This window comes from Nicotiana tabacum, chromosome 2 (genome assembly GCF_000715075.1).
Source record: "Nicotiana tabacum cultivar K326 chromosome 2, ASM71507v2, whole genome shotgun sequence".
NCBI classification, from domain to species: Eukaryota; Viridiplantae; Streptophyta; class Magnoliopsida; order Solanales; family Solanaceae; genus Nicotiana; species Nicotiana tabacum.
Window position 1 is genome coordinate 88,849,322 of NC_134081.1, and position 72,089 is coordinate 88,921,410.

General features: G+C 38.1%; 5 protein-coding genes across 9 annotated transcripts in view; 2 read left to right on the forward strand and 3 right to left on the reverse strand.

Annotated features, from left to right (window-relative positions):
* Positions 1–2,916, reverse strand: part of LOC107809340 (uncharacterized) — a 4,825-nt gene extending 1,909 nt beyond the window's left edge. The window contains exons 1-4 of one of the 4 annotated variants that reach the window (XM_016633946.2): positions 2,695–2,916; positions 2,476–2,535; positions 1,247–1,447; positions 1–1,052 (exon numbers count right to left, since the gene is read on the reverse strand). The exon at positions 1–1,052 is cut by the window's left edge and continues 395 nt beyond it. In XM_016633946.2, the coding sequence (XP_016489432.1) occupies positions 1–1,052; positions 1,247–1,336 (1,142 nt within the window). In that variant the 5' untranslated portion in view covers positions 1,337–1,447; positions 2,476–2,535; positions 2,695–2,916. The remainder of the gene's footprint in view (positions 1,053–1,246; positions 1,448–2,475; positions 2,536–2,694) is intronic. The other 3 variants (XM_016633964.2, XM_016633957.2, XM_016633951.2) reach the window with 3 other exon arrangements.
* A 7,770-nt stretch (positions 2,917–10,686) lies between these two features.
* Positions 10,687–11,745, reverse strand: LOC107809334 (UBP1-associated protein 2C-like). The gene has a single exon (XM_016633940.1). The coding sequence runs from the start codon at positions 11,743–11,745 to the stop codon at positions 10,687–10,689; it is 1,059 nt and encodes a 352-aa protein (XP_016489426.1).
* Positions 11,746–13,641: 1,896 nt separating this feature from the next.
* LOC107809328 (uncharacterized) lies at positions 13,642–15,661 on the forward strand. Its single transcript, XM_075229173.1, has 2 exons — positions 13,642–14,228; positions 14,815–15,661. The coding sequence occupies exons 1-2, from the start codon at positions 14,048–14,050 to the stop codon at positions 15,153–15,155; spliced, it is 522 nt and encodes a 173-aa protein (XP_075085274.1). The 5' UTR covers positions 13,642–14,047; the 3' UTR covers positions 15,156–15,661.
* Positions 15,662–67,321: 51,660 nt separating this feature from the next.
* Positions 67,322–69,456, forward strand: LOC107763102 (ABC transporter G family member 10-like). Its single transcript, XM_016581541.2, has one exon. The coding sequence runs from the start codon at positions 67,467–67,469 to the stop codon at positions 69,327–69,329; it is 1,863 nt and encodes a 620-aa protein (XP_016437027.2). The 5' UTR covers positions 67,322–67,466; the 3' UTR covers positions 69,330–69,456.
* Positions 69,457–69,878: 422 nt separating this feature from the next.
* Positions 69,879–72,089, reverse strand: part of LOC107763101 (cold-responsive protein kinase 1) — a 6,281-nt gene continuing 4,070 nt past the window's right edge. For both annotated transcript variants that reach the window (XM_016581540.2, XM_075235964.1), the window contains exons 6-7: positions 71,024–71,174; positions 69,879–70,515 (exon numbers count right to left, since the gene is read on the reverse strand). In XM_016581540.2, coding sequence (XP_016437026.1) covers positions 70,147–70,515; positions 71,024–71,174 — 520 coding nt within the window. In that variant the 3' untranslated portion in view covers positions 69,879–70,146. The remainder of the gene's footprint in view (positions 70,516–71,023; positions 71,175–72,089) is intronic.

A 72,089-nucleotide genomic window follows, 5' to 3' on the forward strand; every position in this document is an offset into this window, starting at 1 on the left:
GATGTAAATGCTGGGGTTTGCGGCAAACTTTTATCTCTAATAGAACTTGATTTCTTGGGTGCAAGTTGATCCTCACTGGTGATATTGTCTTGCAATATCGTATGAGTTATTGAAACATTGGAAATGCTCTCAGCAGCATCAAAAAACCTGTTGCATCCTCTCTCATCCTCTGGGAAGGTTCCAAGTTCTGTATCATAAAATGAAGTTGGATGTGGGAACTTAGCCGTGATGGAATTTCCATGACTTTCCTCCATTAAAGATGGTAATGACTTGGATAAAGCAATATCTCCAAAAGAATTTGATTGAGCAGTGATTGGTTGAACCTCACTAGTGATGTTCCGTTGCAAAACAATCTGACTACTTGGTGCAGTAGAAATACAATTAATAGCATCAGGAGAACTATCAAACATTTTCTCATTCTTCTCAGAGGCACTGGATTGTGATTCAGACAAATTATCCAGAAATGAACTTGATCCCTCAGCCAGTGGTTGCTCCTCCCTAACAATATCATCTTGTAGTATAATCATCAGAGAGCTTGATACATCAGAAAAACAGTTATCATCATCTGAAAAGCTACCGCTCTTGGTATCTTTAGAATCTTTGTCAGAACATGATTCAGATGAAATTGTGGCTACCGAAGTACTTGATTCCTCATCTACCAGTTCTTCCTCCCTTGTTATATTCTCTTCAGAAACCTTACGAGAGCTCTTACAAGTTGCAGCGGCTCTATCATTTCCTACAGAAAACTCAATTTCTCCTTCTTCAGAAGCTACCACACCAAGTTCAGTTGAAGTTGAAGCATTATGGCTTTCAGGGGAATTGTCAGCATACTGATCTACAGATGATTGCTCTTTGATAGGGTTCTGTGTAGTGCCTGCGACTGAACTAGTATAAGTACCAACATCGTACTTTTGCTTTCCATTGACAGCTTGTGTTTCTCTTTTTATATGATCATCTATTGGGATATGAAAATCTTGCACCACACCCGAGTATAACTTTTTCATGCTTGCACCAACAGTTTGCACCTGATTCTCAACATATTTAACTGTGTCCTAATAGTTAAAAATTAGGCCAAATTAAAACCCCAAAATACTCATAATATGGTGAAATGTTCTGTCCATTCCAACAAACTACTAGAAAAATGTGGATTCCAAGGAAACAAAACAGCAAGAGAGAAAGCAGATATACCGAAGTATTTGACACATCTGGAAGCAGTTAATGGTCAAAACAGATCACATTTACATACCTTGGTTACAAATCCATCTACCTCCTGGCACACAGCCTCAAACTTGTGGTATATGTTTCCAATCCAACTTTTGCTTCTGATTTTCTCCATGGTGCAATGTAAGAGTTGATTTTAACACTAAATCCAGATCACACTTCAAAATCGTTTAAACAAGGCAATGTCCTAATCCAAAAAACAGTATCACCTGCCAAAAGCAATGACCTGCATAAACATCATGATTAATGTTCTGTCACATCACTCCAAAGACATAAATCTAGGAAGCCAAGCACATAACTGAGAACCCCAATGCAGCTGGATTTAGCTTCCTGAAAAATCTTCAAAAGGTATAGGCCACAGACATAGTTTTAAAAGCTATAACCTCTGAAAATTCTTTAACTGAATATCTTTTCACTAATTGTGGCCTAAATTTAGCGCAACGTAAGACAAATCAATTTAGTGCAAAGCTATAACATCTTTTAGTGCAACAACAACAAAAAAAAAAATAGTGTAATCCCACAAATGGGGTCTGAGGAGGGAAATGTGTACGCAGACCTTATCCCTACCTTGTGAAGGTAGAGAGACTATTTTTGATAGACTCTCGGCTCAAGGAACAATGAAAATAGAGCAACAACAACGTAATAGGGTAACGGAAGCGAATAACACAACATGTAATAATAAAGAACCAGGAATAAGAAAATACAAGAATAGTACTAGTACTGCTGGTAAGCAATGTAAGATAAATCAATATCAACTACCGGTGGTACCTGAAGCTGGAAACTTTTCAGACTTATCAAGCTATAAACCAAGCTATAATACCTTTAGCAGATAGAGAGTATAGCGAGATTGCGGTACCATACACTATTAAGAGATGAACTATTTACAAGTTTTGGGCTATTTGAGTTGAAAAAAGAAAAAAAAAATCAATAACAAAAGTAGAAAGCAGAGAATTTATAATGATTCAGCTCTTAAAAGAACAATAAAGAGAAAGATGAACAAAGATTCTATCTTTCAGTAACACAAAGCATCAAAGCCAGGACAAAAAAGGCATAAGCATACGTCAATAACCAAAAATCATCAGCTTAGAGGTCTTAATGTACTAAATTACAGTAGAAGTCAACTTAACAGTCGCAAGGTCTAAACTTTAATTTCTATTTTGACAAAGCAAGAAAAAACAACCCGCTTCCTATATTGCCATAAATATCAAGAAAAAAGTGTTAGATGATCGGAAGAAACAACAATGGTAAATTTACCTAGACTGTTGGAACATTATCACCAGCGACCAAACAACCACGGAAAGATGAAGAATTACGCTGTAATAAGTTGAAATAATAAGCAAAACCTCAAAGGGATTATCATTAAACAAAGATAACAAATTATCCAAAGGTAAAAGATAATATGGGGTTAACCCAAACAATACAACTTTGCAGAAAAACTGTAAGTGGGGAAAAGTGAAAGAAAGATGAACTTACGGGTAATTTACAGCGGCTGATAATGAAGAAACTGAAGAATTGGGAGAAGGGTTTTAGAGCTGTAAAAAAAATCTCTATGTATATATATTTAACAACTAAATTATGTACATGGAAAAGGTTTCAGAAATTGTTGGGTTGGAGTTTAGTGTTTATTTGGGGTATGGGATTTTCTAAACTATTTCCTTTTGTTAATAGGAAACTTCACTTTTTGTTTTGTTTCACTTTCTTTTTAATTATTGTATTACTATATTGTATTTACTATTGTGATATCATCTGGGATCACGCAACAGTCAATCCCAAAGTTTCTGCTCTTTTTCTTGTGAAGTCCTCCTTGAATTATACTTGTGGCAGCCTTTACATGATAGGATTTTCACCCCTTATTTCATGAAGGGTTGATGAAATTTAGGTTTAATAAGAAAATGGTTGCAAAATAGGATATGTTGGTCCTTCGAAATTTCGTTTGAATTTTTTTTTAAGGAATTTTCAGAAACCACTATTGTTCAGTGACTATTAACTTCCTATAACTACCGTATGCATAATTATTTCTTATAGCTAATATTAAGTTGTTACGATAGTGTATTCACTGTATTCGCGTTGCTATATTCATGAATACAGCAGCAAAAAGCGCCTAAAAATCAGGGCAATCCAGCTGTACGCGCATGTATTCATATGTATTTGAGTCATGTATTCATGAATACAGCAGCAAAAAACGCCTAAAATTAGGGCAGTCCAGCTGTACATGCATGTATTCGCGCTGCTGTATTCATGAATACAACAGTAAAAAGCGGCTAAAATCAGGGCAGTCCACGTGTACGCTATAACGACCCGGTCGGTCATTTTGAAAGTAGTAGCTCGTTCCCCCATTTACTGCTCATTTTGTACTTTATGGTTGTTATGTCACTTGTCGGGGTAGTCGGTTCAGGGCCGGAGAGATTTCGGAATGAATTGAGACACTTAGTCTCAAGGTTGAAAGTTTAAGTTGAAAAAGTTGATCGAATATTGACTTATGTGTAAACGACCCCGAAATAGAGTTTTGAAGATTCCAATAGCTCCGTATGGTGATTTTAGACTTAAGAGCATGTCCGGAAAATTATTTGAAAGTTTGTAGTTAAATTAGGCTTGAAATGGCTAAAAATAAAAATTTAAGTTTGGAAGTTTGGCCGTGGAGTTGACTTTTTGATATCAGGGTCAAATTTTGATTCTGAAAATTTGAATAGGTCTGTTATGTCATTTATTACTTGTGTGCAAAATTTGAGGTCAATTGGACTTGATTTGATAGGTTTCGTCATCGAATGTAGAAGTTGAAAATTCTTAAGTTTCATTAAGCTTGAATTGGGGTATGATTCGTGGTTTTAGCGTTGTTTTGATGGGATTTGAGGTTTCAACTAAGTTCGTATAATATTTTAGGATTTGTTGGTGTATTTGGTTGAGGTCCCGGGGGTCTCGGAGGAGTTTCGAATGGTTAACAGATCAATTTTTGGACTTGGAAGATGGCTGAAGCAACATATTTCTGGTGTCAGATTTTCTTCTTCGCTCTCGCGATGGGAGTCACGCGTTCGCGAAGGGCAATTGGAGGCAGGCGAAGATTTATTCTTCGCGTTCGCGAAGGTTGAGGGCCAGTGTGCATCGCCAACGCGAGAAAGCTGACGCGTTCACAAAAAAGAGTGAGGGCTGGGGTGGACTTCACGTGTTAGCCTACGCGTTCGCGAGTGAGGCGTCGCGTTCGTGAAGGCCTGGGATCCCTGGTCATCGCGTTCGTGAGAGGACCCTCGCGTTCGCGTAAGAGAAATTTTTGGCAGTGAAATCTTGTGCATCGCGAACGCGAGGAAATTTCCGCGTTCGCGAAGAAAAAATGCCCGGACAGAGAGTATAAGTTCTGAAAATTCTATTTTTAGCTATTTGGAGCTCGGGGAGAGGCGATTTTCGGGAGATTTTCAAGGAAAACGGTGGGGGTAAGTGTTCTTAACTCAATTTTGGTTAAAGTACCCGAATCTATGGTAATGTTTAACATTTAATTAGTGAATTAAGTTGAAGAATTTTGGAAACCTCTTGGTTAAATTTAAGATTTGATGGCCGAATTATTATCGGAATTTAGTAATTCTGGTATGGTTGGACTCGTGGTTGAATGATCGTTCATATTTTGTAACTTTTGTCTGGTTCGGACACGTGCGCCCCACGGGCGATTTTTGAGTTAAATTTCAGATTTTATTGGAAAATTAGTATTTTCATATGGAATTAATTTTCAATAATGTATATTGATTAAATCGAATTAATTGTGACTAGATACGAGGCTTTCGGAGGCCAATTCATGAGGCCAAGGCATAGCGGAGTAAAAAATTACATGGTTCAAGGTAAGTGACTTGTCTAACCTTGTGTGGGGCAAATTCCCCTTAGGATTGGTAATGTCATGAAAATTGAGATGTATTGAAAGTCATGTACGCGAGGTGACGAGTGTGTACACGGGGTAATGTGGAAGATTATATCTTTAAATTGTGTAGGACTCTGCTACATATTAATTAAATTATTTTATCGCGTTATATTCATCATCATTGGTCTATTTTTATATTTTAAATTTGCCTTACCTTTTTTCTACTAATTGCTTTACCTGTTTAGTTGAAACTTTGTTTCTTTTATTCTGTGCTCATTATTTTAAAGTTGAATTTCTGAATTGAATTATTATTTATATGAAATATTTGACATTAAAAATTTGGTATTGAGACAAAGTGTTAAATTTGTGAAATATTAATTTATTGAGTTATCCACTCCCGAATATTTTGTGAGATTTTGTATTCATTGTGATTGAGCCGTGAGCTCCTTATTGTGGAAAATAATTTTGTTGTTGATTTATTTTGATATGTTGAAATATTTGGGCACTTGAGGTGCAAATTATGATATATTGTGGTATTGATACGCATGTGGTGGTATAAGGTCTGGGTGTTGAAACGCATGCAGTGAGATAAGGGTGGCTTGATACGCGTGGCTAGTAGGGGAACTACTAGAAGCTATGCAGTGTGATAAGGGTGGCTAAAACGCGGGATGCTATTTCGGGAAAAAATAATTTCTTTAAAATTTAATGTGAAGGCTCCTGCAGTGATATAAGAAAAATAAATATTGTGAATTTATTTATGATTTGGGACTACGAGGCAGTACCTCGGGAGTATCCTTGTTGATATTTTTCTATTGGTGTACTTGCCTTGATTGTTATGTTTTTCCCTGAATAGGTAAATTTTCTGTTTGGAATTCTTGGAATTTTATCATCCGTTAAGGAACCATTTATCACTGTTTGTTGTTGTGTTATTATTTTTAATATTATTATTATTATTATTATTATTATTATTATTATTATTATTATTATTATTATTATTATTATTATTATTATTATTATTATTATTATTATTATTATTATTATTAAACTTTGTTCGCCTTGTCTTTTATTATTTTCTAGTAAGCCCTGACCTGACCTCGTCACTACTCTACCGAGGTTAGGCTTGGCACTTACTGGGTACCGCTGTGGTGTACTCATACTACGCTTCTGCATATCTTTTTGTGCAGATCCAGGTACTTCCTACTAGACCAGGTATCAGTGAGCTAGTCTGTACGCGGAGACTTCAAGGTACATCTGCCAGCGTTCGCAGACCTCGGAGTCCCCCTCTATCTTTAAACTAGTGACTTATTCCTACCGGGTTTTGGGAGTTGTAACTACTTTGAATTACAATTTTTAATTATTTCGTATGTTGAGATTTGAGTTTCAGTTTTAGATTCCGTATTTTTTCGCATAATTGATAGGCTTACCTAGCCTTACAGACTAGGTGCCATCACGACATCCTACGGAGGTAATTTGGGCTCGTGACATACGCGCATGTATTCGCGCCATGTATTCATGAATATAGCAACTAAAAGTGCCTAAAATCAGGGTAGTCCAGTTGTATGCGCATGTATTCACATGTATTCGCGCTACTGTATTCATGAATACAACAGTAAAAAGCGCCTAAAATCAGGACAGTTCAATTATACGCGCATGCATTCACATGTATTCGCATCATGTATTCATGAATACAGTAACGACAATCACCTTAAAAATAGGTATGTCCGGCTGTCTAAGAAAGAGGAAAAACATAAATAGTGTATTTCATGCCTCAATGGTAGTATATACCATAAATACTTATTTTGGTATAAAATATAAAAGGTAGCTATAGAAAATAATATTTTAAAATGATTTTGATTTATAAGAAATATGGTGTATACCTTTGCTATAGGAGATAAAATTTTCTTTTTTTTTTCCTTGGACTTAAAGTTCGGGTGCCTTGAACTCATAGCCTAAAGTTGAGGAGCATTTGCATATATATCTAGTTTTGGGGTCACTATTGAAGTATACTCATATTGCACAAACAATTACAAGTGTATCCCTTTTTGGATAAACTTCAGACTTAGCAAGTCTAAAGATAGAAAAATTAGTGTCTCAAGTTGTAAACTTAAGATGCACTTAATACTATTTTAGTCTTAAGCGCGGCGGCTTATTTTGCATTCACCTAAGACTTTTTTAGTCTTAAGTACAAAAATTGCACTTAAGATGTACTTAAGACTTAATTGGACCGAAGTGCAGCTAAATTTTACAAGCACTTAAGACGTTTCAGTCTAAAGTGCAAATTACTCAAAAACATAAACTTGTTTTTCGAATTTCAACAATCCAACACATAATTCAATATTCAAATCGACTCCAAATGAGCTCAACCTTGAAACATAACTTTCAAATATTATAAAAAAATAAACTCCAATCATCAATTTATCAAAATAACAACAAATCTATTTATTTTACAATGAAGAGGATGAGGAAGAAGAAACTCTAAGCAGTAGCAAATAGAGGAGCGTCACAACAGCTTACAACTGTAAAATACCATAAACCACTTAAAAACCCCTCACAGACACCATGTAAATTTACTGTCATCTTTACTTTCACAACAATTGAGAAGAAGGAGGAGGAGGAGGAGGCCTGAAGTTCTTTGTACTTTGGATTCTAGTTAAACCTTTTTTTTAAAAAGTGGGTACTAGTTAAACGGGGGCGATAAAATAGGGTACTCTATGAAATTTTTATTAAACTTGAAAACAGATAGTAAATGGGGCATTTTCATATATACCCACTTTTGGGGCCACCATTAAGTTTATACCCGCATTGCATAAAAATTTATAAAGTGTACCCACTCGGATCTGAAGTAATTCAATTTTCTTCAATGCAACTTTAGAAAATCAAATCTGAAGTTCTTCTATCTTTCAAATGCAGAATGACAGTCCGGTGCACTAAGTTCCCGCTATGCGCGTGGTCGGGAAAGGTTTGGACCACAAGGGTCTATTGTACGCAGCCTTACCCTGCATTTCTAAAAGGTTATTTCCACGGCTCGAACCCATGACCAAGAGGTCACAAGGCAACAACTTTACCAGTAACGCCAAGGCTCCCTTCTTTCAAATGCAACTTTAGAAATTCGAATTTGAAGTAGTTCGATCTTTTCAATGCAACTTCAGAAATCAAATCTGAAGTTCTTCTACCTTTCAAATGCAACTTCAGAAATTCGAATCTTAAGTTCTGAAACATAATCTTGTTATTTGAATTTCAACAATCCAATACACGATTTAATGCCCAAATTTATTCTAAATGAGCTCAAATTTGAAGCATAACTTTCAAATATCATAAAGAAAAAATCTCAATCATCAAATTGTCAAAATACTAATAAATTTAACAAACTCATTTTGCAACTAAGAAGAAAAAGAAGAAGAAACTCTAAGCACAAAGAAGAAGAAAATAACAGTAAAGAAGAAGAGAAAAGTGTATATATCTGAAATTATTCAAAAATTGGGTATCAGCTAAATATTTTTTAAAAATAGGTACAAATTCAATGGGTGGCGCAAAACTGGGCGTCACATGAAAATTTTACATTGTAAAGATAGTTTAACATTGTTCTTGAAATATTTTACGGTTTGCATCTGGCAATATACTGAATTTTGGAGTTGTAAATCAATACTATCTCAAAAGCACGAATACCCTTATCGAAATAATGTTCAATCTTCTTTTTTTTATCTTTTAAAAATAGGTCTCATATTGAACAAAATGTAATTTAATTATTCTTCAGATATATAACATTTTACAGTTAACTAAAATATTATTTATTAAATCTTTTTTTATTTGAAATATGTAGGAATTCAAATATTAGGATTTTATGTCAAATAAAACTTCCTAAAAGTAAGCCATAAAGATAAAACACATGACTGATTTTAATAATTTATATGAGATGAAATACATAAGTAAATTGTAGGATACGTGATCATTTACAGGATCTCAAATTATTATCCAAGACTAGCATTTTAAAGATAAAATACCCCTAAATTATTATCCAAATAATTCAAGTAATGAATCGATTGATCAAATCTGATAATTAGTCGTGATAAACGTATTCAAGTAATTTTTTGTTTAATATTATCCATTAAAAAGTTTCTCCATTTATCAGCTATGTTATTTATCCTTGATTGTGAATGCAATTTTATTTGTAGTGTTCTTCTTCATAGGTTTTATTCATATAACTTGAGGAATTAACTAATTAGTAAAAGAATGCAATTCATGTTTTTTTAATAAATTAACTAATTAGCTTATATTTTTATGATATAACTCAAACATAATTTTTAATATAATATTTATGTGATCTCTTACAAAAAATTTACCTTTTTAAAGGGGACACATGCCAACACGCATACTCTTTTAATAACCGAAATATTTATGGTTAAAAGATATATAGGCTGTAGAAGTGTATTCCCTGTTTAAGGAAAGTTTTGGCTTGTGGTTCCACATTGTGTTGACGATGAGCAAGTTGTCCAAGTCATTAGTCAAAATCAATGACTGTAAACGTGTGCACTCATGTATCAAACACTTGGATTTAAAAGAAGAAATTTGGCCTACAAGAAGATAAATTAAGTTAAAAGTCTGTGACGTCAACATGCATTAAATATTTATACCAAATTAAATAAATCATACTAGTTAAAAATAAAACTAAAAATACATATTATTTGATTATGATTAAGAAATAAATATGTATAAAATAAATTTTTCTTATATTAATTAATTGATTTAAACATTGGGTATGAATATTTTTTACTATATCGACATGCTCATTGGCTTAAAATGAAACAAATGATTATTTAGTGATACTGGTGTTGATTCAATTTTCACTTTCAGCTGATCACATCTGATCATATACAAAACCTGGTGAAGCATAGCCATGTTTAAAGAGGGGTTGGCTAATCTTTCACTTTTGGCCATAAGTCGCTTTTAGGGTTATTGTCCCCTTTACCTATTCAGACAGCTTTGCTAACTTTCTATTATCTTTTTAGTTTATTTCTCCCACTTCAGCATAACCGCTGATGAAAAGGGATAGATTCGACATGTTTGGTCCTTTTCAACTTCTGGATTAGATGGACCTGCTTCTCTTTATGTCCTAGACAATAGCATGAGTAATCAAATATTTTCGAGAGAGGATTCGAAATTTAAAGTCTCACGTTTAATGTTTTTAAAGTTGAACCAATTATATTTTTAAAATTATAGGTTCATATACCTATTAGTTATTGCAACTTTAGTGTATTTTTACACATAAATTAATGTGCCGCGTTGAAAGTACTGAGTTCAGATGAACTCGGTGATGCAACTTTATACCCCGGATATATCAAGAGACTAATACTAGTACCATAAAAAAAAATTAAAAATATGGATTAATAAGATGCTAATTAAAACTTGAGTACTTGATCGCAGAGGTTTTCTTGATCAAGATTCTTCCCAGCATTCCAAAAGAAAACTACCTAGCTAGTACATTTTAATTAAATAAACCTACTTCATTCATATCTATTGGCAAAATGCGAGAGCAAAACACAAACTATAGCAATTAGAAGAAACAATCCGGCTTGTAAGAGAATGTTCCTCCTTGATAACTTGATCGCGACAAAGAAGATCAAACATCAAAACCATACTGGATTATGCCTAGGAAATTCCGAGGACCAAAGACTGTAATCGCCATGAGACAACTTAGTACAAAGCCCAGAGCCTATATGGTTGCGACCTATAACTGTTGGTGATAAGCCCTGAACCTGAATGTTACAATTAGAAACTAGGCCACAATGACAATTCTGTGCATATATGTCCCTGTTGCCTTGAAACTGGGCATACTGAACTCCAACTTGTGACACCTCTGGTCTCGAGCCACCACCACCGAACATTGATCTTGAATTCTGGTAATGGCAATTTAAATTGAATGGCCCCGAGTTAAGACTAACGCGGGGTTTTTTCTTTGTCCTCCCGATGGCCATTTCACACGTTAAATGGTGTCCATCGACCCACTTGATAGGTTCATAAATTGCTGTTTTAGCCCCTTCTAGTGTTTTGTACACAAAAATAGCGTAACCTCTTGACTTTCCTGTTTCTTTATTGAAACCAAAAGGACCCTTTTCTATTACACCATAAGAGGAAAAATATTCCAACACTCTACCTGGTAACATGTTATGTGGCACATTAGCCACATAAACTGTACGTAAAGACTCGTCATTTCTGTCTCTGGCTCCTGAATTAGCAACCTTTGTGATTGTCGTCTTTCCATTAATCCTCTTGTATGGCTCCTTGAGTGCCATTAGTGCACTCTTTACATGCTTGAAAATGACAAAGCCATACTCTTTGCTTACACCAGATTTATCCAAAATGACAACAGCTTCTTCAACTTCGCCATAGGCTGAGAAAAATCGATGCAAAGTCTCGGATGTAGTATTACATCCGAGACTTCCAACGAAGAGCTTTCGCTGAATAGATCCTTCGTAGGATTTAGTTTTAGTACTAGAAAGTACATTTTCTAGGACCCCGGGAAGAAAAACTGAGATGCCTTCAGCAATTTTGTTGAGTTGGTCATTAGTAAGAAGCTGATTCATTTTCTGTAGGCTCATCATTTCTTGCTCCGTTTCCTTGTTCAAACGAACATTTAACCATAACTCTATTGCATTTAGGAAATGCAAACATCTAAGGAAGACCATTCTTAACAGATCTTTGAGTTTTGAAGTAAAACCAAATCCAAGATTTTGACTCATCCTTCAAAGTCAAAAGGAAGTACTACTAAAGAGCTAATGAAGAGTAGACAGATGATTGCTTCTTATTTTCTCTGTTGCTTTGCCGATGTTTATAAAGAAAAGAACCAAAGGCAATGTGTGTCTAATGTTGATGGGATATTAAATGCCAATTGCAGGGCACTTTCCATTTTAAAGAGATGTTCTGTTTCTGAAACTATCCGACCTATTCTGAGTACCTGCATGAACCAAATTTGGTAACAAAATTGAAAACATACAGCAGTACTAGGCAGTCAACGTTGCAGCATTAAGTCATATGCTAGAAAAGCAAATATAATTTGCATATAATACAAACTCAGTTTAAAGGGTTGCTAAGTATGCATTGTCAAATTTTAAAAAGATTATACATATATAGCATACCAAGGAAAACTTAAACTTTGATCAAGCAATAAAACAACAACAATAAGTACGTCTCAATCAGCAACAAGTTGGCCCGATCTTATGAATCATCACTTGACTATGTCGCTCCATTTAAGTTTGTCTCAAACCAATATTAGACAGAATAAAAAATAAAATAAAAAGAAGTTCACTATACTTTTTTTACTGGCATATATAAATTTGACAGAACTAGAAAACTCCGATCATGTGAATCATCACTTGACTATGTCGCTCCATTTTAAGTTTGTCTCAAACCGATATTAGACAAAATAAAAAATAAAAAAAAGTAGAAGTTCACTATATCTTTTAAGGAGAAGGTTTGCAATACGCTGTTAACGAGTGTAACCTAGTATTTTTTCACAGTACATTGATCAAGCAATAGTTAATATAAATATTTTTAGAGCTTATATTGTGTTTGGATTTCATCACATGGTTTTGATGTTCATACTTCTGAGTAATTCCATATTTTGAATTCACCCTTATGCAGTTATGCATGACAAGCTAACTAGCTAAGGTACATAAATTACTACATCCTAAGCATGCCGTAACTAACTACTTAATTAATCAAAAATCAGATGTCTCCAAGTGAGATATTTACACAAATAGCCGACCGGAATCACCGTTTATTTTTTCTAGCCAGTATATAAAATATTGATTATACACGATAATATACCACGTTAAGGAATCTCTTTAACACATTATTTTTATTCTTTTCGATGTAGAGGTGGACATGGGGTGTTTTCATGCATTTATGGGCTTTGAGAAGGTCCAATTTACTCGCCTTTGTTGGAACCATCAACAGCTTAATGTAGTCCCCTGCTCTTCATTATCTTTGACGCAACTTCCAGAAAAAAAATCTGCAACTTAAAATTTAATTCATAAAATGTGGTATTTTGTATATATGGCGTTGTTTTGAAGTAAAACGAAGTCCAAGATTTTGATTCATTTTCAACTTCAAAGTTTCAAAGCGTAAAGGAACTAATGAAGATAGACAGATATGCTTTCTTATTGTCTTGTTGCATTTCCAAGGTTTATAAAGTAAGGAACCAAAGGCAATTTTCTGTTTCTGAAAATATCCGAGCTATTCTGTATACCTGCAACAACCAAAATTTGGTAACAAAATTGAAAACTTACAGCAGTAGGCTGTAGGCCTAGGAAGTCAACATTGCAGCATTTGTCATATACTAGAAAAAGCAAACGCTTTTCATATGATTAAAAAAAAAATGTAAAAGTTGACCTTACTTTTAGGCTTTTTATTTGTGAGCTTTGTTGGCGTATTTGGAGCCTTTTATTTAAGGCCTTGTTGGCCAAATAAATGGCCTTATATTTTGAGAGAATGTGGCCAATTGTTGGCCAAGCATTTCTTTCTTCTCTTCCTATATAATAAGGACTCTCTAATCATTTGGAAACACACCAACAAGACTTGAGTCTTCATTCCTTGTTTCTTCCTTTCTTCCTTTATTAAGAGTGTTTTGTGTGAGAGTTAGTGTTGGGAAGCACTTGTGTGAACTCTTTCTTTGGAGTGATCTTGTGAGGTTATTCCCTTAGGGTATTTGGGATTAATTAGAGTATTTACTCTAATTTTGTATTATCTTTTGTACTCTTATTGTTATAGTAAATTGCCCCTCTCCGCTTGTGGACGTAGGTCACTTTGACTGAACCACGTTAAATTTGTGTCTTCTTTATCTACTTTAATTGTCGTTGTTATCAACTTCCATTGTCTTTGTTATTGCCATTATACCGTTGTTTGGCTATATTCTGCACTACCCGGGTTTCCGATCCTAACAAATTATTATCAGAGTCGGATCTAACCGGGTTAGTTTCAATAGCCAAAATGACTCTAACAAAGACCTATGTTGAGAAATTTGATCGAAGTGCAAACTTCGGAATGTGGCAATTAAAGATGGAAGCTATCCTAATTCAGGATGACTTAGACTTGGCGTTACAAGGAAAGGAGAAGTCGGATAAAATGACGGATGAGAAGTTTGCAATCATAGACAAAAGGGCAAAAGCAGGTATCATTTTAAATCTCTCAAATAAGGTTTTAAGTGAAGTTTCTATAGAAATCACAGCTAAAAGCATATGAAAAAAATTAAAAACCTTATATATGAAGAGAACAGTGAAAAATAAACTTTACCTGAAGCAGAAGCTTTATTCAATTCGTATGGGTGAAGGTACCTCTATTCTCTCTCATCTTGACACCTTTGATTCTATTTTTATGGATTTGAGTAATATAGATGCTGAAATTAAAGATGAGGATCAAGCCGTGTTACTGCTTTGTTCTCTACCCCCATCTTTTAAGCATATAAGAGATATTATACTTTATGCAAAAGATAATATCTCTTATAAGGATATTAAATCTATCTGGTCACAATATCTCTAAATGCTATAAACTGAAAAATAAAGAAAAGCATAAAGAAAGAAAAAATGAGCACAAAAATACTGACACCGCCGAAGCTAGTGTAGCAACTGATGAGATTGAGGGAACTATATTTTTAGCAACTGAAACTAGTTTCAGATTAGACAATGAGTGAATTTTAGATTCCGGTTGTTCATATCATATGTGTCATAGCAGGGACTTATTTTCTACATATGATTCAGTTGCAGGTGGAGTTGTCCAACTGGGTAACAATGTTACTTGTAACGTTATTGGCAAAGATACAATTCGGTTCAGAATGCACGATGATTTGGTGAGAACTCTCGCTGATGTTAGATATATTCCTGAGTTGAAGAAAAATCTCATATCTTTGGGCACTTTAGAATCCCTTGGGTGCAAATTCACTAGTGAAGGTGGAGTTTTAAAAGTTTTTCAAGATGCTCTTGTGATCATGAAAACACACAGATCTGGTTCGTTGTATACTTTATTGGGCTCCATTGTTATAGGCCTTACTGCAGTTTTGGTATTAGACAACTTGTCTGATTTTGATGGCATTAAATTTTGACATATGCCCATTGGGGCTTTTGCGGAGAAGGTGAAGCAAATTTACTATATTACCCAAAATTAGGCCAAGGTGGAGATTTGTAAAAGGTGGCCTTATTTTTAGGCTTTTTACTTGTGAGCCTTGTTGGCATATTTGGAGCCTTTTATTTAAGGCCTTGTTGGCCAAATAAATGGCCTTGTATTTTGAGAGGTTGTAGCCAATTGTTGGCCAAACATTTCTTTCTTCTCTTCCTATATAGTGAGGACTCTCTACTCATTTGGAAACACACCAACAAGACTTGAGTCTTCATTTCTTGTTTCTTCCTTTTTTTTCCTTTATTAAGAGTGTTTTGTATGAGAGTTAGTGTTGGGAAGCACTTGTGTGAACTCTTTCTTTGGAGTGATCTTGTGGGGTTATTCCCTTAGGGTATTTGGGATTAATTAGAGTATTTACTCTAATTTTGTACTCTCTTTTGTACTCTTATTGTTATAGTAAATTGCCCCTCTCCGCTTGTGGACGTAGGTCACTTTGACCGAATAACGTTAAATTTGTATCTACTTTAATTGTCGTTGTTATCAACTTTTATTGTCTTTGTTATTACCATTATACCGTTGTTTGGCTATATTTCGCACTATCCGAGTTCCCGATCCTAACAAAAACAAATGAAAAATGATCAATTTATAGAATTGCTAAGCCATGCATTGTCAAGTCCTAAAGAAATTATCCAGTTTAACATTCCAAGGAGAGCTTAGTTTTGATCAAGCAATATTTGATACTGTAACTGTAATATATCTCTAGAACTTTATATTGTTTTTGGATCTCATCACACGGTTTTGATGTTCATTAGTATTTCGAGTAGTTCATGTTTCGTATTCATTCACCGTATTGCATAATGAGGTAAATTGATTTGCGCCAAATTGCAACTGAGGATCCAGAATTTAGACGCTGGAAATCCTGAGTTTAAGTGTGGTTCTAAAATGTATATATAATTCAATCTACACTTGTTATTTGCACTTATATAAATTTCGATTCTGCTACTTTGGATTCTATCAGAACTCCCGAACCCTCATTTGGAACTGTCAATATGCCCAAGCATGTTAATATTAAATCAACTAGACATCTGATGTCTGTAATAAATAGAGTAATCTCTTTAATTTGTTCAGCGTTTCTATTATATCATTTTGGGACGTAGAGGTTGAAAACAAGGGAGGTTTTCATGAATTTAATGGCCCAGTGGGCTGCAGAAAAGGCAAGTTGAGAGAGCATTACAGAGGAAAGCAGAAAAAATGTAGAGGCTGACTAAAACGAAAAAGGGCTAAAAATACCCCAATCGTTTGATAAATGACTTTTACGCTCCGTCCACTTATTGGTCAAAAATGCACACAACACTATTTCTAGGACTAAAAATACCCCTGCGACTAATGGCAGAATTTGTGGACCCCACTTTTAATGCATTGGCATCATTGTTTAACCAAAAAACAGTTTTTGTGGTGAAAGCAAATATTGAAATAAATCTGGTTCCTAATAACCAATTTTACTTCACTTTTAAAAATATAAAAGAATAAGAATATTCAATTAGTAAAGGAAAGGAAATCTTATTGATTGTTGTAGCTTCCTTCCAAGAATTGAGAGTAAGAATCTTCAATCAAGTAGATAAATAAGAATAAAAGACTAATTGCAAGTATTTGTGAATTCCTTGATGATTGTACAAAGTATGGCAAGGGGTGTTTGTTGATACCCAATTTTGCCCTTATATGCTTTCAAAATATCATTTTGTATTATTATTTAATTTACAAGATTTACACGAGTGCTTTTTATAATTTTTCAGAATTTTAGAGCTTTTAAATTAATTGTTTCTTGCATTAAATTACATAAAAATTCAGTAATCGTCCCTTTAAATTATTTGTGATGACTTAATCATCCAAATTACTATTTTTGCATCCTCATACATGTTTCATAATTTTTTTTCACTTCATTTCATATAATTATGTTTACATTTTTAAGTTGTTTATTTAATTTTGCAATAATAGCCTTATATTCATATACAAAGACTCCTTATTTATACTATTTGTGTTAAAATAGTATTTTATATTTTTACAATGCTAAATAATTATTTTAAATTATTTTAGTGCATGAAAAATATTTTTTTATTTATTAACTAGCCATTTTTTAAATTTATTTTTAATAAATTGATTGTACTTAAGAGCTGACCCAAGTTTTTAAAGCCAATTTTCGGACCAAAAGGCCTAGTACCTTAGCTCAATAGTCCCAGCCCAAATCAAATGACCCATTAATCTAAAACCCGTTCGGCACCCATCTCCACGACCCGCCCCGCTCAAATTTTTAATTCTGGCCGTTGATCTTTCAAGATCAACGACCCTCATTCATCCTCTCCTTTTAAATTAACCTCACCCAAACCCTAACCCTTAGTTCACCCGTCCGCCGCCCCCAAATCCTCCCGAACCTTCTCCTCTCTTCACAAACCCTAGTTGCCACCTCCAGTTCTTTTCCTAATCTAATCCATCCATGGATTCTTACACTGATTTGCTTATCTTTTTGGGATTATATCGTTGTTACTTGCATAAACATGGTATTACTTGGTACTTGCCCGATTTTGGCAAGTATCAGTCTCCCAAATCAAAAGGGATTGGACCTATACAGTAATATTGGGACGGTTTTCCGTCCATATACGTCTATGGCAAGATTACACAGGCCCGATTTAACAAGATCTTCGGCCAGTCTGTGATTCCGGTCAAACTAGGGTTTGCCTAATTTTCTCCTAAATTGATTCTAATCGATTCTGCATGCTCTTCTTTCCTTATTTTGTGTATGATTGATTATATTTCTTGTTTGTTTGTTCAATTTCTACTACTATATAAACCCCTCCCATAATCCCCTTTGACGAACCCAATCACTGCTATTATTCTCATTATTTTCCTCTTTCACTTACTCACTCACTCTGTTACACTCGACTATTTTGTAAAACTATTAAATTCTGGGCCGGCTGAAAGCCAAGGCCATTAAACGACCTCCTCCGGTGCAAGCACTGTTCGGAGCCCTTCTCGAGGCTCTTGTGAACTCTGAAGCATCGGAGATCTGGGGTTCTTGCTATTAAGCTCTTTACTATTCTTTTGCTCGTATAATTTTGCTACTGGTTAGTGCTTTTAACCCTTGCAATGTTAATTTTCTTTCTTTCCTTCTGCATACTTATATGTGTTTGAATTATATGAGTATGATTTAGTTGTGAATTCCTGATATTGCACTATTATGATAATGCTCAATACTCCTTTGTCATCCTATGATAGTTGAATGCATGAGATAGTTTACTGCTTTGTCCTTAGTTTGTGTTAGGCTAGTATGTGTTCTTCATTATGGTCTGCACTTTTATGTTGGTTCTTTATTTTCTTCTGGAATCAGTTCTGTACCTCTAACATCTGAATATATTTCAGTTTTGAGCTTCAATGTGTGCCTATTTTGATATGAATCTGACTGTTGTGACTATATGTTGTTAGTTATAGAATTTCTTCATACATTGCTTTGGATAGTACTACAACTCTATGGAAACCTCCCTCTACTTTGAATGAATCATTCAGTACTGAGTCTTGTGTCTGATTGACTGTTCTTTGTGTACTAGCCACAACTATATGGAACATTACTTTAAGGTTTACTCTAAACATGTTTCCTTGCTATCTTGATCCCTAGCATCACTTAGGATTTTAAGATAAATATTCTGTTTTGCCTCAACTATGATCTTGCTTCCTTGCTAATATGCCTTCTAGTATGTCTTGATTCCCTGTTCCTTCAGTGATTACTTGGTCTGTCATAATACGCGTTTCAATGCTGCCTTGCCTTCTAATGAGAATTAACATATTTGTCTTATGATGCTAAGATGTATACTTAGCCTAAATTGGACTTCTTAAGTCTCAACATGTTAGTGTTAATTTCTGTCAAACTTTGCAAACTTGTTCCTCCCCCTAACTCTCCCAATATGTGTTTGTTATGTGCTACTTTGCTAAATGTTGAAGTTGTAACGACCCGACCAGTCATTTTGAGCATTTGCACTTCGCTTGGTAGTTTATGGGTGTGAGTAGATCCGTATGATGTATTTTGACTTGTGTAAATTGTCAGTTTTGATTTTCAGGTATTTCGGAATCGAATTGGAAGAATGGATTTCATTGTTGGAGCTTTAAATCGGGAGAGTTGACCAAGTTTGACTTTTTAGCATTTGACCTCAGATTGGAATTTTGATGGTTCTGTTAGCTCCGTTGGGTGATTTTGAACTTAGGAGCGCGTCCGGATTGTGATTTGGAGGTCAGTGGTTGAATTTGGCTCGAAATGGCAAAAGTTGAAATTTTGGAAAGTTTGACCGAGAGTGTACTTTTTGATATCAGGGTCGGATTTCGATTTTGGAAGCTGGAACAGGTCTGTAATGTCGAATGTGACTTTTGTGCAAAATTTGAGGTCAATCGGACGTGATTTGGTAGGTTTCGGCATCGGTTGTGGAAGTTGAAGTTTCAAAGTTCATTGAATCCATATTGAGGTATGATTCATCGTTCTGATGTTATTTTGTGTGTTTTGAGGCCTCAAGTAGGTCCTTGTTATGTTGTTGGACTTGTTGGTATATTCTGACAGGGTCCCGAGGGGCTCGAACATGTTTCGGATTGTGTTCGGACTATTTTCCTCCATTTTGGCCTTGTTGGTGTGTTCTGGTTTTCTGGTGCGTGGATTGTTCTTCGCGATCGCGGATCAGTTGATGTGATCGCGTAAAGGGAAATGGAGCTGGCCTATTTCTTATTCACGGTCGCGATTGGCCAGAAGCGTAGCTTTGTGTTGAAGACTGTTCGCGTTCGCGTAGGTGTGCACGCGTTCGCATTGTAGAGCTGAGCTGGGCAGGGCTTCTTCATCGCGTTCGTGAGCTTGGGGCTGCGTTCGCGTAGGTTCTTTTTGAGACTGAGCAGTTTGTGCTTCGAGATCGCATAGCTTATTCCGCGATCGCGTAGTGTATTTTCAGGGGCAGTGCATTTTCTTCTTCGCGATCGCGAAGGTATTTCCGCAATCGCGATGCATTGATTCGCTCAGTTATTATAAAGTACTCTATTTCGAGGGTTTCGACCATTTTTACATTTTGGGAGCTATGGAGCTCGGATTGAGGCGATTCTTGAAGCAATTTTCATCATATGAATTGGGGTAAGTGTTCTCTACTCGGTTTTTGTTATATTCCATGAATCTATCTTCGATTTTAGTTTTGGTTGATGAATTTTAAAGAGGAAATTGGGGGTTTTGGCCTAAAGTTTCATAATATGAATTTTTGAGTTTTGAACATCGAATTAGGGTCGGATTTGAGTGAAACTAGTATGGTTGGACTAGTAATTGAATGGGTTGTTGGATTTTGTAAATTTTGTCGGGTTCCGAGGTGCGGGGTCGAGTTGGACTTTTGGCCGATTTTGGGATTTTGATTCAAGATTTGATCTTTTTCGATCGGGATTGGTTCCTTTAGCATTGTTTGATGTATTTGAGTTATTTTTGGTTAGTTTCGAGCCGTTCGGAGGTCGAAACGCGCGGGATGGTATTTTGGAGCATCGTTTGGCTTGCTCGGCATTGGTATGGGCTTGTTCGAGGTAAGTAACTCTTATAATCTTAGTGCTGAGGGTATGAAACCCCAAAATACATATTATGTGATTGGTATTGAGGTGACGCACATGCTAGGTGACGGGCGTGTGGGCGTGCACCCTATGAATTATGACTCCGTTGTTTCCATGGCACTGTATAGTGGCCCTATTTTGTTGATATCGGTGTTATCACCATGTGATAAAGTAGTTAAGCTGTCAATCATGCTAAATATCATGTTTAGGCTTTATGCTGATATTGTTAGGATCCATAGTGGTCGTTTCTTGCTGTCATCTCATAGATTTCATTGATATATTGTATTCATTCATATTCATGCATTTATATCATATCTCAGTTTCCGATGTTGTTTATTGATACATCATATCATTGTTGTCGGGCTAGTTTCATGGCATTGTGAGCCCGTGAGTGAGACTGGAGGGATTGATGACTGAGTGAGGCCGAGGGCCTGAGTGAGAGTGACATTTTGGGATCTGGTTGCACCCCGCAGCATATGATATTGATTATATTTTATATGGATCGGGTTGCACGCCGCAGCAATATTGGATCCAATAATTAATATATATATATATATATATATATATATATATATATATATATATATATTATTGGATCGGGTTGCATGCCGCAACAATATTGGATCGGGTTGCACGCCGCAACAATATAGCGCTTGGGCTGAAGGAGCCCCTCTGGAGTCTGCACACCCCTAGTGAGCGCAGTCGACTATATATATATGTGTGGATCGGGCTGCACGCTGCAACGGGTATTATACAACGCTAAGTGATTAAGTGTGTTAAGCCTTGAGCATAGTGAGAGAGAATGCGAGACAATGAGATTGAGTACTCTAAGAGTGTGAGTACATGAGTTCATCTCTGAGTTGCATTGCATTGACATGCACACATGACATACAGGGATAGAGATGTATTTTCCTCATGTTGTACGGTATTACCTCATTCATGATTTCTCACACATGTTGACAGGTAGGCATAGTGATGCATTTGTTTTACACTGGTTATCTGGAAAGAAAATGAAACATCTTATTTATTATGGAAAGGATTTTTGGAAAATTATTGTTTTCAAACTTATTCATATTTTTGGTAATTCTGGTAAACGATTTGGGTTTTCATTGAAGTACTCGAAAGGCAGAACTATTTTTAGAAATCTTGTTTTTGTTGAACATTTGATTGTTGGGTTACTTCTGGTATTCTTGTTTTATGTTGTTATGAACTATTGTGGAATATTGGTATTGGCCCCGACCTTTCTGCTAGCTCGTCACTACTTTCTACCTGAGGTTAGGTTTGTTACTTATTGAGTACATGGGGTCGGTTGTACTCATACAATACTTCTGCACCTTGCGTGCAGATGTTGGCTGTTGTTGTTGCTATGTTCGATGAGAGCTGGATTGAAGATGTACCTGCATCACGGCTGTAGCTACCTCTTGTTCGTGGTAGCTTTAGATCTGTAAAACTCTGTTTATTTACTATTCAAACTGACTATGTATTTATTTTATTTTCACTTTGTAAACTCTATTCTTAGAAGCTCATGATTTGTACTACCAGTTCTTGGGGAATGTATTAGATTCAGATATTTCTTTTTAATAATTGTCTTATTAATATTATTAGAAATTTGATAGTTGTTAATTGGCTTACCTAACGGGTTGGGTTAGGTTCCATCACGACTAGTTGGATTTTGGGTCGTGACAAGGTGGTATCAGAGCTCTAGGTTCATAGGTTCTACAAGTCATGAGCAAGTGTCTAGTAGAGTCTTGTGGATCGGTATGATGACGTTCATACCTATCTTCGAGAGGCCACAAGACATTTAGGATATACTTCCCATATTTCATTTCTTATCGTGCGACATTGATTCAGCTTGAAGCGTAACTCTTTGAATTCCTTCCACGCATTCGTATGCGCATGCGTGCGCTCGGTATCGGCTGTGCTCCGACGGCTTGTGATTCCATGGTTGAGGTACGATATGTGATTTTGGCGTGCTGATGATTGGCCAGTCTGGAGGACTTGAGGCCAGGTTTTGACTGTGACTTGAGCGCAGAGATATTGATTATGTGAGCACGTGCTTTTGGATATATATGTATGGTAGTGTCCCTATTAGTGGAATTTATGGTTGGATGGCACGCGACGAGTATGATGTGACTTCGAGATGTGTTCATACGGTTTGAATGTGACGAGAAGAGTTTACTTGAGATGTAGCAAGAACTATTAGGTATTTGATTTCTGTCTTGATTTGGCAAATGGCCTCTAGTTATGGGTATGTTGAAGGACCTCTCATGTTGTTTAGTTGTGGAGTGCAGCAGATTTCATGTCGTTTTATGAGTTCAGACTCAGAAAGATTAAGTAATTGCATAATAGTTATGACTGTGGAAGAGTATAGAGAGATGTCGGGTTGAGGCAGAGCAGGCGGGTATCTCTTGCGAGGTTCCTGAGGTTGTGTGGTCCTTATGATGTTTGTAGAGAGTTCTCGTGTATCAGTGAATGATATATGTTGCAATTTGAGTTTGGATCGCTTGTGGAAGTTGGCTTGACTATTACAAGGGTGAATGCAAGATTTGCAGATGATGTGAAGTATTAGATGGTTTGCATTACAGGAGCTCAAGAAGGATTTGGTTGAATCTCACTACGGTATTATGGCAGTAATAGAGTATGGACATTGTAAGGTGTGTGTTTTGATCTATGGCTTCGAGCCAAGTGGGGGAGTCTGCTACCGTCGAGTTGATTACACGGTTATGTGTTGTATTGGATTCAGCTTGAGGTATTCTGGTGAATCAATTATGACTTGCAGAAGTTGAGATTGAGGATGACTCGAGTAAGGGAATTTCTGGATACGGGTTGTATTACACTCTATGGGTATATGGGAATCATAAAATAATTGAGTGGTTATTCACAAAGGATGTAGTGTACATGGAGTAGGAATTTGCTCGGTTGCTTAGGAGTGTGGGTTACTCTTTATTCCCTTGGGTGTTGGTGTGCTAATGGGGCACATGTTGTTCGGTCTATTTGGTCAGTTTAATTGAGATTTGAGTAGAGTGGATGACTCTCGAGAATGGTTCTAATGGATTCAAGACTTATATGTAGCGATTTGGAATTTTCAATATTTATATATGGCTAGAAACTAGGAGTTGCATTGGATGGTGTCGAGACTTGTGGCATTTTTATATCATTGTGGATTGTGCATTTCAGTATCAAGAAGGTGAAGGAAACAGTTTTAGGTTCACATAAGGTCTCTTTAGAGTGGGTGCCTCGGTTATGGTGCTTTGGGGTGCTTAAGAGGGGAGTCAACGGCTTATGGGCCTTAGGGAGTTATGGTTTTATACTAGGGTCTCTTGTGTGGTGAAATTTTGGTTAGGGATTGTGGTGTTCTAGCAAGGAGAAGTATCAATTTGAAGGCAAGTTGGAAAGGACTTGGAGAAATACGACAGCGTGGTAGTAGGTTGGGTTAGCACAGTAATGGGTATGATCGGTTCTCTAGGTACTTATGATGTGGCTAGTCTCTACAGGTGTTTTTTGGCAATGCTCTTGGGTCTTGGCAACCTACGTGGCTGGGTTGAGTTAGAGAGATTCGGTTCTGATAGCTTGGTTGTGTGCAAATGGGTTTCGAAGAGTTCTTAATGGTTTTTACCACGGTTTGAGGAGTATATTTCCTACCGGCGTAAGGAATATGTTGCGTATTGGGATTTTCTCCGGGATGAGATCAAATGGAAGGTCCTTGGCTAATTGAGTATGTAGTTGCTTGTGACTCGGAGCGGACTATGAAGTTCTCGTATTTTTCATATGATGGCATGATATATACGATGTGTTGTGTGGGATTGAGATTTACGTGAGCGGGATCACAGTTCTATTTGGAAGCATGGACGGCTTCAGATGACTAGGTAAATGATATTACTATTTGGCATGGCTTGATGAGAGTATACATTTCAGAAAAGGGTAGTGTGTTTTGATTTATGAATACTTCACTGGTATTACGACACTCTTCTGGTTGATCGACTGCTGATATTCAAATTTTGCTATGTGGCACGGAAGAATTTTAGAAGTATTCCTCGCGGGATGATCGTGTATGAGAGATGTGTTAGACATTCTGGCGGTGGAGTTGGGATAAGCTATGGTGATTCGTGTGTTCTATGGATTTGGAGACTGGGAGTTCTCCGGAGCGGATTGTTTCATGGTTGTGGACTGTGAAGTCATGGCCGAAGCTAGCCAGATGATAGTATGTGTTACGATTCATTCATTGTGCATCTTCGGAGGGTTATTTATCTATTTGTGGGTGACCAGAGTCGATTTGGGGGTCCATTGGTAGGATGTGTATTCTGCACCGAGCCGAATTGGTTGGCTCCATACTGGTATTGTTGAGGGATGTACCATTCATTTGATGTTGAGCTTATTCGTGTTATGATAGGTTCTGTGAGTTACTCTGCTATGCTACGAGGGGTTATGATTCGTTGGTTGTATGCACACATGGTGCGGTTCTATTGTAGCCTTATATCGGAATTTGAGCGAGAAGAGTATTGGATATTGCTTGGTTGATGGCGTATTGGTTATGTTCTTAAGGGTTTTGTGGGGCATGGTGTCATTTGCTTCTCCGTGGTTATGGTAATGCACTTTGAGTACTTGATGTCGAATTGCGCATGGTTATTGATTTTTAGCAGGGTGGCTTGAGGTATTTCATATGGACCAGTATTTGGATAGGTTCGCGCATTGCAGCAGAGTTATGTGGAAATATGATCCTTTTTGTTAGATTCGTGTGTTATGGTTCTATGGTGTGTGATGGGTTTAAGCATTTCGTGGTGGTGGTACTTGATGAGCTTGCGGGACGGTTCTCTCGTTTGAGTTATTTTTCTGTGATTGAGTACATTTGGAATGTTGCTTATTGGTGCACGGATTGCACGTGTTGTGGCTTTAGATTGTATGGGTGCGTCATGTCACTAGAGTGGTCGTGTTGGATGAGATGAGGTCACTGGACCTAGAATGGATGCTATCGGATCTAATTGTGGTATATTTGGAAGGATAATATCGGAAGTCGGCTTAGAAATTGGCTATAATTCTTGTAGAAGGAGAGGGAGCTCCATGAATTGTTGGTCTGCTGAATGGTTACGAGTTTCCGCCTGTTTCTTTCATCATCGGCAGTGTACGAAGGTTTTAGGACGAGGTTTGGTTTGACATGAGGTTTATTATCGGATTTGGGTTTTTTGAGCAGCTACTGTGATTAGAAATCATTGCTTCGAGTATTTGAGTTATGTGGTATATCATGCGACTTTATCTTGGGTTATGGTTGCGGCTTGGTACAGCTTGTTTAGACTTATACAGTGTGTAGATGCGAGATTCTGATCTTATAGAAATTGCGGACGTTGGAAATTGGATTCTAAGGTTCATGGGCTCGGTTGAATTAAGGAACTACAGTTATGTTGTGTTGTCGGGCCTATATGGGATAGGGTGACGTGAGATCACCCCCGGGTATGTGCGTAGCAAGGTTATACGGCGGTTTGATGGCTTTGAGAACAACTCTGGACATGTTCGAGGATGAACGTATGTTTAAGTAGGGGAGGATGTAATGACTCGACCGGTCATTTTGAGCATTTGCACTTCGCTCGATAGTTTACGGGTGTGAGTAGCTCCGTATGATGTATTTTGACTTGTGTGAATTGTCGGTTTTGGTTTTCAGGTATTTCGGAATCAAATTGGAAGAATAGATTTCATTGTTGAAGCTTTAAATCGGGAGAGTTGACCAAGTTTGACTTTTTAGCATTTGACCTGGAATTTTAATGGTTCTGTTAGCTCCGTTGGGTGATTTTGAACTTAGGAGAGCATCCGGATTGTGATTTGGAGGTCCGTGGTTGAATTTGGCTCGAAAGGGTGAAAGTTGAAATTTTGGAAAGTTTGACCGGGAGTGAACTTTTTGATATCGGGGTCGGATTCTGATTCCGAAAGTTGGAGCATGTCCGTAATGTCGAATGTGACTTTTGTGCAAAATTTGAGGTCAATCGGACGTGATTTGATAGGTTTCGGCATCGGTTGTGGAAGTTGAAGTTTCAAAGTTCATTGAATCCGAATTAAGGTATAATTCATCGTTCTGATGTTATTTTGTATGTTTTGAGGCCTCGAGTAGGTCCGTGTTATGTTGTTGGACTTGTTGGTATACTCGGATGGGGTCCCGAGGGGCTCGGGCATATTTCGGATTGTTTAGACTATTTTCCTCCATTTTGGCCTTGCTGGTGTGTTCTGGTTTTCTGGTGCGTGGATTGTTCTTCGCGATCGCGGATCAGTTGATGTGATCGCATAAAGGGAAAATGGAGCTGGGTTGTTTCTTATTCACGATCGCGATTGGCCAGAAGCGATCGCGTAGCTTTGTGTTGAAGACTGTTCGCGTTCGCGTAGGTATGCACGCGTTCGCATTGTAGAGCTGAGCTGGGCAGGTCTTCAGGGCTTCTTCATCGCGTTCGCGAGCCTGGGGCTGCGTTCGCGTAGGTTCTTTTTGAGACTGAGCAGTTTGTGCTTCGAGATCGCATAGCTTATTCCACGATCGCGTAGTGTATTTTCAGGGGCAGTGCATTTTCTTCTTCGCGATCGCGAAGGTATTTCCGCGATTGCGATGCATTGATTCGCTTAGTTATTATAAAGTACTCTATTTCGAGGGTTTCGACCATTTTTACATTTTGGGAGCTATGGAGCTCAGATTAAGGCGATTCTTGAAGCAATTTTTACCATATGAATTGAGGTAAGTGTTCTCTACTCGGTTTTTGTTATATTCCATGAATCTATCTTCAATTTTAGCTTTTGGTTGATGAATTTTAAAGAGGAAATTGGGGGTTTTGGCCTAAAGTTTCATAATATGAATTTTTGAGCTTTGAACATCGAATTAGGGTCGGATTTGAGTGAAACTAGTATGGTTGGACTCGTAATTGAATGGGTTGTTGGATTTTGTAAATTTTGTCGGGTTTTGAGGTGCGGGCCCGGGTTGGGCTTTTGGCCAATTTTGGGCTTTTGATTCAAGATTTGATCTTTTTTTTATCGGAATTGGTTCCTTTAGCATTGTTTGATGTATTTGAGTTATTTTTGGTTAGTTTCGAGCCGTTCGAAGGTCGGAAAGCGCGGGATGGTATTTTGGAGCATCGTTTGGCTTGCTCGGTATTGGTATTGGCTTGTTCGAGGTAAGTAACTCTTCTAATCTTAGTGCTGAGGGTATAAAACCCCGAAATACGTATTATATGATTGGTATTGAGGTGACACACATGGTAGGTGACGGGCGTGTGGGCGTGCACCCTGTGAATTATGACTCCGTTGTTTCCATGGCACTGTATAGTGGCCCTATTTTGTTGATATCGGTGTTATCACCATGTGATAAAGTAGTTAAGCTGTCAATCATGCTAAATATCATGTTTAGGCTTTATGCTGATATTGTTAGGATCCATAGTGATCGTTTCTTGCTGTCATCTCACTGATTTCATTGATATATTGTACTCAGTCATATTCATGCATTCATATCATATCTCAGTCTCCGTTGTTGTTTACTGATACATCATATCATTGTTGTCGGGCTAGTTTCATGGCATTGTGAGCCCGTGAGTGAGACTGGAGGGATTGATGACTGAGTGAGGCTGAGGGCTTGAGTGAGAGTGACATTTTGGGATCGGGCTGCACGCCGCAGCATATGATATTGATTATATTTTATATGGATCGGGTTGCACGCCGCAGCAATATATATATATATATATATATATATATATATATATATATATATATATATATATATATATATATATATATATATATATATATATATATATATATTATTGGATCGGGTTGCACGCCGCAACAATATTGGATCGGGTTGCACGTCGCAATAATATTGGATCGGGCTGCACACCACAGCAATATAGCGCTTGGGCTGAAGGAGCCCCTCTGGAGTCTGCATACCCTCAGTGAGCGCAGTCGACTATATATATATGTGTGTGTGGATCGGGATGCATGCCGCAGCGGGTATTATATAGCGTCGAGTGATTGAGTATGCTGAGCCTTGAGCATAGTGAGAGAGAATGCGAGACAGTGAGATTGATTTCTCTAAGAGTGTGTGTACATGAGTTCACCTATGAGTTGCATTGCATTGACATGCACTCATGACATACAGGCATAGAGATGTATTTTCCTCATGTTGTACGGTATCACCTCATTCATGATTTCTCACACATGTTGACAGGTAGGCATAGTGATGCATTTGTTTTACACTGGTTATCTGGAAAGAAAATGAAACATCTTATTTATTATGGAAAGGATTTTTGGAAAATTATTGTTTTCAAACTTATTCATATTTTTGGTAATTCTGGTAAACGATTTAGGTTTTCATTGAAGTACTCGAAAGGCGGAACTATTTTTAGAAATCATGTTTTTGTTGAACATTTGATTGTTGAGTTACTTCTGGTATTACTTGTTTTATGTTGTTATGAACTGTTGTGGAATATTGGTATTGGCCCCGAACTTTCTTCTAGCTCGTCACTACTATCAACATGAGGTTAGGTTTGTTACTTATTGAGTACATGGGGTCGGTTGTATTCATACTACACTTCTGCACCTTGCGCGCAGATGTTGGCTATTGTTGCTGCTGTGTTCGATGGGAGCTGGACTGAAGATGTACCTGCGTCCTGGCTATAGCTGCCTCTTGTTCGTGGTAGCTTTAGATCTGTAAAAGCTCTGTTTATGTACTATTCAAACAGACTATGTATTTATTTCATTTCCGCTTTGTAAACTCTATTCTTAGAAGCTCATGATTTGTACTACCAGTTCTTGGGGAATGTATTAGATTCAAATATTTCTTTTGAATAATTGTCTTATTTATATTATTAGAAATTTGATAGTTGTTAATTGGCTTACCTAGCGGGTTGGGTTAGGTGCCATCACGACTAGTTGGATTTTGGGTCGTGACAGAAGTTCTACTGAACAAAGTCTTATGATCCGCTGTATTAGCTGATTTGTATGCTCAACTTGGCTATGTCTATTTTTAGTATAAGTGTATCACCTAACTTCTGTCCCTCCATCACTGTCCACTCTCCTTACATGCTACTCATGCTATTCTGAACTCCTTATTCTTAGCCGGCTGAAAGCCAAGGCTATCTAGGTTCTATTGTCGGCCTCCCTAGTATGAGCACTGCTCGGGGTCCAATTGAGGCCCTTGTGAACTCTGACACACTAGGGCTTGGTCCTTAGTCACTCCCTCAATCTCAAAGTTGTTCCTATTCACTCTACTTCCCCCTGTTATGTGTTGTGTACCTGAATTGGTTAGTTCGAGTGATGCAACACTTGGTGCTGTGGTTGAGTAAATTTGTTTTGGACTCCTCTATGGATCCCTGAGTTGTGTATTGAATGTGGCTCTTTGTTAAAGGCCTGGGTATGCTGTGTAAGAGTTATTGAAAGCCCAGGCAATGCTAGGTATTTATTTGTATTTGGGCCTGCTGTGGGCCTATTATTACTGCTATGTAACGTTATTACTCAAAACGACAAGGCAGGGCGTTACAAATAATCTTTGTATAAACAACTAGGGTTGTTAGTAAAAGGGAATAAGGTAGATTTTAATATTTACATGTGATGGGTAGATAACATGCCTATAGGACTTAATAATGTGTTTGCTATATGTGTCGTTCACTCTCTATGTACACTATAGAAATCATGCTATTAGGAGAAGCACACACTCACACTACTTGTCTACTAGCAAAGCATGAGCTGAAATGCTTCAATTATCCTTGTTGCTACATGTTATTAGAAAACATGCCCATAGGAAATAAATATCATTGAACTTTCCTTCAATTTGCATTGCTAGAAATCATGCCTATAGGATTTGGATCATTTCATTTGCTACTGTATCACATTGTTCACTAGAAACCATGCCTATAGGGCTAAGTATAACAATAAAATCAGTTCCAAGTACTAATCGTTAAAGATCCTGCCTATAGGATACCATAATTCGCCTTAATAATGCCCCTCAAAACATTGTTTATTGTTCACTTAGACCACTATCAAAAGCGTGAGTAATTCTGGGTTTCTCCCGATAGATTCCACTGTCTTTACTACATAAATCACTTAGACGCAACATCTACAGGATTAATAACTAGAAATCTGCAATTTCAACAATCAATATGCGATAACTGTACAATCCTGTCTATGGGCGACGCTTGGTTTATGAAACTGCTTGCATGCCTTAACGCCTTGTCACATAGAAATCATGTCTATAGGGATCTAAGTTCTTAATTCTGAACTACTCAACATACAATTTGTCTTGCGTGCATTTGTTGCTTAAGTGTGGAGGAAAACTTGAGCCTTGACTGCCTATATGTGAAGTCCAATGTGTTTTGTATGTCGCCTAGTTTTGACATTTCTGAGCAGCCTAAGTGAGGTCTAGAACCATCCAAAGTAAAGGTCCAATACCTCCTAAACCATAGGTATGGGATGGGTAGTGCACGCATAGGGTACGACCTATAATTGATTTAGAACGCTTTTAGGTAACAACTTTAACATAGTAATCGGGTAGCAGGAGATGATAGTTTATGCCCGCTGAATAATATGAGTAATTCCCCATCTTGAGGGAGTTACGAAGTATTATTTATGTTGCATGGGGTGATCCTTTAAGCTAAAAAACTTAGGACCCCCCCTCCTCTTTATATGTTGTAATAAACTTCTTTGACTTCTGAATTCCCTTTGTTTACTTGATCACCTAGCTTAATCGTAATCTACATAATCTTAAGTTCGGTCGGGACCCACAGTTGTGGACCTCTAGGAGTGCCTAACATCTTCTCTTTGAGGTAACTTGAGCCCTTACCCGATTTTTGGTGGAGTTGACTAGTCAAACAGAGTTATCTGCATAATAGGTGCCCTAACGCACCTTAAAAAATCGTTAGGTGGTGACTTTTATCCTTTAGCACTCTATCTCCCATTCTAAAAGGAGTTGTCACGTGTCGAAGCTTGTTTTTCGCGAGGAAAATGGGGCGCGTCAGCATGGTGACTCTGATGGGGATTTACACTTAGGCTCTTACCATAATGAACTTGGCTTATGTGGATTAGTTTTCTTTGTTATAAAATGCACATTCCTTTTCCATATTTATTTGTTAGATTTGCTATTACATGTACATCCCTTTCCCGTTCACCTTTACTTGTTTAAAACTATTATAACATGCACATCCCTTCCCTTCTCCACCTTTATTTGCTTAAATTTGTTATAACATGTACATCTCTTTCCTTATTCGCCCTTAGTTGCTCTAACTGTTATTTATTAGCTATATCATGTCTCTCCCACCCCTACTCCCTTTCTTACTTTATTATGTTCCATATATTCCACGAACTAACTTCTTCTTTGTCTTTATCTTTTATCTTAATACTGCGTTTATAGCTTTCACATATTTATCATGCAAATACTTGACAACGTGTTATTATTGCTGCATAAAGCATGCTCCACATCATATTCCACTCGTGCCCAACTAATACCATAGTGGCACTTGATGAGTGTTCGCGCTCTTCCAAAATTACCCTTTAAATTGGAAAGGCTTATTTGCGGTAAACTAGTCGATCAGCGGTGCAGTCGATGGTTCCGTGCCTTTCCCTCTCAAGTTGTCCACTTGAGAGTACCAGTCTAGACCCTTCTAGAAACCTCGCTCCAATATCAACTGTGCATGCATCATGTTAAACCTAGTATGGGTTAGAACGTTGTTCACTTGACAATTCACTAAGACAAGCCTTGTCCAAAGTCCATTGGGATTTCCATAATCCCAATGGACACCATCACGTTATGTGCATTACTTGGAGAAAACATGCCGGTATATTGATCGTTAATGTGTAAATAGTCAGACCCGGAGGGGGAAAGGGCTAACTCTATTTATTTTACAGAAGATGAGGCACGAAGTCCCCAGGTTCGGCATGGTTCAAAACATCCCACCTTTGCTGCTTGATTGGTGAAAGAACCTCTCACCTAGTGACAAGAATCATGTGAAAAGGGTCCTCAAAAATTTACCTTCCTTATTGGACATTCGGCCAAATAACGCATTGATTGAGGCCGCTACTATGTTTTGGGATGAGAAAAGAGTTGTCTTTCGCTTTGGTGATGTAGAAATGACCCCTCTTTTAGAGGAAATATAAGGCTTCGCTAGGCTGCCATGGGATAGTCCGGGTTTATTAGTACCAGAAAATCGCACTCCCCGCGGTTTTTTGAAAATGATGGGTTTCAAGAAAAATGATGAGTTACTATGTCTGAAGGAGTCATACATACCATTTGAATTCCTTTATGAACATTATGGGCATAGCAAGTCATATTGCCTTCACCATGATGAACTTGTCGTTACTTCTTTGGGTTCGACACATCGCCGAGTTTTTGTGTTCATTGTCTATTTCTTGGGGTTGCTGATATTTCCAATGAAAGGGGGGAATATCCACACTCGCTTAGCCATGATCTCTAGGACTCTAATGGAAGGAATTGAGGGACAAACTTACACTATCATCCCCATGATCTTGGTCGAAATATACTGATATCTAGATCGATGCAAGCAGGGGTATGAGCACTTCGAAGGCTGTAATCTATTGCTGCAGGTTTGGTTATTAGAACATTTCCAGAGAGGTGAATATCGTCAGGAGTTTTTGCGACGACCATTGAATGACTACATAACCTACCATCATCCAAAAAGAATGACATTTATCCCAGATAGGTTCGCGTAACCTGGAAGTGCTGTGAGCTGGGTGTGTTTCTTCAGCAATTTGACTAATGAAAAGGTACATTGGATGTTCGAATGGTTCCCTAGCAGCAAGTTCATCATCAGGTCAAGAGAAACCACTAATTTAGTGTTGATCGGGTTAAGAGGAATCTATCCTTATGCTCCTATAAGGGTAATGAGGCAAGCGGGAAGAAAGCAGGTTATACCTCGGGTTTCCAACATGGTCCAGTACAAAGCAGACTTTAAAGGGAACATCATTCCATTCAAGTTCGAGGCACAACATATGTGGAATCAAAATGTCATTGTAGAGAAAGACACTATCGAGCCAGACACGGTTGGTAGATGATATAGCGGGAGATGTCAAGCTAGGGATTAATCTAAAAAATAGGGTTATAGATGACGTTGCTGAAGCACAAGTCAAGTATAGGATGCTGCGCTAGAGGGTTTTCGAGTCTGAAGCTAGGCATTTGGAATAGCACAAAGTGGATATGGAAGCAATCAGCGAATGGAAAGAAATCGCTACTAAATCAACAGAAAGATTAGAATATTTGGAGCAAGAGTTAGTGGAACTTGAGGGGAAGATGAGGAAGAGGCTCTCGGATTGTCAGAATACAGAAGGCAATGAGGGAGGGCATCTAGCAAGGGCTTACCTACTATTGGACACACGCAACCTGGGGAACTTGAGTGATGGATCCAAGAAGGCCAAGCATGGAGAAGGTCCCTCTGGGGACAAGTAGATTAGGAAATGATGTTCTTTACTACTCTTTAGCTTAGTTTTAAATTTCAATTGTAATAAGGCAAATGCCATTAGTAATTTTCTTATTATTGTCGTTTTAGTAAGGATCCGATTCATTTTCGCATTAATGAAATGGCACAAATGTTGGCATCAATTTTCTCCAAGTCTACATATCGCTTAGGCCTACCTCGGGCACAATGAGGTCCCCCAAATTAGGACACGAATATGTTTCATGATTTTGCAAAGCATGTTCAATATTGCAAGCATTCTTTCAATATCCCTTACTGACTTGGTTACATTTTTGTTTTTCTTTTCTTTTGTTTATTCCCATTCCCCAAAGGTTGGTTCGCGCATATTGGTATCATCCGCATATCACACTAGATCCAGAGATCCTCCACCTCCTCCTCCACCAAGTGATCCTAAAGGCAGAAGCAAAGGGAAAGGAAAGATGGACGATTTAAGTGGTATCAGAAAGGACAATGCAGAGAACGTTAAAACTTCGGACGGTCGGAATACTCCAGCATAGAATGAATTGGTCCTACATCTGGAACAGAAAATATTGGAGCTACAAGGGGAATTTGAGCAGGTCCGGACTTGGCAAACCTCTCCCTCACCCTTAACGTCCCCGACATTAACCAACAAAACACAAACGCCCAAAACCCGACACCTCCCCAAAACACACAAAATCAAAATCTGTAAAATCCTCCCGCACCACATCAATACGCCACACCTCCTCAGAACCACAACCTCCCACCGGTACCTACTCATCAATAATACCATCACCACCCAACTCAATACCCACAAACAACCACATACCATACCCCTCAGAATGCACCACAGCCTACTCCTGACCCGCAAAACTCAACCAATGACCGTCATTACGCCCAGATTCCCAGAGTCCACTAAAGCAATCCCATATATGTGGAAATTTTACCCCACACCCCTATACATACCCGAATCCGCCGAGAAGGACCTGCTCATCAAGATCATGGCGGAAGAACTCAAGAAACTTACTGGCAGAGTTCAAAGTGTCGAAGGGGGAAAATAGATTGAGGGTTTGAATTATGAAGATTTGTGTATTCAACCAGATGTAGAACTGCCAGAAGGTTACAAACCTCCTAAGTTCGAAATGTTCGACGGGACTGGTGATCCGAAGGTGCACTTGAGAACGTATTGTGACAAGCTTGTGGGAGTTGGTAAGGATGAAAGAATCTGCATGAAGCTGTTCATGAGCAGCCTCATCGGAGACGCCCTATCTTGGTACATCAGTCAGAACCCAAATAAATGGGTTAATTGGGTGAACATGGCATCAGATTTCATGGATCGGTTCAGGTTTAACACAGAAAATGCACCAGGCATATTCTACATTCAGAATCTCAAGAAGAGGCCAACGGAAACTTTCCGCGAGTATGCTACTCGGTGGAGGTCTGAAGCTGCAAAAGTAAGTCCAGCACTGGAAGAAGAACAGATGAATAAGTTCTTCGTCAGAGCTCAGGATCCGCAATACTATGAAAGACTGATGGTTATTGAAAACCTTAAATTTTTGGACATCATCAAATTGGGAGAAAGAATAGAAGAAGGGATCAAAAGCGGAATGATGATAAATTTTGAAGCACTCCTAGCCACAAATAAAGCCTTACAGTCAGGAGGTATCTCCAAGAAGAAAGAAGTAGGTGCGATGATGGTAGCCCAAGGTCCAAAGTCTCCCCTTACATACCAAACACCCCCACCCACATATCAGCCTTCACCTCCCAGATACATACAACCTGCCGCCACTTACCATACTTATAACACCCAACCAGCATACTACCACTCACCACTATCCCGCTAAAACTACAAAAAACCTAGACCGAATTTCGACCGCAGACCACCCAGACAGTATACCCTAATTGCAGAACCCATAGACCAACTGTACTAGAGAATGGAGGCTGCCGGTTATGTCACTCTCATTCCCGTTGTTGCTATGGAAAACTCCTCCTTGTGGATTAATCCAAATAAGACATGTGCCTATCACTCAAGAATGAAGGGTCATACTATTAATGAGTGTCGTACTTTGAAGGATAAGACTCAGACATTAATTAACACCAAAGTCATACGTGCAAATGAGGTTGCACCCAATGTCCGTAACAATCCTCTCCCAGGGAGACCAATGAAGAATGGGACTCAGAGGGGTCAATTGGACTCATTCGAGAAGGGGATAACCCTGAAACATCTCCAGTCACTCTCACACCTATTATGGTACAAACGTAGGCACCGATTGAATAAGGTAGCCGCACCAACTCTATTTGAGGTTGAGGTAACAACACCCTTCACCGTGATGGTGGCACCCACGCTGTCTTTTAAGTCTAATGATATACCTTGGGATTATGTTGCGGAAGAAAGAAGGAAAGGAAAGGAAAAAATGGAAGAAATAGGTGCAACGCAAGGCATGAACAGAACTGGTAGGGTTTATACACCCAAGCATTTGGGAGGACCAAGCAAAGAAGTCGCCTCTAAGCCGCCTCTCATTGAGACTGGACCAGATGATCTTTGGAGAAAGGTGCAGGCGAGAGAGTATTCTGTGGTTGATCATCTGAACAAAACGCTCAAATATCCATTTTATCACTGCTGCAAAACTCCAAGGCACATAGGAATTCCTTGATGAAGGTGTTGAATGAAGCTTATGTACCAAATAACATCACCAGTGGAGAGATGGTCAACATGGTAGGGCAAGTGTTAGAAAGCCACAAGATCATTTTTCATGAAGACGAGCTGCCACCAGAAGGACTAAGTCACAACAGGGCACTACATATCACCGTGTAGTTTGAGGACAAATTCATTGCTAGGGTCCTAATAGATGGGGGTTCGAGTCTCAACATCTGTCCACTAACTACTTTGAAAAGGTTGGGTAAAGGATTGAACGAGATACGAGAAGGGAGTATGAATGTGAAAGCATTTGGTGGGTCTCAAAGGGCCACAATTAGGGAGACCAACCTCAACCTACATATAGGCCCGACCTGGTTCGATGTTGAGTTTCAAGTATTGGATATATCTACTACATACAATCTGTTATTGGGGCGACCATGGATACATGTCGCTGGGGCCGTGGCTTCTACTCTACATCAGGACGTAAAATTTGAGTGGAACAATCAGGAAGTGATCATCCATGGGAACGGAAGTAATCGCATTTACACCAATCAAACTTTTCTGGTCATTGAGAATAGAAGGAAGTTGGGTGGAGAAAATACCATCGCGTCGAGCATGTCAACGCAATTGAAAAAGACAAATGGTGGAGCAGTAAGATAGAAGGCATATTGACATGGACAGGGTATAAACCTAGCAAGGGTCTCGGTAAGAATCTCCAGGGGATCACCAAACCGATACAGCTAAAGCGTCATGGCACAACTTTTGGGCTTAGGTATGAGTACACCTGGCACGAGTATCAGAATTGGTTGCCACTGTGGCGTGGTCCTTATTACCCTCTAGAGCAGCCAGTACCATATTTGAGCCAGTCGTTTCATCAAGCTGACATGATGTGGGGGTCTGAAGAAGATGAAGCTCTAGCTGGAATAAGGAAGCAATTTCTGGATGACAAAGACATGGACTGCAGTGTGATAGTTGAGGAAGAGGAGGAGGAGGAAGACCTTCTTATTCAGACAATGGAGAAGGGAGTTGTTATCTAATTGGACTGTTACGCCATCAAGGGCCCGTCGAGTTTCTGGGTAGCCTGGCAGTTAGCATCAATTATTTTTAAAAGCAATTTTATGAGCATCTAAGACATTTTCAATATTTAGTTCTGAACGTATTTTGTTTTGAAATAATTGCTCGAGTCATCGAGTCGTACTTGTTTGACGTTTTCAAGATTTATTTAATGCATTGTTATTTTTAGTATTTATTATTAGTCTTTACATTTTTTTCTCTACAATATTATTATTACCTATCCCGATGAACCTACGACTGTGACATGTAATGAGACAACGCAACATAAGGATAGTGATTTAGAGGATCTGGAAGAGGATATAATACCCGAGGAAATTGTCAGAGAAGTGGAAAATTTTCAAAAACAAACCTAAGTCCAATTTGGATGAGACTGAAACTGTTAATTTGGGAGACTCCAAAACAGTCAAGGAAACTCGTGTAAGCATTCACCCATTATCGTCAGAGAAAGGAGAATACATCTAGTTCTTGAAAGAGTATGAGGATATTTTTGCATGGTCCTATGATGATATGACCAGTTTGAGCACGTCCATAGTAGCTCATAAACTACCTACCAACCCTATATGTCCGCCTGTAAAGCAGAAGCTCAGAAAGTTCAAACCAGATATGAGTCTGAGAATAAAGGAGGAAGTCACCAAGCAGATCAAAGCCAAGGTTCTCAGAGTGGTTGAATATCCGACCTGGTTAGCTAACATTGTGTCGGTTCCGAAGAAAGATGGGAAGGTCAAAGTGTGTGTCGACTATCGGGATTTAAACAAAGCAAGTCCCAAAGATGATTTCCCTTTGCCCAATATACACATACTGATTGACAACTGTGCCAAGCATGAACTTCAATCCTATGTGGATTACTTCGCGGGATATCATCAGATCTGGATGGATAAATAGGATGCCGAAAAGATAGCCTTTATTACACTATGGGGAGTATATTGTTACAAAATGATGTCGTTTGGCCTAAGGAATGCTGGAGCCACCTATATGAGGGCCATGACAACCATTTTCCACGACATGATACACAAGGAGATAGAGGTGTACGTGGATGACGTCATCATCAAATCCAAAAAAAGCATATATCATATAGCAGATTTAAGGAAATTCTTTGATCGAGTTCGAAGGTACAACCTAAAACTGAATCCCGCAAAATGTGCCTTTGGAGTCCCTGTTGGAAAGCTGTTAGGGTTCATCGTCAGCCGCCAAGGAATTGAGTTAGACCCGTCAAAGGTCAAGGCTATCCAATATTTTCCACCTCCGAAGAACAAGAAAGATGTGATGAGTTTCTTAGGGCGTCTCAATTACATCAGCCGTTTCATAGCACAATCAACTGTGATCTGCAAACCGATTTACAATAATATAACAATACTCGCAGATACATCAAAACACTGCCTTCAGATTATCTAGCACAAATATCTTCAGCTAAGAAATACTTTTCCACTTGCCTCCTATTCTTTGCATGAGGCTAAGCATTGCCTCCTTAACTGCATAAGGCTAAGCACTGTCTTTCTTTGCATGAGACTAAGTATTGTCTCCTATTTTGCATAAGGCTAAGCCTTGCCTCCCTAATTGCATAAAGGCTAAGCACTGCCTTTCCTTACATCGAGACTAAGCATTGTCTCCTATTTTGCATGAGGCTAAGCCTTGCCTCCCTAATTGCATAAGGCTAAGAACTGCCTTTCCTTGCATGAGACTAAGCATTGTCTCCTTTCTTTGCATGAGACTAAGCATTGTCTCCTATTTGCACGAGGCTAAGCATCGCCTCCTTAACTGCATAAGGCTAAGCCTTGCCTCCCTAATTGCATAAAGGCTAAGCACTGCCTTTCCTTACATCGAGACTAAGCATTGTCTCCTATTTTGCATGTGGCTAAGCCCTGCCTCCCTAATTTCATATAGGCTAAGCATTGCCTTTTCTTATATCGAGACTAAGCATTGTCTCCTATTTTGCATGAGGCTATGCCCTGCCTACCTAATTGCATAAGGCTAAGCACTGCCTTACCTTGCATGAGACTAAGCATTGTCTCCTTTCTTTGCATGAGACTAAGCATTGTCTCCTATTTTTACGAGGCTAAGCATCGCCTCCTTAACTGCATAAGGCTAATCATTGACTCCTTAACTGCACAAGGCTAAGCATTGCCTTCTTTGCATGAGACTAAGCATTGTCTCATATTTTGCATGAAGCTAAGCACAACTTCCCTTACTTGCATGAGACTAAGCACTGTCTCCTATTTTGCATGAGGTTAAGCCCTGCCTCCCCCTCTTGCATACGGCTAAGCACTGCCTTTTCCTCAAGATTAAATACTATCTCCATTATTCTATTTAAGACCTAGCAATGTCTTCTATTCGCCTGCGGCTAAGCATTACCCAAGCTCTGTTTCGCTTTACATACGATCTAGCATCATATCTTTGCATCTCATGGGCTGAAACATCGCCATCTTTGTCCAAAGGCGTCATAGTCCGAATGCATCATCCTCATAGCCGGAAGACACCATTCCATGGCCTGAGGATCTCTCAGTATTGCACATCATTATTCAAAGGCATCATGGTTCAGAGGTACCATTTTCATGGCCCGAGGACATCATTTCATGGCCTGCGAATCCCTTATCATATGATTCATGACCCAGGACGTCATGGTCTAAGGACATCATCCTCACCGTCCAAAGACAACTTTCATGGTCCAAAGGGAATTTGCATCATGTTTAAATTCTCGAAATAATCCATATATACTTGCATGCATCATGTTTTAAGTTTTACAGGTAATCCAGGAAGTAACCGTTCTCCTAACGGGAGCAATCTTCGCTCTGGTTTTCGTTCAACGTTCACATCCTGCAATTATTTCAAACGCAACCAACCACCATCAGTTACCCACTTTTACTTGGTAACCATTCAGATACTCATTTTGAGATACATCCATAACATTTCAGATTCACATTCATGATTTCGCGCAAATTCATTTGATATTGTCCTATCCAAAAGTACCCTTTCCGAAGCATACGACTGTTCCTATAACAACTTCATCAGTTCAGTTCACCGTTGGATCCAGAACTACATACGGCCTAATTTCCGTAACACCAGGGATATGTAGGCAACTCAGGAACCAGTGATCGACCCCTATTTTTTCAAATCACACCATCCCTCACTCAATTCAGCCAAAATTGGCCATCATATTCTTTACCCGACAACTCTTTCATGATTTCCAGGTAAATAGGGAAAACTGTTGTTACCCAATTTTATCCTCATATTTTTTTAAATATATATATATGCTTTCTCATTTAATTTACAAGATTTACACAAGCACTTTTTATAATTTTCCATAATTTTAGAGCTTTCAAATTAATTTTTTCTTGCATTAAATTACATAAAAATTCAATAATTATCCCTTTAAATTATTTGTGATGACTTAATCATCCAAATTACCATTTTTGCATCATCATAAATGTTTCATAATTTTTTTTCACTTCATTTCATATAATTATGTTTACATTTTTAAGCTATTTATTTAATTTTGCAATAATAGCCTATATTCACATACGAAGACTCCTTATTTATACTATTTGTGTTAAAATAGTATTTTATATTTTTTACAAGGCTAAATAATTATTTTAAATTATTTTAGTGCATAAAAATATTATTTTATTTATTTACTAGCCATTGTTTAAATTATGTTTTAATAAATTGAGTGTACTTAAGAGCTGGCCCAAGTTTTTAAATCCAATTTTCGGAACAAAAGGCCCAGTACCTTAGCCCAATAGCCCCCGCCCAAACCAAATGACCCATTAATCTAAAACGCGTTCGGCACCCATCTCCACGACCCGCCCTGCTCAAATTTTTAATCCTGGCCGTTGATCTTGAAAGATCAACGGCCCTCATTCATCCTCTCCTTTTAAATTAACCTCACCCAAACCCTAACCCTTATTTCACCCGTCAGCCGCCCCCAAATCCTCCCGAACCTTCTCCTCTCTTCACAAACCCTAGTTGCCGCCTCCAGTTCTTTTCCTAATCCAATCCATCCATGGATTCTTACACTGATTTGCTTACCTTTTTTGTGATAATATCGTTGTTACTTGCGTAAATATGGTATTACTTGGTACTTGCCCGATTTTGGCAAGTATCAGTCTCCCAAATCAAGAGGGATTGGACCTATTCAGTAATATTGGGATGGGTTTCCGTCCATATACGTGTATGGCAAGATTACACGGGTCCCGATTTAACAAGATATCCGGCCAGTCTGTGATTCCGGTCAAACTAGAGTTTGCCTGATTTTCTCCTAAATTGATTCTAATCGATTCTGCATGCTCTTCTTTCCTTATTTTATGTCTGATTGATTGTATTTCCTTGTTTGTTTGTTCAATTTCTACTACTATATAAATCCCTCCCATAATCCCCTTTGACGAACCCAATCATTGCTATTATTCTCATTATTCTCCTCTTTCACTTACTCACTCACTCTGATACACTCGAATATTTTGTAAAAGTATTGAATTCTGGGCCGGCTGAAAGCCAAGTCTATTAAACGACCTCCTCCGGTGCAAGCACTGTTCGGAGCCCTTCTCGAGGCTCTTGTGAACTCTGAAGTATTGGAGATCTGGGGTTCTTGTTATTAAGCTCTTTACTATTCTTTTGCTCGTATAATTTTGCTACTAGTTAGTGCTTTTAACCCCTGCAATGTTAATTTTCTTTCTTTCCTTCTGCATACCTATATGTGTTTGAATTATATGAGTATGATTTAGTTGTGAATCCCTGATATTGCACTATTATGATAATGCTCAATAATCTTTTGTCATCCTATGATAGTTGAATGCATGAGATAGTTTACTGCTTTGTCCTTAGTTTGTGTTAGGCTAGTATGTGTTCTTCATTATGGTCTGCACTTCTATGTTGGTTCTTTGTTTTCTTCTGGAATCAGTTCTGTACCTCTAGCATTTGAATATGTTTCAGTTTTGAGCTTCAATGCGTGCCTATTTTGATATGAATCTGACTGTTGTGACTATATGTTGTTAGTTATAGAATTTCTTCATACCTTGCTTTGGATAGTACTACAACTCTATGGAAACCTCCCTCCACTTTGAATGAATCATTCAGTGCTGAGTCTTGTGTCTGATTGACTGTTCTTTGAGTACTAGCCACAACTATATGGAACGCTACTTTAAGGTTTACTCTAAACATGTTTCCTTGCTATCCTGATCCCTAGCATCACTTAGGATTTTGCCTCAACTATGATCTTGCTTCCTTGCTAATAAGTCTCCTAGGATGTGTTGATTCCATGTTCCTTCAGTGATTACTTGGCCTGTCATAATACGTGTTTCAATGCTGCCTTGCCTTCTGATGAGAATTAACATATTTGTCTTATGATGCTAAGAGGCATACTTAGCCTAAATTGGACTTCTTAAGTCTCAACCTGTTAGTATTAATTTCTGTCAAACTTTGCAAACTTGTTCCTCCCCCTAACTCTCCCAATATGTGTTTGTTATGTGCTACTTTACTAAATGTTGAAGTTCTACTGAACAAAATCTTATTGTCACGCCCCGAACCTGGGAGGGGACGAGACCGGCACCCGGTGCCTCACCTATCCTTGCGTACCAACCTGCGACTAAGGGACTCTGAACATATAATGTCATACTTTGGCCATGGGCCACATTGCAATACAATTTGCGAAGTAAAATATAAAACTGAATGGAAACCAACTCTGACTAAATATCAATATAAAGCTTGGTCGGCAAGGCCGTCATGACTACTACAGCTGACAAACCAATAAAATATACATACAAGGCCTACAAGACCAACATACTGCACTAGCTGACAGGTTATGTCTACAAGTCTCTACTGATGGATATACCGTAATCGAAACAGGGCTCCGACCTACTCATAACCTATATACATATATACATAAGATGTACACAAAACTCCTAGACCCGGCAACTCCGAAGGACGTAGAGCTTACCGATAAAGCTGAACTCGGGCAACACCTACTGAGGAGGTCTACCCGCCTGTCTGTCTAAACCTGCATGCATGAAATGTAGCGTCCCCAGAGAAAGGGACGTCAGTACAAAATAATGTACCGAGTATGTAAGGCAACAGAATAACTGAAAGCTGAAACTAAACTGGTAATATAATAACTGAAAGTAACTGGAAGTCAAAGATAATCTGAAGATATGCTTACCTGCTGATACTGACTCAACTCTCTCAATATAGTAAGTAAAATAGATGTCCGGCCCTATAAGGCTTGGTATATATATAACTGCTCTGCCGTAGTAGGCTCGCTCATAGGCGCTCGGCCATACTAGGCTCTGTATCTCTGCCAACTGAGCTCGCTCATAGGCGCTCGACCACAGTAGGCTCGGTATATAACTTACCATCTGATCAGAGGTTGCCCAATCGGGGCCTGCCCATCGATTATAGCTCGATGGTAATGAAAATACTGTAATAATGTATATATAGGCTCTCTTCTCTCTTGACTGGAAGAAGACAATACTCAATTAAATATGAAGTCCCGATAAGGAGAATACTGTAATTTATGAGACTAAGATAATGTATATAAATTCGGAGTATGAACTTCTCTTTATGCCTCGTTATCAAATACATGTAATTACGAGATCATGCCAAAATAAAGGAAGGGCTTAGCCTTAACATACCTGAGCCGGTTCTTTGGACAACCCTTCTAGCACACGACAATTGTGAAAAAATTTGTGACGGCAAGATCTGAGTAGGAAAAATTCAGTATGATATTTTTGAGAAAAATTATACCGGGCTTCTTTAGAATTGCCAAAAAAATGTCACGTTGCTATGAGCTTGAATTCTTGAATTCTTGATTGAATTCTTGTTGAATCAAAAAATGTCACGTTACTAAGCTTCATATGAAATTGTTGAGAATCCAAATCCCATCCATTACTGAATCTCTTAATCCATCTCCTTAAGTGATTTTTGGAGGCATTTTTGTTATAGGAGTGGACCCCACTTTGGCAAGGTGACTAAGTCATTAGTTCACCATATTTTGCCACCTTTAAGTGTGGCTTAAGAGCCACTAAATTGGGAAAGATGGGCTGCCACATTGGGACCTCTAGGACTTATCCAAGTCTTAATTTATTAATCACTAATTTCTTAATTAATTAATTAATCTCCCATTAATCAATAATCAACCAATTACCTACATAATTAAGAATTATCTCAAATTACTTAAAATACTACTCATTTTTAATACACTTTATACATCATACTATCATGGTCATATGGTACCTTACATGGCACTAGTCCATAAATACCGGGTATTATAGCTCGGACCGTATTTATCCCAAATCGATAACCTTCAATGAAACTCATTTTCTTTGATTCGTTCACCCTTTTATCTTTCACAAAACTTACTTATCGCTTGTTATAAATAGCATAAACGCTTATAATCTCAAGATAATCCCATCCCCGAGCTTACGTCGATTAACTTACGACAAAACTTTAACGTATGAAAACGCGAGATGTAACACTTATGATCCGCTTAGAAACATTCGTCCTCGAATGTTTATTCTTAGAGACTTTGGAAAAATTTTACCAGAGTCTCTTCCGTACATTAGTTTAAAACCAACATGCACGCAGCCAGAAAATATACTATACATGCCACACATGGACAATGTCTATAAATAGCAACACTTGGCTTCACACAGCTACCCATTATAAATTCTGAAAATCAACAATAAGAGCTTAACTGATGAGCTACTGGCCTGAATAGAGTTGTGCTGAGGTATCCTACCTCGAGCCATATCTTCAGTTTGAAATAGGTGGGGGTATTTAGACTTCATTTCTTCCTCCGCTTCCCACGTCATCTCTTCCACATTTTTGCTTCTCCATAAAACCTTCACGGAGGCTACCTCCTTATTCGGTAGCTTGCGAATTTGTCGGTCTAGGATGGCAACCGGAATTTTCTCATATGACAAGTCCTCCGTAATCTGTACATCATCCATGGGCACCACTCGGGTAGGATCGCCAATGCACTTCTGTAACATAGATACGTGAAAATCCGGATGGACAGACTCAAATTCTGACGGCAATTCTAACTCATAAGCTACTTGGCCCACTCTCCGAATGATCCTATAAGTCCCAATATACCGTGGGCTAAGCTTGTCTTTCTTGCCAAACCTCATCACGCCCTCCATAGGCGACACCTTTAAGAATACCCAGTCATTAACCCGGAACTCTAAGTCACGTCGCCGCACGTCAGAATATGACTTCTGACGACTCTGGGCTGTCAACAGTCGCTCCCGGATAAGCTTTACTTTCTCTACGGCTTGCTGAACCATGTCTGGCCCATGTAACCCAGATTCTCCAACATCAAACCACCCTATAGGAGATCTGCACTTATGCCCATACAAAGCCTCGTACGGAGCCATCTGGATACTGGAGTGGTAACTGTTATTATATGCAAACTCGATAAGAGGTAAATGTTCATCCCAACTTGTTTTAAAATCCAACACACATGCTCGTAACATATCCTCGAGTGTCTGAATTGTGCGCTTGGCTTGTCCATCAGTCTGTGGATGTAAAGTTGTGCAGAGATTCACCTGATCCCTAGACATCTCTAAAATGACCTCCAAAAATGTGCTGTAAACTGGGCCCCACAGTCAAATATAATAGATACTGGTACTCTGTATAGCCGCACTATCTCCTTAACATATAACTTTGCATAGTCTTCTGTTGTATAAGTAGATCTGACCGGTAGGAAATGAGCTGATTTCGTGAGCCTATCGACTATCACCCATATGGAATCGAACTTACGAAGAGAACGAGGTAAACCCATGATAAAGTCCATGTTTATCGCCTCCCATTTCCACGTCGGGATCTCTATAGTCTGCATTAGCCCTCCGGGCTTCTGGTGCTCTACCTTCACCTGATGGCAACTAGGACACTGAGCGACAAACTCAGCAATGTTCTTCTTCATATCGTTTCACCAGTACACATCCTTAATGTCATGATACATCTTCGTCGATCCAGGATGAATGGAGTACCACGAATAATGTGCCTCTGACATAATCTTGTCTCGTAGCCCGGCCATATCTGGAACACACAAATGACCCCTGTATATAATAACCCCATCTCCCTTGAGCTCTAACAATGGCTTCTTCTACTACGGAGCTCGCTCTCTCAACTCGACCAACTTGGGGTCCTCATACTGCCTCTCCTTTACTTCGGCTATGAGGGATGATTTTGCAGTATTTTGGAGTACAACTCCAGCATTGCCAAAGTCTACTAACCGAATCCCCAAACAGGCCAATTGATGAATCTCTCTAGTTAATGGACTTTTCTCGGCCTCTATATATGCTAAGCTACCCATAGATCGACGACTTAAGGCATCTGCTACCACATTAGCTTTCCCTGGATGGTAGAGAATGTTAACATCGTAATCTTTCAATAACTCAAGCCATCGCCTCTATTGCAAATTCAATTCTTTTTGCTTGAAGATATATTGCAGGCTTTTATGATCTGTGAATACATCAACATGAACACCATATAAATAATGCCGCCATATCTTAAGTGCATGGACAACCGCAGCTAACTCGAGGTCATGGGTCAGATAATTCCGCTCGTGCTTCCTTAACTGCCTTGAAGCATACGCAATTACTTTCCCATGTTGCATCAGGACACATCCTAACCCGACACCTGAGGCATCACAATACATGCATAACCATCTAGATCCTCTGGAAGTGCTAGAACTAGCGTTGAGGTCAACCTGTTCTTAAGCTCTTGGAAACTCTGCACGCAAGCCTCCGTCCACTGAAACTTAGTTGCTTTCTACATCAACTTCGTTAATGGTGCCGAAAGGGAAGAAAACCCCTCTACGAACCTCCGGTAGTATCCTGCTAAGCCTAAAAAGCTACGAACCTCTATCAGAGTGGTAGGTCTAGGCCAAGATTTCACAGCCTCAATCTTCTGAATGTCTACCTTTATACCGCCATCGGATACAATGTGTCCCAAGAATGCTACAAACTTCAACTAAAACTCACATTTAGAAAACTTAGCATACAATTTACTATCATGGAGGGTTTGGAGTACCGCTCGCATGTGGTCCGCATGCTCATCCTCTGAACGTGAATAAACCAAAATATCATCAATAAATACTATCACGAATAGATCTAAAAATGGCTAGAATAGGATATTCATCAAGTCCATAAATACGGCAGGTGCATTCGTCAACCCGAAGGATATGAAAAGGAACTCGAAGTGGCCATATCGGGTCCTGAAGGCTGTCTTGGGAATATCTTTCGCCCAAACTCTGACCTGGTGGTACCCCGACCTCAAATCTATCTTTGAAAAGCATCTAGCTCCCTGCAACTAATCAAACAAGTCATCTATCCTTGGAAGTGGATACTTATTCTTAATAGTTACCTTGTTCAGTTGCCTATAATTGATACACATCCTCAGCGAGCCATCTTTCTTCTGTATAAACAGTACCGGTGCACCCCAAGGTGAGGTATTAGGCCTGATGAAACCTTTCTCCAGCAAATCTTTTAACTGCTCCTTCAACTCCTTCAATTCGGTAGGTGCCATTCTATACGGAGGGATGGATATTGGTTGAGTTCCCGGAAGCAAATCGATGTCAAAACCAATCTCTCGCTCTGGAGGAATACCTGGAAGTTCATCTGGAAATACATCTGCATACTCTTTGACTACTAGAATAGATTGAAGTGTAGGTATCTCAGCATCTGCATCTCTAACTCGTACAATATGATAAATGCACCCTTTTGCGATCATTTTCCGCGCCTTCAGATAGGAAATAAACCTACCTCTGGGTGTCGCTGTATTACTTACCCATTCAAGGATTGGATCACCAGGAAAATGAAATCTGGCTGTCTTTGCTCGACAATTAACTGTGGCATAGTAAGCTACCAACCAGTCCATGCCCATGATAGCATCAAAATCCAACATCTCTAGCTCAACTAGGCCGGCTGAGGTCTGACGACCACAAACTGTCACCGTACAACCTCGGTAAACCCGTCTAGTAATAATCGATTCTTTGACCGGTGTAGATACCGCAAAAGGATCACATAGTATTTCATGCACTATGCCAAACTTCCCTGCGACAAATGGGGTAATACACGATAAAGTAGATCCTGGGTCTATCAAGGCATAAGCATCGTGAGAGCAAATGGTTAACATACCTGTCACAACATCTAGTGAAGACTCCTGGTCCTGCCGACCCCCTAAAGTATAGCTACAAATTTTGATTACTACCTAAACTGGAACCTCTACCTCTGCCTCGACCTCTACCAACCGAAGACTAAGACTTGCGCCCTAAAGGATGCACAGACATAGATGATCCTGTTGCTGAATTCGCTGGTTGTGCCATACCTCCAGAATCTCTATTTGGGAAATCTCGCATCATATGCCCCGGACGTCCACATGTATAACAAGCATCGGAACCGGCTCGGTATTGGCCCAAGTGTCCTCTACCACAGATGTCACACCGCGGCATAAATGGCCATGTATGCCATGAACCTCGCTGTCGCTGCAAACCCGACGCCCAAGAGCTTTCACCTGGTCCTGACTGAGTATAGCGGCCATACATGTAACCCTGTAACTGAGGTGGCGGAGGCCTAGGTGGCCGTTCAAAGTACTGGGGCCTATAACTACCCTGAGACTGCTCCTGAGACCTGGCAAATCTCATCCTCTTATGATGTCCTGACTGACTCCTATCCGTACCCTACTGCCGACGCCTACCCCTTTCTATATTCTGGGCGAATGCCTGAATCCGGGAGATATCCATACTATCCTGCAATGCAGCGGTAGCACATGCCTCGATCAACTCTGGGGCTAACCTTGCTATAAACCTGTGGATCCTGTCCCGCATAGTAGCAACTATGGACGGTGCCTATCTGGCCAATGAGTCAAAACGGAGACTATACTCTCGAACACTCATATTGCCCTGCTTGAGGGCTAGAAACTGATTAACTCGAGCCTGTCGGATCTCCCGCGGTAAGTACTGGTCAAGGAAGGCATCTGAAAAATTTTCCCAAATAGCTGGAGGTGCATCACGTCCCCTGGACCTTTCCCATCTCTCGTACCAAAGGATGGCTATATCTCGGAGTCGAAAAGCTGCTAGCTCAACTGCCTCTTTCTCCGTGGCATGCATAACCCGAAAGATCCTGTGAAGATGATCTATGAAATCCTGCTGGTCCTCCCTCTGATCCGTCCCCGTGAACTCTGGGGAACTCAAAGCAATAAACTCTCGGACCCTTGAACTCCTAGACCCCTCAGAAGATCCTGCACTAGCGGGTGCCCTAGCATGTTGCTGGGTAGCTACCAACTATGTCAACAAATGCACCGCACTCCTCAAGTCCTGATCTGATGGAAGCAGAGGGAGAACTGGATGTGCGGTCTCCCTAGGAATCTCCTCAGGTGGTGGAGGAGCAGGTAATGGCTGGGTAGGGGTCTCTCCCTGGGCCTCCAATTGGACCCCATCTACTGGGGCTACCCTGCTGGTCCCCTCACCTACAGTTGTATATCTCTTCTAACTAGTCGTAGTCTTCCTAGTCACCGTCATATGTGCATGCAAATGCCAACACGTAAGTTTAACTCAAATTTCCTACAACTCAGTTCTATAGCACGATTTAGATTTGAAATAAGGGTAACAACTCCTAAATGCCCTATAGTCCCCTGCTTATATAATGTGGTGCACAACACATCTATAAACAAGACCCTACTAGACACGGCTTGTAGAATCCATAGGACAGAACTGCTCTGATACCACTTTTGTCACGCCCCGAACCTAGGAGGGGGCGAGACCGGCACCCTGTGCCTCACCTATCCTTGCATACCAACTTGCGACTAAGGGACTATGAACATATAATGTCATACTTTGGCCATGGGCCACATTGCAAGACAATTTGCGAAGCAAAATATAAAACTGAATGGAAACCAATGCTGACTAAACATCAATATAAAGCTGGGCCGGCAAGGCCGTCATGACTACTACAACTGACAAACCAACAAAATATACATACAAGGCCTACAAGCCCAACATACTGCACTAACTGACAGGTTATGTCTACAAGCCTCTACGGATGGATGTACCTTGATCGGAACAGAGCTCCGACCTACTCATAACCTATATACATATATACACAAGATGTACATAAAACTCCTAGACCCGGCAACTCCGAAGGACATGGAGCTTACCGATAGAGCTGAACTCGGGCAACACCTACTAAGGAGGTCTACCCGCCTGTCTGTCTGAACCTGCATGCATGAAATGCAGTGTCCCCAGAGAAAGGGACGTCAGTACAAAATAATGTACCAATTATGTAAGGCAACAGAATAACTGAAAGTTGAAACTGAACTGGTAATATAATAACCGAAAGCAACTGGGAGTCAAAGATAATCTGAAGATATGCCTACCTGCTGATACTGACTCAACTCTCTCAATATAGTAAGTAAAATAGATGTCCGGCCCTATAAGGCCCGGTATATATATAACTGCTCTATCGTAGTAGGCTCGCTCATAGGCACTAGGCCATACTAGGCTCTGTATCTCTGCCAACTGAGCTCGCTCATAGACGCTCGACCACAGTAGGCTCGGTATATAACTTACCATCTGATCAAAGGTTGCCCAATAGGGGCCTGCCCATCGATTATAGCTCGATGGTAATGAAAATACTGTAATAATGTATATATATAGTCTCTCTGCTCTCTTGACTGGAAGAAGACAATACTCAATTAAATATGAAGTCCTGATAAGGAGAATACTGTAATTTATGAGACTAGGATAATGCATATAAATTCGGGAGTATGAACTTCTCTTTATGCCTCGTTATCAAATACATGTAAGATCATGCCAAAATGAAGGAAGGTCTTAGCCTTAACATACCTGAGCCGGTTCTCTGGACAACCCTTCTAGCACACGACAATTGTGACAAAATTCGTGACGGCAAGATCGGAGTAGGAAAAATACCGTATGATATTTTTGAGAAAGATTATACCGGGCTTCTTTAGAATTGCCAAAAAAATATCACGTTTCTATGAGCTTGAATTCTTGAATTCTTATTGAATCAGAAAATGTCACGTTACTAAGCTTCATATGAAATTGTTGAGAATCCAAATCCCATCCATTACTGAATCTCTTAATCCATCTGCTTAAGTGATTTTTGGAGGCATTTTTGTTATAGGGGTGGACCCCACATTGGCAAGGTGACTAAGCCATTGGTTCACCATATTTTGCCACTTTGAAGTGTGGCTTAAGAGCCACTAAATTGGGAAAGATGGGCTGCCACGTTGGGACCTCTTTTAGGACTTATCCAAGTCTTAATTTATTAATCACTAATTCCTTAATTAATTAATTAATTAATCTCCCATTAATCAATAATCAACCAATTACCCACATAATTAAGAATTATCTCAAATTACTTAAAATACTACTCATTTTTAATACACTTTATACATCATACTATCATGGTCATATGGTACCTTGTATGGCACTAGTCCATAAATACCGGGTATTATAGCTCGGACCGTATTTGTCCCAAATCGACAACCTTCAACGAAACTCATTTTCTTTGATTTGTTCACCCTTTATCTTTTACGGCACTTACTTATCGCTTGTTATAAATAGCATAAACGCTTATAATCTCAAGATAATCTCATCCCCGAGCTTACGTGGATTAACTTACGATGAAACTTTAACGTATGAAAATGCGAGATGTAACACTTATGATCTGCATGATTAGTTGCTTGCTATGCTCAACTTGGCTATGTCTATTTTAAGTATAAGTGTATCACCTAACTTTTGTCCCTCCATCACTATTGACTCTCCTTACTTGCTACTCATGCTATTCTGAACTCCTCATTACTAGCCGGCTAAAAGCCAAGGCTATCTAGGTTCTATTGTCGGCCTCCCTAGTGTGAGCACTGCTCGGGGTCCAATTGAGGCCCTTGTGAACTCTGACACACTAGGGCTTGGTCCTTAGTCACTCCCCCAATCTTAAAGTTGCTCCTATTCACTCTACTTCCCCCTGTTATGTGTTGTGTACCTAAATTGGTTGGTTCAAGTGATGTAACACTTGGTGCTGTGGTTGAGTAAATTGGTTTTGGACTCCTCTATGGATCCCTGAGTCGTGTATTGAATGTGGCTCTTTATTGAAGGCATGGGTACGTTGTGTAAGAGTTATTGAAGGCCAAGGCAATGCTGGGTATTTATTTTTATTTGGTCCTGTTGTGGGCCTATTATTACTGTTATGAAACGTTGTTACTTTTACTCATTATTGGGCCTGTAATAATCTTTGTATAAACAATTGGGGTTGTTAGTAAAAGGGAATGGAGTAGATTTTAATATTTACGTACGATGGGTAGATAACATGCCTATAGGACTTAATAATGCGTTTGCTACATGTGCCGTTCACTCTCTATGTACACTATAGAAATCATGCTATTAGGAGAAGTACACACTCACACTACTTGTCTACTAGCAAAACATGAGCTCAAATGCTTCAATTATCCTTGTTGCTGCATGTTATTACAAAACATGCCCATAGGAGTTGAACTTTCCTTCAATTTGCATTGCTAGAAATCATGCCTATAGGATTTGGATCATTTCATTTGCTACTGTATCGCACTGTTCACTAAAAATCATGCCTATAGGACTAAGTATAACAATATAATTAGTTCCAAGTGCTAATCGTTAAAGATCCTGCCTATAGGATACCATAATTCGCCTTAATAATGCCCCTCACAACATTGTTTATTGTTCACTTAGAACACTATCAAAAGCGTGAGTAATTCTGGGTTTCTCTTGATAGATTCCACTGTCTTTACTACATAAATCACTTAGATGCAACATCTACAGGATCAATAACTGGAAATCTGCAATTTCAACAATCAATATACGATAACTGTACAATCCTGTCTATGGGCGACTCTTGGTTTCTGAAACTGCTTGCATGCCTTAACACGTTGTCACATAGAAATGATGTCTATAGGGATCTAAGTTCTTAATTCTGAACTACTCAACATAAAATTTGTCTTGCGTGCATTTGTTGCTTAAGTGTGGAGGCAAACTTGAGCCTTGACTACCTATATGTGAAGTCCAATGTGTTTCGTATGTCACCTAGTTTTGACATTTCTGAGCAGCCTAAGTGAGGTCTAGAACCATCCAAAGTAAAGGTCCAATACCTCCTGGACCATAGGTTTGGGACGGGTAGTGCACGCATAGGGTACGACCTATAATTGAATTAGAACGCTTTTTGGTAACAACTTTAACATAGTAATCGGGTAGTAGGAGATGATAGTCTTTGCCCGCTGAATAATATGAGTAACACCCCATCTTGAGGGAGTTACGAAGTATTATTTATGTTGTACGGGTTGATCCTTTAGGCTAAAAAACTTAGGACCCCTCTCCTCTTTATATGTTGTAATAATGTTCTTTGACTTCTAAATTCCCTTTGTTTACTTGATCACCTAGCTTAATCGTAATCCACATAATTATAAGTTCGACCGGGACCCACAGTTGTGGACCTCGAGGAGTGCCTAACACCTTCTCTTTGAGGTGACTTGAGCCCTTACCCGATCTTTGGTGGCGTTGACTAGTCAAACATAGTTATCTGCATAATAGGTGCCCTAACACACCTTAAAAAATAGTTAGGTGGTGACTTTTCTCCTTTAGCACTCTATCTCCCATTCTAAAAGGAGTTGTCACGTGTCGAAGCCCGCTTTTCGCGAGAAAAATGGGGCGCGACAGTGTTTATATAAGGATACGCTATGTAACTGCTTTCCCCACTTAATTCCTAGCCGTTACCAATAATAACTACATTAATTGCCCATTGCTTAAATTATTCGTAACAGTTATGGTAATAATAAACAATCACGTATAATTAGGGATCAATGTTGATTCTTTTTCCATATTCGCAATTGTTCGATAAATCTTCCTCTTTTGTAGTCTTCATGCATCCCGTGGCTATCTCTTCTTTCCCAATTGTCAGGTATGATATCTTTTGTAAACAATCCCGTGGGTTTTTTTGTCGCGCCTCATCATTCTTCTTTATTGATCTTATTTAAATGTCACCTGTCAATATATCATTAATCCACGTGTCATATCCATTTTCCACCAATACAGATAGTCCCCCCACTTTTCAAATATTCTCAACTGAATATTCGCGAAGTGGTAAGTATATTTATGGCGAGAATGCCTTGCCGCCTCTTCCCAATATCATTGTGTTTTCTTCATAAGCGAAGAGACATACATCTTTTTCATTTAATGCTTGAGACACATGTCACGCTAGGATTTGGCTCTGCAGTTTACACCGTCATTTTAAGGTTTTTGCGGTTGTGTCAGTTCGAAGTAACGATTCCATGATGATGGTTCATAATTACGTCTTTCTCTTATAAATACTGCATCACACACCATTCACAAACTTCCTCTACTGTCTTGCATTCCTTTCCAAGCTTCTTCTGCAATTTCTCTTCTCCTTTCGTGTTTCTACTATTAACAAAAAAATAGCTTCTCATTCTTCGAACCCCTCTCCATCATTTGATCCCCAGAAAACTATCATTGTAGACAAACTTCCTCCTTCTACAACCCAGTTAGAAGTAGAAGAGGTGGTAGACTTCGTAGTCTAAGTTCCATATCAAGTCGTAGCACCACTCTTTCCCGGGAGAATTCTTTTAAATCTTCTTCTTCTAAAGCTAAAGCTTCATCAACTCCTAAATATTCTTCCAAAGTTAGAGACCAAAACGAACCATTACCCGAGCCTGTTGTTTCTGAGATTGACCCTCGGGAATTTTCTTTCACATCGGACTGTGAAGCAAAGAGGAAAGAAGTTTCTTTCATAGCAACACTTAAACATGCCAATCATTACCCTTCTTTAATCACTACCGGCTTTCTTCCTTTAGTACGCCGTGAATGCCATTGGAAACCCAACTTCCCTGTCGTGTGATGTAGCATTCATGGTGGGAGATAGAGTTCTACTAAGAGTTTCACCCATGAAGGGTGTAATGAGGTTCGGGAAGAAGGGCAAGTTGATCCATAGGTATATTGGTCCTTTCGAGATCCTTGAGAGGGTTGGTGAGGTGGCCTATAGACTTGCATTGCCACCCAGCTTATCGGTAGTTCACTTGATGTTCCATGTTTCCATGCTCCAGAAATATTATGGTGATCTATCACATGTGTTAGATTTCAGCTCAATCCAATTGGACAAGGATTTGACTTATGTTAAAGAGCCGACTGCAATCTTAGACAAGCAGGTATGGAAGTTGAGGTCAAAGAACATTGCTTCAGTGAAGGTTCAATGGAGGGGTCGACCAGTCGAGAAGGCAACCTGGGAGACCGAGCACGACATGCGGAGTCGTTATCCTCACATTTTCTTCACTTCAGGTATGTCTCTATGCACGTTCGAGGAGGAACGTTTGTTTTAGAAAGGGGAGAATGCAACGACCCGATCGGTTATTTTGTGTATTTGAGCCCCGTTTTTCTTTTTGATTCTTCACACATATGCATTTGTGGTTCTATGACTTGTGGGGATGGTTAGTTTTGTTTCGAAAAAGTTTTGGATTGATTTGGACCCTTTGGTTCTTAGTTTAGAAGCTTAAGTTGAAGATGTTGACGAAGTTTGACTTTGGGGAAAACGACCTCAAAATGACTTTTTGATGGCTCCGATAGGCTTGTATTGTGATTTTGGACTTAGACGTATACCCAAAATTAAAATCGGAGGTCCCTAGGTTTATTTGTCATGTTTTGCCTAAAGTTGGCAATTTGAGGTTTAAAAGTTTTTCTAAGTTTGACAGTAGGTTGACTTTATGTCTATCAGGTTCGTAATTTAGTTTTGGGGCTTGAAATAGGTCCGTTTTGCTATTTGAAACTTGTCTGCAAAATTTGGTGTAATTTGGAGTTGGTTTGATATGTTTCGGACGCTTGATTGCAATGATAGAGGTTCTTCAGTTTTCTTTTGAATTTCATGCGTTTTAATATTCGATTTGTGGTTCTAGATGTTATTTTGGTGTTTTGATCGCCTGAGCGAGTTCGTATGATATTTTCAGACTTATGTGGATGTTTGGTTTGGAGCCGCGAGGGCTCGAGTAAGTTTCGGACGTGTTTAGGAATTGTTTGGACTCAATTCTAGGTTGCTAGTGTGTTGGTGCTCTAATTATTGCTCCAGTTATCGCAATTGCGAGCACTAGCATCGCAATTGCGATCATAGCAGGGGGTCTCAGGTGTCGCATTTGCGATATCTTGATCGCAATTACGAAGAGAGGCTACGACAGGGTAGTTTCGCATTTGCGATTAAAATGTCACATTTGCAATGGGAGCAGACTTCGCACAAGCGAAGTCAATGTCGCATTTGTGACTTCCCTTTAGGCTGTTTGGCGCCGCAATTGCGAACCTAGTGTCGCAATTACAACATCTGCACCTGAACAAAAGGGCTGAAAAGATGGGATTTGATCTCATTTCTCTTATTTTAGAACCCTAGACTCGATAGGAGGCGATTTTCACACACAATTATTGGTTAAGTGATTTTGATCAATATTCAACTATATTACATGATTAAATATGAGATTTCACATCAAATTCATGAGAATCTAAGAGAAAGTTTGGGAAATTTTGTCTATGTTTTGAAAAATAAAAATTTGGGATTTGAGAGTCGAATTGGACTCGGATTTAAAAACAAAATACATATATGGACTCGTGGGGTTATGGATAGTCGAGATCTACCCTTGGACTCGAGTTTTGACTGGGCGAGCCCGGGATTGACTTTTGGGAATTGTGTAAACATCATAGCTTTATTAATCGTAATTGGTTTCTCTTTCGTTGTTTGATGATATTAAGTCATTTTTTATTAGATTTGAGCTGTGTGGAGGCGAATTTTAAGGGAAAGGCTATTTTTTGAGTGCTGATTTGGCCTAGTTGAGATAAGTATCTTGCCTAACTTTGTGTGGGGGAACTACCCATTAGGATTGGGTTTGATTGTACTATTTGAGTTATGTGGAAGACGTGTACACGAGGTGACGAGTCCATACACAGGCTTATATGTAATATTTTACCGGTTTAGACTCTTAGGTTACCTATAAGCACTTAATTGAAGTTATTATTATTTGTTCTATCTTTCGTTGTCAAGTTTAGTCTTACATGCCTTGATTGAAGTTGTTATTACATGTTCTAGTTTTCATTGTCAAGATTACTATTATATGTATTTAGTTGTAGTTGTTGTTACATGTTATTCTCTCTATTGTTGAGTTATTTTCATGCATGTAGTCGTAGTTGCTATTTCTTTCTATATTTTTCATTGTAAGCTTATGTTATGTACTCGATTGGCAAGTTGCCATTTCATGAAAAATGCCTTCGTTGTTGAGTTATTGAAGTTGTAATTGTGGAAAGTTATTAACACGGTTGTGGTTGAAATTGTTGGTTATTGGAATACCTTTCCTTGTCGAGTTATTTCTCGTTCATTTTGTTGTTATTGAGATTCTTGTACACATTGTAGTTGAGCCGTGGGCTATGTGTTGTGGTAACGTTCTTATTGTTGCTTTTGGAAAACGTTGTGGCATATGGGCATGTGTGGTGCGAGTAGATTATTATGTAGTGATATTGATACGCACGCGGCTGTATAAGAATGGGTATTGAAATACATGCAGTGAGATTGGAATTTATACGCGTGTTGCAGGTAAAGGAATTACTTGAAGCCACGCGGTGAGATAAAGGGGTTAAAACGCGTGTAGCTATTTTGGAAAAAATATTTTTAAAATAAATACAAGGCTCACGCGGTGATATAATGAAAATTGTGATTTATGAAATGGGAACATGAGGTATGGTACCTCGGTGTGATTTTTGGTGTACATTCTAAATTGGAAAGGTTCGTTGATTTGAACGGCTATTTCATTGTTTTCCTTAAATTCATTTCACTCATATTTTGACTGTATTTGATCATTGTTGCTTTTATCATATGTTCCCTCTTTGTTGTCCTTTATTGCTGTAAATTCCATTGTTAGCCGGGTTTGATAAATTGCTTATTTGTCATTTATTTTCTTTATTTTCCCGTTGTTAGATTATTATAATATTCTGTACAGGTTTCTATGTCTAGTAAGTATCTTGACCTGGCCTCATCACTACTTTATGGAGGTTAGGCTTGATACTTACTAAGTACCGTTGTGGTGTACTCATGATACGCTTCTGCATATTTTTGTACAGATCCAGGTACTTCTGCTCGTGTCGGACGCTAGTAAGTTGACCCAATTACTTCGGAGACTTCATGATATACATGATTGACGCTCGCATGCCTCGGAGTCACCTTCTTCTATTGCCTTCCTACTGTTTATCTTCGTTTCAAACAGAGTTGCGTTTAAAGATTACTAGTGCATTTTTCGTGGAGTTTATGACCCAATTCCACCGGCTTTGGGAATTATTTGACTGTTGTACCATTTTTATTTTATTATGATAGTTTACCAGTTTAATTTGATATCTTAATCATTATTTTTGCTAATTCTCCACGTGTGTTAGGCTTACCTAATCTTAGAGACTAGGCGTCATCATGACATCCTAAGGTGGAAATTTGAGGTCATGACAAGACCGAATTTTTTATATATGCCGCTTAGAAGAAGAAGAAGAAGAGATCTGACACTAACAAGGGATGGAAAGAGTTTTCTGAGGCAGAAGAATACCATGGGTACTGATTCGGACAATGTCTTTGTACATCATCCGAAAAAAAGATCTGACACTAACAAGGGATGGAAAGAGTTTTCCAGAGGATAGTCAAAGTAATCCCCGAACCAATCCCAACCTACTCAGTTTCTTCTCTGAGCTAGATGACGTTTCTATTATCGTGGTGGATGATAGAGAGAATTCTCTAATTTGAGAAAGATATAAGTATTGCAAACACGTTTGTCTAAATATTATTCGGTACTGTAGAAAATTTCTCTGAGTATTAATATATATATTAGCATGTGTGTCACCTCAAAACCAATCACATATCACAGTGTGAGCACCTAATTTTTGACTATATTTGAATTTTTATCACCTTCTACTATGTAAATATTTTCAGAAATTTAATATATATTTTTTAGCTTTGTTAGACTTTTTTTTATATAGGGTAAAAATTAATAATAATTTAAAAGGTCAATTATTATTATTAGTATTATTTTTATCTTTATTTTAAAATAAAATGAATTAAAAAACCAAAAAGAAAAAGAAAAAACAAGTTAAATATTTTTTTTTAAAAGAAAATCGGATGGGAATTAAAAAATAGGAAAAGTAGAAATATATAATTAAAAAATAAAAGTAGGTAAAAATTGTTTAATAAAAAAGTAAAAGAAAGTGGAAAATTAAAAAGTAAAAGTAAAAGAATGTGAAAATTTAAAAAAATAAAAAGTAAAAAAAAAGTTGAAATTAAAACATAAAAGTAAAGGTAGCTGAAATGTTTTAAAAAAAAATTAAAGAAAGTGGAAATTAAAAAAAAGAAAAGTAAAATAAGTAAAAAATAAAAAAAATAAAAGTAAAAAAAGTGGGAATTTAAATATAATAAAAGTAAAAAAGTGAGAAATTAAAAAATAAAAGTAAAGGAAAGTGGGGAATTATATTTTTAAAAAAATAAGAAAAACGGAAAGTGGGAATTCTTTTTAATTAAAAAATAATAAAATAAAACAAATCTGAAAAAAATCCAAAAAATTTTCTATAAATAGAAGAGAAATGTGAGGAGAAATAAAGGAGAGAAGGAGAAAAAAATAGGGAGGAGGGAATTGAGAGAAATGTTTTTGCTTATTTTACGCTAAGGGAATTTCTATTCGTGTCATTCTTTCTTCGACTTTATTTCGAAAAATCCAGCAATCCATCACCAAACTCTAACCCCGAAACCAAATGAAAACCAAGCTAAAAAGCATGATAAAAACGAGCCGAAAATCCAGCAAAACAGTCCCCTTTTGTATAGAAAATAATAGCTCCAAAGTTGAGTTGTCGAGTTCGAGCTCCGTTTGTCGATTTTGGTCGAGGCTCCATTTGCATCCTTGTCCATTATTCGAGCTTCAAAACAGTCTTGTAAAGGTCCATTTCTCCCATCATTGTTTTATTAAGATATTATTCTTGAATATATAATTTGATCTTATTTAGCTTCATGAAAATTGAAATATTTTTTGTATTAATTGTTAGGTCTCATTAGCTTTGTTAAATTTTGTTACTTTCTTGTTTGATTAACATGAAGATTGATGAAAATATGATTTTTGGGCACATAGTGAATGTTTGAACTTTGGGGATAAAATCCATATCTGCTAGTTAAAATTGAAAAATGAGGTTTGGACTTTAAAAAAAAAAGATGATTGGGCTCGGTGGTTGGGCTTTGCTTAATGAAACATGTACTACTGCAATTGACTAATGGATAGTGGAGTAGCTTGATGAACTAGTAACTGGGCATACTCATTAATTGGCTTTAAAAAGTCAATTGTGCTATGATCAATTTTAAGTTTTCTGGGCTAGAATAATTAAGAGAAAAAGTTGATCCTTTTCCACAATTGATTTCATAATTCATGGCCTCACTAATCTCAAATATTAGGAGAATAAATAATATCCGAATCTCGTAGCTTGCTTTAGGCACGATTAATAATAAATCATTATGACTATGGGTACGGTTCCCGTGGTATAGTCATGATATATAATTCTAAACTCAAGTGCGCGTTTCACGCGACTTGATCCCAACTTCAAATAATAAAAATCAACAAGTTGTAGATCGCGAGTGCGTTTTACGTGACGCGATTCGTAATATGTACAAAAACAAGCGAGTGCGCGACATCGCGACTTGTTTAAATAAATTTCATAATTGTTTAAAATAATTAAAATCGGTATAGAAGCATTAACACATAAAGGGTACTAAAACATGTAATAAATTAGATAATTAGGCCAATTATTAATAGTTAAGCGACTGTGCTAAAATTACGAAATTCGGGAGTGCCTCACACCTTCTCCCGGGTTAACAGAATTCCTTATCCGGTCTTTTGGTTTTCGCGGACCTTAAAACAGAGTCAAATTTCCTTGATTTGGAATTTAAAATAAACCGGTGACTTGGGACACCATCAATTATTCCAAGTAGCGACTCTAAACTAAATTAAATAATCTCATTTCGATTAATGTCACCTTATTTGGAAAAATTCTCTATCCCCCGGAAAAAAGGAGGTGTGACAATATATATTTGGATGCATAATTTCTGTGTGATGTCTTAAAGTTGTACCTTGGGGTATTTAAATTTTAAATAAAAGAGGGTCCTCATATATTTTTTAAACGTTATGAAGAGGACGTCTCCTCTTCACTCAGGCGTAAATAGGATTGATTGATCCGAATAGACTTTTAGTCTGAGGGAGTTTTAATCCTAGTAAGATATTGAGTCTAAGGAAATATATATATATATATATATATTAGTAGATTAGTAGATTTGGCCCGAATAGATATTTAGTTTGATTGGATGTTGAATCTGAATTGGAGTATATGAACATACTTCCAAGTAGAGGGACACATGTCCGAAAATGATATTTGAGATTTTTATTAATGTATACGGGATAATCGATCCGAATATAATGTCAAGTAGTAAGCCATTTACTAATAAAATGGGATAATATATCTGAGACATAATAAAATAAGCCGTTAAGAAAGGCTTATATATTTAACTTGAATGGTTATTGCTAGACCAAATATAAGTCACATGTTTGTTCAAAGTGAACTTTTTTTCCAGTGGTATATTTGTGTGTATTGATCTTAGAAAAGTTTCATTCTCGACTCGAATATAAAACTCTCATATTTTTTATCGTGGAATTCGTAACTCTGATATGAAGTTCTTGATCCTTTTTGTGCACGTGTAGTATATGTATTTTTGAAGAATTGGTTCAACACTATTTGAAGTGTATATGCTTGATATGAGCAAGGCAACTGACTGATTTGAGATGGTGATAAATGATGCCGGAATACTCTCAGGAATTCTATCTCCCAAGGCGATCGACTGTCTGTATCACTTCAAGTATATGTAGTCCCCTAGTGTTTGAGTTTTGAGGTATGTGAACTCGAACGCGAAAATCATAATTTGACAGTCCCGAGTTTAATAGTCCCAGTATGATAGCTAGTTCCGATGTTGATAGAATTTCAAATGGTCCGATTCCTAGAAAGAGAAATAAAGAGACGACACCGGAACACTTTTTATCAAATAATTTTTACTCTGGCTAGGAACTACGGAGGTTCTGAAATATTATTGAGGATCATGTCATATTTTGATTTGAGCTAGTCTTACTGGCTTTGATGAGTTTTCGATTTAAAGCTTTATTACCGGAGTAATTTTACAGCTCCCTTTATGAATTTCTCGCATCACATATTCTGTTTGTCTAGGTCCTTGGAATTTAGTTTTGGAACCCTTGAATATTCTCTATTATAATTCTCCTTCAACAAGGCAATATGGGAGATGCGCATTTGAGTTGCCGAGAGACGCGTACTTATCTTATTTTCATTCTAATTGATGATAGATCAGGGATCGTTCGAATAAAGGATGACTCGATCTCGAGACTGTTTGACCAGAAGACGATATTTCTCAATAAGAGCTTAGAGTTGTTTCCGAATTTAGTGATATAAGCAGTAGATTTGAGACCAGCGCATGTGGCTGGGCTATCTCGGACAGCATAGTTTTTTTGGATTTGATTGATTAAGAGTTAAGAATTACTCTTTAACTCAATATTTTTGCTCTGAGTCCCTGAGCTAATTCGAGCCATGTAATATATATACTTCATACTCGGCTTCGTTAGTAATAAAATAACTTTTATGAATTTTTTTAACTACTTCCCCGATAGGTGCATTAAGTATTATCCCTAACTCGAAAACTTTAATATTTATGAACCTAATCGTGTAGAAGGTCCAGATCCCAAGAATTATCTTGAAAGTAACATGTACTTCTTTTTCAACTTTGGATAATATGTTCGAGCTAAAAATCAACCATGAAATCTACTAAAACTTATGAATTTATTGCCATATGTGGCTTGTAAATAATACCATATTCACTAAGTTCGACTATCCATTTAGCTAGCCTTCCTGACAATTCGTGTTTATGCAAAGTATTGCATAATAAAAATAATGACTCTGGAAAGTGGATGACATTGAAAATAAAACCTTAGGTTTAGGTAACTACTATTAATGTCAACTTTTCAAAACATAAATACCTAATTTTCGTGCCTAAGAGTATTTTATAATAGATAGGAGATAATGTACTTTTGTCTTCTTGAACTAAGAATGTACTTACTGAGACCTCTGAGACAGCTTGGTATACCAACAATCATCCTCCTCCTCGGAGTTGTGAAAGCAATGGTGGGTTGGTGTTTAGCTAGCGAGTCCGGATAATTCGAATTTATGGACTAAACTAACCTTTCGAAGTTTGGTAACTTTATTTTTTATCATTTGACTTTGTTTCTTCTTTTGCTTGATCGGATTATAGAGCGGGCCAATATTGAGCATATAGGTCATTACCTCCGGTGGTATATCTGTCATGTTGGCATGGGAGCAAGCAAAGCAATTTGTGTTAGTACGTAAAAATTTAATAAACTTACCTTTAAGTTCAAGGTCGAGTCTCGACCAACGTAAGCTTTCCCATATGAAAAGTCAATGATAGTTTCTATTTTCTTCGGTATTTAACCTCATGGCTTCTGACTCTTTCGGTTTAATAAGTGTGTCAAAAAATATTTGTCTAATTTTTCATCTACATTCGAGTTTCCTTCAATTGATGGCCCCGTGAAATTTTGCAATTTAGCAAGATGATTTCGTACATGTTTGGGAAGGTCCGGATCTTTTTCAGCCCATGAAGGAAATCACATCTCTCTTTTCTTGGACCTGTTTTTCAAATTTTTGTATTCAGATTCGGATCTCCTAGGAATCACCTATTTTTGGTCTCTGAACTTGTTTTCGACTTTCGATTGAAGCTCTGTATCTTCCTCTATTTGGAGTTTCGTATTACACCGGTTATAAATTTTATTCCATGGTTCCGGAAAGATCCGACGTTATTCTTCTAACTCCTTCGATCATATTCGGAATCATCTCTGTTTAGTTCCCGAACCTATTTCTGAACATCCTATTAGTGTCGATTCGACTTACCGTGTCTTCTTCTGTTTGAAGCCTGGTGATGTAACGGTTATGCATATCATTCTCGTGGGATAGTTGAAAATTACCGGAGGTGTTCTATCCGCTCATTTTGTTTCTTGATCTGTTTCTGTAAGGTTAGATCTAAATTTTGCGAATCGAAATTAACTGGTGTGTCTGAACCTCCTATACTAATAGTATGGTACCAATATGTTTAGTACTGTTGTCCATTCTCTATTTATCTTTGTTCATTACTTACCTATCATTATTATGGTTATTCTTCCATTTTTATTTTGCCTGGTAAAGCCATCTCCAACTTGATTGTCCTCAACTATATTGATTGGTAAATTTCGACTATGATGAAGGTTTAAACTGATAATAAGTGAAGATTAACAAAAATTATTAGTATCTTTGGACGAATAAAAAATTTGCTTGAGTTCTCGGCAGCGGAACCAAATTGTTTAACCAAAAAAATATCTTTCAAGGTCAAAATAATTAATTTTATATGATGGGCCACAAGCAACCGATTCGATCCGAAATATATAAATTTTCATTAACACAACATGATAGAGAAGTCAAAAATGAATTCAATGACAGATAATATAGTAAAAATAATACAAAGAAGAAATAATTCCTATTGGATGATCCTTGATAGGATGATGAGCTGAACAGAGCTTGAAGAGCTGAACTATGGCAAACTTGGAAGCAAATTGCTATGAATTACAATGTGTAGAATTGTAGAGAAGAAAATTAGATGATTACAATGATGGTAAAGTATGTCTATTTATATGATTAGATCTAGGTAACCATTCTTCTTGAAATATGGATCCATTGTGAGCATTTACTCAATCCATCTGTTACTTTTGGAAGACTTGTAACGGCTAAGTAAATGCTGAAATTCTGTAACTGATGAGTTAATTCCATAATTGATGAGTCAATTTCGTACCTGTTGAGTCAATTTCGTACATGTTGAGTCAATTTTGTAATTGATTGCCTTGTTTTGCCCGTTACAACATTTATTGCATTTATTATACTTTACATAATTGATTTGTAATTGATGGCGTAATGATGGTAATTGTGAGCTATTCTCCGTACCTGATCTGGGCTATTCTATGATGATCAGTTCCGAGACTAATAGGCACAGTATAAGTATGTTCGGTCCCGAGGGTATTTGACATATCTTTATATGTCATTCTTCACTTTTCTAATAACTTCGCTGACACGTTTTGCCAATTAATAGACTCATGTGGCGAGTCTATTTTTCACTTATACACTTTTGTTAATTATGTTAGAATTATCTTTATTTTTAAATAACATCATCTTTTTGCGTTTTAAGAAGTTGACAACCAAAAGGTTGGAAAATAAAGGACAAAGCACACATATAACCCTAGATTAGTTTACTATCTACCCACTGATATTTTATCAAGGCTTAACTATTGAAAAAGATGATAAAACCCTATAAAGTCCAAAAGATGCCTTTTTCTACTATTGCGTTGTACCTAAAATGCAGAAAAATATCTGGATTACTTTTTCCTCCCAAATTCAACACAAGTACAACATCTTCATTTAATAGTTAATTGTTTACTAGGGGGCTGGCTTGGGCACGTTACTTACTGCTTTGCTTGGAAACAAGCCATGGGAGTTGGTTTTAATTTTAATTTTTTGTTTACTGTTTACAACATGTTAATTGCTAAAGCGTGTGGAAAACCGTAGACCTAATTTAGGAAATGCATTCTTATTCTTTTATTTATATTTTCTTCTTCTCTCTAACTAATGGTTATAAGATATTAGGACTAACGACTAACCATTATGGAATTCAATTACTCTAAATCACTAACATAAAATAGTAGCAAAATATTCATTTACGTTATACCTAGAAAATGGTGTAAAGATGATGAATGTTAACTAAGTTCTAAACCTTTGCGCATTTTTTCTTAAATGTTGCTAGTTGAAAAGACAAACTACAATGGTATAAATGGAATTAAAAAGTCCTGATGTCTTAGCATAACACGATTTCCTTTACAATAAAATCTAATTAGGTAGCAGTTAATATGATTTAAAAAATCATGGACAATTATGTAAAATGAATATAGTGTCAAAAAGAAAAAGAAAAACATTAAGAATGGAGACAAGTAGAAACAATAGAGCCGGCAGGTAGAGAAGAAATATGACTAATTTTTCAACCAAGAAAAGAGGCTGCATGGTCAACAATACAGTTTACCTGCAAGACTAATCACAAAGAAGAAACCTCTGTTTTCTCCTTTATGCTTCAAACACATTTCTAACTTTACAAGCTTCAATTCACCAAAATCTTCCATACTTCAAATAACCAACAACAACAACAAGTTTTTTGGCAAAGACAAGAAGTCCAAGAAATCTCCTTTTTAACACTTGCATTTTTTTTCCCTCCCCATACAAATATTACACAGGGGATTATGGTTGGTGTGTTAGCTCATCTCCTCTTGTCATCTTCTCACAGCTCTCCTGATTAACCAAACTTCCCTCTCCCTCTCTAGACTTTGATTCTCTACCCTCTTTTCATCTCATTCTACTATGGAACTTCCGGTTACAGCACCGGATTCCGGTGGCCGGAATAAAATTTCTTATACCATAGAAACCAGAAATCTTTCCTACGCACTCCCTAGTTTATATGATGAATTCAGTTGGGTTTTTTGCTGCAACATTCCTAAGAATTCCCAGAAGTTCATTATTAAGGATGTAAATTGTGAAGCAAGGCCAGGACAGATTACAGCTATTGCTGGTCCTAGTGGAGCTGGAAAAACAACACTGCTAGAAATTCTTGCAGGGAAAATATCACCAACAAAAGTCACTGGCCAGGTACTAGTTAATGGTCATCCTGTGAATGCCAAATGTTTTCGAAGATTATCGGGGTATGTCACCCAAGAAGATGCTTTGTTTCCTCTGCTTACAGTTGAAGAAACACTCATGTATAGTGCTCTTCTGAGGCTACCAGGTGGGAAAAAAGAGGCTGCAAATAGAGTTGGAGTGCTGATCAAGGAGCTTGGTTTGGAACATGTAGCTAGTTCCAGAGTTGGGGAAGGATCTAACATGGGAATTTCAGGGGGTGAAAGGCGTAGGGTTTCGATTGGAGTTGAACTAGTACATGACCCTGCTGTGATTCTCATTGATGAACCAACTTCTGGGCTGGATTCAGCATCAGCACTTCATGTCATATCACTCCTACAGCTGATGGTGGCTAATCAAGGTAAGACAATTGTCTTGACTATCCACCAACCTGGTTTTCGGATTCTTGAACTGTTTGATCGACTTGTTTTGCTGTCAAATGGTTGTGTTCTTCACAATGGTTCACTGAAATACCTAGAAGAGAGGATCAAGTTTTCGGGTCTCCAAATTCCACCCCACATCAATGTGCTTGAATTTGCCATTGATGTCACAGGAAGCATAGTAATTCAAACTTCTGAAACTCCCAATATCCATTTCTATCTCAAGGATCATGGTGAAAAGAGGGAAAGCCTAAGGGTAGATGATGAGGGAATTACAATTTCCAACCACAATGACATTGTAGAGAAGTGTCCTTTCTACTCAAATTCTCACATTGAGGAGATCTTAATACTGGGAGGAAGATTTTGTAAGAACATATTCAGAACCAAGCAACTTTTTGCGACCAGAATAATACAAGCATTGGTAGCAGGCTTTATATTGGGGTCAATATTCATCAATGTTGATAACAATGTAGGGCAGGTTGCTTTACAGACCAGACTAGGATTCTTCGCGTTCAGTCTAACATTCTTGCTCTCCTCCATGACAGAAGGCTTGCCCATTTTCCTGCAAGAGAGAAGGATCTTTATGAGGGAGACTTCAAGAGGAGCATACAGAGTATCCTCTTATGTTGTGGCTAACACCTTTGTCTTCCTTCCTTTCCTCTTAATGGTTGGCCTTCTCTACACAGTCCCAGTTTACTGGCTCGTTGGTCTGAGGCGAAACATGGATGGGTTCCTCTACTTTGCTATGGTGGTTTGGATGGTTGTCTTAATGTCAAATTCTTTCACTGCATGTTTCAGTGCACTTGTGCCAAATTTCATAATGGGAACATCTATTATTGCTGGCTTGATGGGGTCTTTCTTTCTGTTCTCAGGCTATTTCCTTTCAAAAGAGAAGATACCTAATTACTGGATATTCATGCATTACTTAAGTCTGTTTAAGTACCCATTTGAGTGCTTCTTGATAAATGAGTATGGAGGCAAGGGAGGGAAAAGATGTTTAGAAAGTGAAAGAGGAGAATGCAAGTTGTTTGCAAATGACTTCTTGAAACAGCAAGACCTCAAAGAGTCACAGAAATGGAGCAACTTAGCTGTGATGCTGTGTTTCATCTTAGGTTACAGAGTCCTCTGTTACCTAATTTTATGGTACAGATGTTACAGAACCAGAAGTTAGGCTTTTCATTCTTTTGTCTTTTCCAGTTTTCTTTCGCTTCTTATTCAGATTATTAAATTGATTGGGAAAGTAGATGTAATTACACTGAAGAAGATGGATTAGTTATTAAGGTGAATATATTCTTTCATGTTCAGAGTTCATATGCAATAAAAGTTCTCCGATTCATGTTATAATTATGAGACCTTAAGGTAAACTTGGTCCACGGCAAATCTTACATCAGGCGAATCATTTCTGTCATTCACTATCCATGTCTACAATGGCGAAGCCAGGAAATTCAACACCCTTTGCTAGTGGGCTATGCAATGGTGTTCAAAGTCTATTTTTAATTAATAACAAGTAATATTTTACCTTATACGTAGTAAGTTGACCACCCTTGGGCCAACATAGCTTCGCCCCCGCATGTCCACAATGCACTTCGCGCATAGGGAGAGTAGTGTATACTGTATACTGCTGGTGACCATGTGAGAATTACGGCAAGATAATTAATAAATGATGACTCAAGCCATTTGCAGTGAACCAATACACCAACACTGTAAATTCCTTGGAGGCTTTATGCTTACAAATCATTGCGCATTTCCAAGAACATTGTCTCTCGTGATACAATATGACATGTACTTAAATAGAAAAAAATGGGAAAAGTCTCAATGATTCATCGACTAATTATACAAATTCGAGGTCATATTTACAGCTTAGAATACAATTGAAGTGAAAGAACTCCTAATTCCACAAGCTAGAGAGCAAAATCTTACCAAGAAATAAACTCAATAGATAAAAGGATGATAGACAAGGACATGGGCTTTACCATGCTGTGTTTAGCTCAGCTATTTCGGTCATTTATTGATGTGAAAGTCATAGTTCCATGTGTCATTGTTGTGTTCATAGATGAAGAGGAATCAACTTGTTTTCCTGAGCCAGCAGACAGTGAGTCTGATGAGGTATTCTTGTTACTCCTGAGACTCAGTAGGTCTGATAACATGCCTGGTTCAGATATCTCTTCGGCATCCACTTCCATCTCACCAATCAGCAATTTCACAACAGTGGACATCGATGGCCGGCTCTTGGGCATGACTTGGGTGCATAAGAGAGACACCTTCAAGAATCTGCAAGCCTCATCAACATTGAAGTCGTCTCCCAATGACGTATCTACCAATTCAATGAGCTCCCCCTTCTTGTACAGTTTCCATGCCTGCATATCAAGTTATTGTATGTTATACAACTCTCCCTTATATCTAATTTCTATTTGAGCTGGGGATGGCAATCATATTTCTTTTTCATTGGTTGGCTAAATATTTGTTACATCAAATGTCAAAATTGCTATATATTTTTTTCTGCTCTTAAGCAAGCCATTATGTCAAGATTATATCAATAAGCCTGCCTGAGAAAAACAATATAAACTACGGATTAGATGGGCTTCGGACTATAAGCTGCTTCAACCACGTTATTTTCCATTACAAGGTTAGGGTTGAAGGATGATGTCGGCAGGAGCGCAAATAAGAATTTAAACCAATGACCAAATAATTTAACAACCTAGGTTGATCATCCCATCATGTTCTATGAGCAGTTGAGAATGCAATGGCTATATATCTCTCATATTTAATAATGTATAGAAACAATTCTGTTCTTCTTAGATATTTTCTTTCTGCAGGAAATAGGGATCCAACAGAAACAGAATAATGTTAAAAGCAACTACATACCCGTTCAAGTAGATATTGTTGTTCAATAGGTAACCGCTTGTTTGTGTTGCATCTTCCACTAACGATTTCCAAAAGGAGAATCCCAAAACTGTATACATCTGCTTTCCGGGTCAACTGCCCTCTGATGGCATACTCAGGGGCCAAATAACCTCTACAAATAAATAAGCACGTTAAAATTTATACACAATGAAAAACAAGAAAATAATGCCATGTTGTCTCTAGTTTTAGCTTAATGTATAATAAGACTATCAATAGCCTTTCTGCATTTTCATTTACAACATACCAGGATCAGGAAGGAGAATATATAGAGCTGGATGTGAACTGAAGAAGTAAGTATACAAAAGAAATAGCCCAGTTATAAACTGGAAAAGAGCGAGAGCCTATGAGATAGTCAGGAGTGGAACAGACTTAAAAAAGATCAAGGCATTGTGTCTCAAGGTAATGGCAAAAGCTCTTCTACATTCTCTTTCTTGCAGTTTAATCTACTAACACCAAATATATTGTGTCATTAACTCCTCACTACTGCTAAATTAGACAATAAAGTTGCACTTTGTTGACGAAATATAGTCACTGAGACATACTTATCAAAGAAAAAAGTAATCGTTACATAATTTAAACATCTGCCAATCTGCCTGTACTTCAAATTTTCTTTGTTACGTCACTTTAACATCACAATTGTTTTGACTAGCCTTGATAGTAAAAGTGCTACGCCTTACAGCACAATTCTTTTATTCAAATTTCAAGATGGAGCATTCCTCAATTTAGGAAGATCAAGTATTATGAAGAAGAACAAGATGCTTTGACATTGCGAAATTTAAACATCCAATGATAAATGTGAAGAATCAAATTGATATAAATACAATGTTTCATTGATATTTCACTCATTACAATCCCAGCTTTATAATCTAAATATAGTTTGTCCACTCACCAATTAATCCTACGACCGTCCAAATATAAGTCTGTCTATCCACTACAAAGAAGACAAGAAACTCTAGCTGGTATACCTATAGGACTACTTAGCACTCTCACATCAAGCTCAAATCGATCAAACCACCCAACTCCAGGC

What these genes read in the sequence shown, in the direction of transcription:
- LOC107763102 (XM_016581541.2), top strand. Translation starts at nt 67,467, where the DNA reads ATGGAACTTCCGGTTACAGCACCGGATTCCGGTGGCCGGAATAAAATT.
- LOC107809328 (XM_075229173.1), top strand. Translation starts at nt 14,048, where the DNA reads ATGACTCTAACAAAGACCTATGTTGAGAAATTTGATCGAAGTGCAAAC. An exon ending in AGACAAAAGGGCAAAAGCAG is followed by an intron (nt 14,229 to 14,814) that starts GTATCATTTTAA and finishes CATATGATTCAG; the next exon opens with TTGCAGGTGGAGTTGTCCAA.
- LOC107809334 (XM_016633940.1), bottom strand. Translation starts at nt 11,745, where the DNA reads ATGGTCTTCCTTAGATGTTTGCATTTCCTAAATGCAATAGAGTTATGG.